The sequence below is a fragment of the Labrus bergylta genome, chromosome 18 (assembly GCF_963930695.1).
Source record: "Labrus bergylta chromosome 18, fLabBer1.1, whole genome shotgun sequence".
NCBI classification, from domain to species: domain Eukaryota; kingdom Metazoa; phylum Chordata; class Actinopteri; order Labriformes; family Labridae; genus Labrus; species Labrus bergylta.
Genome location: NC_089212.1, coordinates 23144134 through 23215829, shown reverse-complemented (window position 1 = coordinate 23215829; position 71696 = coordinate 23144134). Strand labels below are relative to the sequence as shown.

The window sequence follows — 71696 nt, the reverse complement described above, 5'->3', positions numbered from 1 at the left end:
CTGTCCTGTGTTTCTGTCTTGTAATGTGTCAGCGGTAGTTAGTGGAGTGTGTGTCTTCATGCAGCCTTTGTAGTCTGTGATTAAAGTACTGCTGATCAAAGAGGAGAACGATCAGGGGGGGGGGCGGCTGAGGCCGAAACATTACAGTCTCTGCTTTCATCCGCTCCTAAACTTCCACTGTTCAAACTTCCTGTGACATCTGTAGACGGGGAATGATCGAAAGATTAAAAAAAGCTCTGCTGACTTAAAAGACGACTCTAATCAACAGTGTTTGTTTTGATTAAAACATGGCCGAACATCTGAAAGGCCTGATCTTATCTCTTCAACACTGAACATTAAACATGAATACAATTAATGGATTCAAAATCTTAAGTTCACCAATCAAAACAACTAACTAACTTGTTAAAGGAGCAGTATGTAACTCTGACCCCTAGTGTTTAAAATGGGTACTGCAGTCTAAATTCAAAACATTGTAGAGAGCTGTCTCCCCCCTCCCCCCCCCTCTCTAGAGTGGATGCTCACGCAGGTCACCATGTGGTGGACTCTGAAGCTTCAGTGTTTATCCAGCTCTGCATGGGTCTGTAAACCTTTCTGTGTTCTAACCTCTCTCCATTTTTCAAAAGCATCTCCAATATTGATCCTAGTTTGAGCACGTTTCTGCTCGTGGAGCTTATTAGAAACATGCAGAGGCTTTTTAGGTCGGGTACAATCACTTCTATCTGAACCAGTTCCAGAACCTGAAACACCTGTTGGTTTGACCTGATAACTGCTCTCATATCTGGCAAACCGAGGGGTGTCCAAAACGGCCGCGTGGGGGGACGCATTAAAAGCACCTACCTTCTCTGGTCCAAACAAATCCAGAGCGTTCAGGAGCAGAATCTAAAGTTAGAAGGAGGACATACTGGCTGCTGCATTGTTGTCAGAGAAGCCAGCACTTCAACATAGCATGTTTCCTTAATGTCTGATCAGATAGTAAGCTCACCGCATCATTTAAAGCGTAATTCTTCAGATATACAGCTGAAAACAAACCGCTCTTTTAGCTTTGCTGACACAGATAAGAATGTGTATGTGGGTCTATAAATCATCAGTCCCAGTTACCTTTTTCATTTTTGTCTCATGAAAGGGGATTTCCCTTTCAGTTGGAAGCTAAACTAAAAATATCAAGTCAAAGCAGGAGGAAAAGAGCCATTAAAAATGAAGATTAAAGGTTCCTTTTGGACGAGTTTCTGCAGAGTGTTCAAACATCACTTGTGCGGTTTCAGCTCAAGACGAGATCAGCCCACTGAACGTTTTGACAGGCCGCCTTAAACATCAGAGGACTCTGTCAGAACAGAAATCGTTTTCCCTTTTTTGCTCTTTTATTTCTGACTTCAGATGTGGTTACAGCACAATGTCGTTTTATTTCAACACAACTGCTTATTAGCTGGTGGGAAATGTTAGCCTCTGACAGAGTAATCCTGCAGATGAAAACCAAACGCTCACCTTGTAAAAAAAACAAAAAAAAAACAGCTCAATGATCGCCTCTAATTCGTTGTCGGGGATGAGACGCGCCCCAGCCTGTTTCGTCCCTGGAGTTTACAGAGGAATCAGACCTGCCCGGGCCTGATGGTAACTAGGCCATGACTGGCTCATTAAAACAGACCCCGGGTACAGAGTGAGTAGTGAAGGTTTAGAGGGGGGAGGAAGGAAAACATGCAGAAATCAAGAATGGCAAACACATACAGCAGGACGGAGAGATGAGCGTAGCCAACGTCTTTTGCAGCACGCTCTGTAGTTTGCACTTTACGTGTGTGGTATACTAGTTGGTATTTGTTTCTAAATCTGCAAAATAGAAACCTCTTAGGACCATCCATTCGGTTTATGACAGCTACTGTAATAACTGTCAAAACTAGGACATTTCCTCATGACACTTAACAGAGCACCGAGTAGAACAGATTCAATCAATCATTATTTGTAAAGTGGCAATTCACAAGCATTATCTCGATACGCTGGGATAATATGCAGGATGGATTTCTCCTTTGTATTCCTCTCGTTCCTGTTGTTCACACTTCTTGTCGCTGAGGTGGAGGTCGGAGCAGGCCGCGCATGAATGAGGACGGCGGTGGTTGTGGACGATAAGTCCGGTTGTGGTTGCTGAGCGTCAGGGACGTTTGGTGGTAATAGTGCCAGATCACCTCGCTGAAGGCTGGGGGAGCTTCCTCTACTCGGAGCCTGGCTTCTGCTGCCGGGACAAGACCTCCTGGGCTACTGGCAGGGGCGGGGGGGGGGGGATCCATAGCAGCAGGCCGTCCTCAACAACAATCCAGAGGAACCTACAAGAAAATATGTGGTTAGGAACTAAAATTAAGATTGGGACTGTCTTTTCAGTATTACCGTTTCCAAAATGTCAATAAACGCAACTACATATCACCAAACAAATACCAAAAACAGAAGAGGGAAAAAGGAGCTCAGCTATCTGAGTGTAAACGAGGTCTGTCACATGATTCTTTTCGTTTCGCACTCAGGTAGCTCGTGGTCAGTCTACCACAGATGGTTATGACGTTATGGCTAATAATCAAATCCGCTATGGAGGAAATGAACGGGATTTTAATATCCATAACCACACTGTTGAGCCCTGTAGCTGTTTAAAGAAACAAAATATTCACTGGTATGTTTATGGACCTCAACTTTGTTAAAGAAAGTTCTACAGCCGAAGAAATAATACTTTAATCGAGACTAATTCCATCAAAGGAGGTAATAATAAATCCATATTGCAACGCAAGAAAGACTGCGATCAAAAGCGACTAAACATGTTCCTCTAAAGCGGCTCATTAAAAGTGTTTAAAGAGGAGATTTGAAGATAGACTGTGAAGGACTCAGCATCTATAATCGTATTAAACAAACACCTTTGTTCATTTATATCAAACCTGAGAGTTTTTTTTTCCATCCCGGTTGCGGACTCTGTTACCTCAGGACTCCAGCTGCCTCCAAGAAGGGGGAATAATGAAGACATAAAGAAAGAGCCGGGGGGATTTCCACACAGCGGGAAAATTCTGTTTTTATCACCCAATTAGGGAAACTTCCAGTAAATTGGATTTGTAGTGCAGGCTCCTGTGCTCGTTCATTCAGCTCACATGCTCCATCATTTTACTGCACAACAAGAAATCTGATCGCTTTATTAGTTGTAATTATGATTCTGCTATTTGCAGAGGCAGGGTGGTCTGAGAGCATGAGAGACACGAGGTCAGAGGTTCACACTACTGCAACACATGATGTGTTAAAGAGGTTTTCAGCCTATACGAGCCAAGCTTAAAATTAGAATATAAAGTGGACATGTTAAGGATATGCACAACTACTCTTCTGCATATTTAATTAACCTGCAGGTCAACCTTTTTTACTCAAAGTGCTGCTCATAACAAGTCTTTTATTTCTGCACAGGTGGGCTCTATTTCATGTTATATCTGTTATATCATCGCACTTTAAATCTCATATTTTGCCCTTGCTGTTTTGAACACGCCTCATGAGGACAAAGCACGACCATTGCAACTCGAGGACAAACAGTTTGAGCATTTATAATGTTTTGATGCAGCAGCAGCGGCAGAGGGAGGATGCGTCCGCTTGTTGTTCGCTGCAGATTACAGACGAGGTAATTGAGTGTAAAAGGAAATTGTGTGCGCCGGGCAGCGTGTGTTTCATTAGCCGTTTTTAGAGAACAGCTGACGATGATTGAATTAAAAGAGGGGAAGGGTTATCTGAGGATGTGTTTTTTTTGTTTGTACGGTCACCGCGCACATTTTGACTTTGTCATGTGCAAAATAATGTTTTTTTCTTTGTTTCCACTGAAGAAGCAGTCAATCACATCGAGGTCTTACTGAGGTCGCAATGTGTCGTGTTGTTTGACTCTCTTTAAGATTTTGGTTTTCTTAGTGGTTTTACAAATGTTTAAAGGAGCGCTGTCTTGGAACGAACCTGAGACTTGACTGGGACGTAAAGACTAAAATAATGTTTTGCATTTGCTTTTTTTGAAGAGGACAGATCTTCACGATTAGAATGAACGTCTGTGTGCTTCATCACTACTTCTTCTGCTCTAATGTGACGAGTACTTTGACTTGGACTGGACTCAATCGACTCTGAATTGTCAGATGAGTTTGACGTCCACTTCTCTATCTAAAAAACACACAAAATGGAGAAAATAAATCGTTATAATCCTGCATCATGTCCTCCCTAACTTTGAGTGTGTGTGTGTGTGTGTGTGTGTGTGTGTGTGTGTGTGTGTGTGTGTGTGATTCTCACTGTGAGTCTCACCTTGTTTATTTTCCCAGAAAGGTGTGTGTGAATGAGTGTCTGTGCACCTGTGTGTCTGTGTGTGTGTGTGTGTGTGTGTGTGTCTGTGCACCTGTGTGTCTGTGTGTGTGTGTCTGTGTGTGTGTGTCTGTGCACCTGTGTGTGTGTGTGTCTGTGTGTGTGTGTGTCTGTGTGTGTGTGTGTGTGTGTGTGTCTGTGCACCTGTGTGTCTGTGTGTGTGTGTCTGTGTGTGTGTGTGTGTGTGTGTGTGTGTGTTTGTGTCTGTGCACCTGTGTGTCTGTGTGTGTGTGTCTGTGTGTGTGTGTGTGTGTCTGTGTGTGTGTGTGTGTGTGTGTGTGTGTGTGTGTGTGTGTGTGTGTGTCTGTGTGTCTGTGTGTGTGTGTCTGTGTGTGTGTGTCTGTGTGTGTGTGTGTCTGTGCACCTGTGTGTCTGTGTGTGTGTGTGTGTGTGCGTGTGTGTGTGTGTGTGTGTGTGTGTGTAGCCTATGTGTGGGCTGTCTGACAGAAAGGCACACACACACACACACAGCGAGGGAATCAGTCTGCGTCTTCTTTCCTGTCGAGGTGACGACTCTCTCTGAGACGTCTCCGCCTTATCTCATGCTGACTCACAGTAAGGCCCGACCTCATAGGTATTTCCACCTGGGTTACACACAGACACACACACACACCCGCACACACACTCATCCTTGACAGCCCTCAGATGTGACACAATCACCTCAGCAGCTGCCTCATCAAGGGAGAGAGAGGGAAATGAGAAAGTAGTGAGACGTTTGAGGAGGCAGTCATCAGAGAGGAATGAATGGAGAATATGCTCTGTGCGTGTGTGTGCGTGTGTGTGCGTGTGTGTGCGTGTGTGTGCGTGTGTGTGTGTGTGTGTTTTGTGCTTGTTTGTGAACATCTTAATGTGTGTGTGTGTGTGTGTGTGTGTAGGCTTGGTCCTTGTCCCTGGTTACTTGCATGATAATTACCTGAGCAGCTCTGTGATTAGACTCACATCAGAGCAGAGCACCACAATGGCGGCAAATGACAAGCGACTGGGACTTGTAAAAGCACTAACTCAAACATGGCCACGAGCTAAATTACACAGAACAGCACACTGAGGACTCTGTGTCCTGCTCCACACCCCCCCCCCCCCAACCCCCCCCCGATTACATCAATCACACCAACAGTAATGGTAAAGGTTTGTGGGATTAAAGGAAAGTTTTGAGTAAGATGTAATAAGATGTGTTCCCATGATCGTAAACGACATCTTTACTGTGCACCAACAACATCGAGATAAAACAGATTTACTCTTTTTTATAAGCATATCACATTTGAAACGGTGGTACAAAACAATAACAGTTCTCAACACACACACACATAATAACACACACACACACACACACACCCACACACACACACACATGAAAAGCTGTTGCAGGTTGGAGTTTAATTGAAGGCGATGTCCTCCGTGTCCTATTGAGCCTCCGCTCACCGAGGTTAAACAGAACAATCCACAGCAGAGACTGAGACCGCAGCATCTGTCTCCTGTGTTTATGGTAAACAAAGGTTACAGTGAGCACAGCATGACCTGCACACACACGCACACACACACACACACACACACACACACACACACACACACACACACACACACACACACACACACACACAGCTGCACATTAGACAACACATACATACATGCGATCACACACAAGCACAGGCCGCCCTCCCACCTACAAACAGATGTGCTCAGGGTGAGTCACACACACACACACACACACACACACACTGAGGGCTGACTCTCTCCTACGTTTACCAGAACTGATGTGTTGTACATTGAACATACATATGAGGAACATTACAGTCCTGCTGCTGCTGCTGCTGTGTCTCTGTGAGAATGATGAGTTGATAAAAGCCTGATAGATTTGCAGAAAGGATTCAAATTACTGTTTTGTTGAACACATTTAGAAAAAAAGAAGTCAAACACACACTTTATTGAAGAATCCATCACCTGAATGGTAAACATTTATTTTTCTTCCGCCTGTCATTGTGAGATTTGTTTTTGCATAATTGTCCATATTTGCTGACAAGAAAATGCAAAACAGAAACAGTCGACTTGATATCTTTTTTTTAACGCTAACAAGCATCTGGAGAGCGCTAGCTGGTGAGCTGCAGGCCTGTGCAGTACCCACTGGGGAGCCCGCGCTATGTGGGATAATATAAGATATGATGAGATGTGATTATCTTCATTGATCCCCGAAGGAAGATTCAGGGATTGCAGCGGCGGAAAATAGACGCGCAGATTAGACAACTGAGGAGAGAAAGATAATAAGGACTGGAAAATAAAAACCTCATAAACCCTGAAAATAATATTCATAATGAAGATGTGTCTGTGGTGCTTATTTTGTGACTCTCCCCATGGGATTTTGTTTTTGATGAATGCAATCAACAGATTGGCTTTAAACCAAGACGGGGTGTACAGGTATCACACTCACTTAAAATCAATTTAAAAGCCTAAACAAAGGATTTAATTCATCACCAATTATCAAGAAAAATAACCAAATCAAATGCTGAAACAAAGCGGCTTCACTTTCAGGGAGCGTGCCAGAGTTGCTCCGGGACGTGACCTTGCACCTCTCCAGCTTCCAAATCAACCTCCATAGTTTTTTGGCTGGCACCGCTTCCTGAACCGATGACTCTTCGGTTCCCAACACAACCCAATGCAGTAACAGTGGAAAACACATCCACGTGCTCCACATGCAAACAACAGACTGAAGACACTAGCAGAGTCATATTTGCGCAAATTCTGTTAATATCACTAAATCTAAATTTGCCTAAAACCAAGCAGAGGCTCAGAGGGGACCGTGCGTTTGCTGTTGCGGCTCCAAAATTATGGAACGATACACCTCAGCACGTTAAACAGGCCTCTTCTCTGCCTGTTTTTAAATCTCTTCTTAAGACCCATCTCTTTCCCCTGTATGGCCTTTGACACACAGTAAGACGTCGACTTATTTATTTATTTTATTTTTTGCGTGCCTATACATTTTACTTTATGTTTTATGTCTTTTAAATTGATTCTGTATTTCACATGTAGTTTTATTTTATCTCATGTGAGCTGTTATGTATTTTATTTATTCTTCTGTACAGCACTTTGGTCAACTGCGGTTGTTTTAAAGTGCTGAACAAATAAAGTTGGATTGGATTGGATAAATCATTAAAAACTCAAACTATCAGCCCTCCTTCCTCCAATGATTGGTCAGAGATGAAGCTGCTAGGCATTCTTTGTTTGAGTCTGGGTGATAGCTTCTGAGTGTGCAGTTTTCAGTTTTGAATGACTGATGTTGTGTTTTGCATAAAGTCTGAGACAATGTGCTCCTTGTGTCGAGAGTTTTTTTTAAATTCTGTATCATTTTTTAATTTGCGTGTTTACGCAATTGTACAAAACTGTCAAATGAATCACTGACAGTTTGACTCCCACACATGACCTTTGCTCTGAAATATCTGCAGCAACACTGTGACTGTCTAAAAACAATCCGAGGCCCTCAGCGCCGTGGCAGGGAGTTCTCATTGTGTCCATTGAACCAAAATGTTTCTTCATATGAAGCGTGTGCGTCTAAAGCTGAGGACATAGGTCAGCCAGGAGCGGTCAGCCACCTTCTCTGCCTCCTCCCGCCTCCTCTTTTGTCTTCGGCAGAGACCTCTGGAGGACCTCTGGTGTTAAAGTGACACATCTGTTGGGGCCCCCGGCGAGGGCCCTCCATAGAAGCATAAGGCAGGAGAGGAGGAGGAGGAGGAAGAAGAATAGAGCTCGTGCCTCCACACAAGAATCCTGACACACACTCCATCTGGCCCGTGCCTCAACAGATGCTCATGACAGAGACCTCCTACACACAGCCAGACACACACACACACACACACACACACACACACACACACACACACACACACACACACACACACACACACACACACACACACAACCACGTACATTTGTGATACAGACCTCCTACTAATACTCTAAAATGCACAGGTAGACTAAATACGTGATGTAAATACAAACAGATCCTACGATACTCACTATTTGACACACATACACACACACACACACACACACACACACACACACACACACACACACACACACACACACACACACACACACACCTCCCGTGGCAGCCGGTTTGTCCTTTCATACCTCATAAGTCAATCAGTCCTTCCCACTCCGCCAAGAAAAGCAATTAAAGCGATTCACAGTCAGCTCCACTCCCTCCTCCTCCCACCTCTCGCCCAAACACCTCCCTCCTCCCCCTCCCTTCCACCCGTCAACCCCCCCACATGCTCACTCACACACACACACACACACACACACACACTGACACACATCCCAGATCGCAGGCTTTATTACAAACTAACAAAGAGCCACCGGGGCCTCTCAGCCATGTCTGGTTATTGTGGCCACACACTTGTTGTCCACATTCCTGAATATTTGAAGGCACATGTTCACAACCACAGCTGAGTGCTCTCATTTAAATCAAGAATCACACTCAGACATTATAATTATTAATGGGGACAGACAAGAACCTGTCAGATACAGGTGGATCCCTTTGCTGCAATCTCCAATCGAGTTATGTTAGCGATGAACCTTATAACCTGAACTGTATTTTCCACCTCTCATTTAAAGATTCATTTTTGGGCTTTTGTTTGAGAGGTGGGACAGTGGATAGAGTCGGAAATCAGGGCGAGAGAAAGAGAGAGTGGGGGAAGACGAATGACATGCAGGAAAAGGAGCTACAGGTCAGATTTGAACCTGGGCCGCCCGCTTGGTAGACTAAAGATTGTATTGCACTTGTCATTTTATAAAATACTGCTGGTTGTCCCTTTATGACAAATGAAGGTGTGGACGTTCTAACCTGTTAAGTGCTCAAACTACAGAAATTGCAGCTTGAAAAAGCAGCAGCAGCATGTTTCCAGCTTGTTGCTAGGATCATAATAATATTCGTGATTGCTCCACTTGCTCCTGAAGAGTTGACGACTTTCTGAAATAAAAAAGGAATGTGTGTACACGATGTTCTCTTGGGGTGAAAAAAATAATAAAAAAAACACATTTATTATCCCATCCAGCATCTAATCAAAGATTTTACCCACACAGCCGCCACTCTGAGGTCCTTTTTTTAAAGTCAGCAGTGCAACACAGCTGATTGCACCGCTTGATGTGCAAACGTTGGACCTAAAAAAAAGTCTAAAATGGGAAAACTGAGCCGAGGAAATTTCCCCAAATGACTTAAAAATTATTTAAAGGAGGGAAGTCTTTTGTGCTGATTTTCAATCCCCTTGGTAGTTTTCAGTATTTTAATAACGTTGCAAGGATTCATGTCCCACTGTGGCTGCTAATGCAGAATACACACACACACTGACAGTCTTTAAAGGACGCAGTAAAGAGGCTTAAAGGAGAAATGTGTTACTGAAGAAATGATGTATTTTAATATGTGAGCGTGGGAGAGAAGTGTAGGAACAAAAAACAAGCCAGATTTATAGCCAGCGCAATATCACAACCGTGCCTTTTCCCCCCCTCGTAACTGTGGCTCAATTAGCATGCAGCAGCAGGGTCACGGCGAGGCTGCTACCGGCTGAACATTTTAATGTAGGAGATGGGTTTAGCTTTAGAAGTTTTAATGGAGAGAGAGAGTGTGTTTGTGTGTGAGACAGAGCTTAGCGAGGAGAGAGAGGCAGAGCCGGTCGATAGTGCTGAGTCATATTTCACCGAGTCCTTCTGACCCACTTCTCACTCACGTCCTATTTGCCATCACAATTTATTCATTCAACACAGCGCTGCTACTTTTCTCAGAGATGCAGCTCTTAATAATGCATGTCGACCTAAAGCGGAATCGGAGAGAAGCGGAGCCCCAACAAGGCTGGGGGATATCGAAAAACACGTCCTTTTTCTGTGTTTTTTTTTCCACACTCCACTCGGCACTCTTAATAAAATCACCAGACACTGTGTCAATCTGGGGAAATGTTTTATTCTCTGACATGAATCTGCTAAAAAGGTCAGAGTCTGAATAGGTTCAATTGTCACCGGTTACTAAGGGGCCGCTACAATGATCCAGGTGGGGCGGTGCTCGGAGTGGCTCTTGGGCGCCTCCTTTTAGTTTTGGTGCAAAAATATATCTGATCTGGCACGGAGAGGTCGGAGGATCCATTTAGTGGAACCTGACTTTTGGACTTGTTTGGCCTGTTGCCTCCTGCAAATGAGCGGAAAAAAATATTTAACAGTACTTATAACAGAATATATTTATCAGAAGAGGCTAACTACCATCACAACGACCAGTGATGTTCATGAATAATGTCTTTACTTTTAATGCATTCTTTAGACAAATCAGTCCAACTTGAAGACAGAGTCAGTAGCTTTTCACTCAAATTTGAATATAGACTTGTGCAAAAGTAATGCCAATCAGTATCCACTTCTGGGCCTCCATACGTGTGTAATGGAGACTGTGTTTGCAGAGACCTTGTCCTCTGTCAGTATTTTAATCAATTTAGATGTTTTTGTTGACTCTGGGATGTTTCTGGGTGGGGAGTGGATGAGTAAAACTGTTGAATATGGCGAAATGCCATGGGATAAAGCTCGTTCCAAATCGAGGGGTGAACCTTGAGTTGGCTTTCACGTGCGGACGTGGAGGTCACCTCTGTTGGACAGGCAGATTCCAAACAAGGGCGGGTAGCTTGTGCAAGGGGTCCAATTTTAATGTTGTGTTTAAAACCTGCAACAAACACTGCTACTGACTCTACCTTAAGATGTTGGTTGAAATTGTCTTTAGGTCCTGACAGACATTAATAACTCAGGTGCTCTGAGAAAGGAACAAAGACAATCCGTCATCTGTATCAGTTTGTAAGTCTTCCACCAATGTCTGCCACGAGGTACCAATCTGATGAACCAATCAGACGCCTCCCTGTCTCCCTGCTCGCTCTCCAAAAGCGCGTCATCGATGACGGAGTTAGTTTTCTTACCGCTGAATGAGACATGAGACGACGTAGTTTCTACACAGTGTAAGCGATGAGCTGAGGTCCGCTTCTGGAGAGACAGCGCTCGTGCATGTAAGTGAGGGGGCGTGGCTTTAGAGGGGAGGGGGTGGGTGCAGACGGGGCACTGAGGGAATGCTACTTTCAAAATCATGCCAGTTTTCGAAAATTACCAACACTGCTTTTAAATTGAGTGTTTTCTAATATTACTTTTGCTTCTTTTCTCCTTATTTAATATTTTTTTAAACAATACTTATTCTCCCTGGTTTGTAACTCCGACCCTTCATCTCAGGTGGTTTATTCCTCTTCCTGATCTGGAAATCAGATCATACTCTGTTGTTTTACTCAGCAGAAGGCACTCTGGGTAAATGTGTCATATAAATGGCTACAGTGGGAGATGAATGGGGAAAGAACTGGGACACTTCAGGGAGACGACACTCGCCTCCCACGCCTCTCTTATCAAAACATCACAATGGAGAAAATCAGACTGACGCATAAAGTGGCTGCTGAGGAAACAAGACAGGCGCATCACATCACTGCTTTATCCTCGCCAGGTTCACAGGCAGGTCTGGAAAGTCTGGAGAAGTATGTGAAATCAGAATGATGACTTCAAGGATTTCAAAACTTTTGGCATTTCACAAGTGAGTCGATATCACCGACTCACCATCTGTGATTCTGCAGTCTAACAGTTAACTGATGGAAGAATGAAAAAAGTGTGAAAAATAGAAATGAATATTTTGATGGAAACTCTGAGGGGGACTCTGATCTTTTTGGACCCTGAGACTCCTCAGGCAGAAGTGTGGAGCTCTATGGTTGGCTTGTTGGGAAGATACCAACATATTTTAAATCATTTAATTATTTTTGCACGTTTCTTTACTCACATTGTTATGTAATGAGAAAATGTACAGTATTAGATTAACCATTTGTTACCTTCACCTTGTTTATAAAGTGTGCTTTAGCTATATCTGGTTGGTCCCTCATTGGTTCTGACTGAATTATCTCAACAGCTTTGGGATTAATTTAAAGGCTTACTATGCAATTTTTTGATCCAGCAGGTGTCGCCCTTGAGCACCAGCATGAAACCAAAACAACTTGTGCTGCATTGTTGTGTTAGCATGCTAATGCTAGCGATCTTTATTATGCTGGTATCTTCACACTGCATGTAAATTTACCTGAAATGAGCGTGATCTAGAAACACAGTTAAGCAGTGAGTACAGTATGTTATTCTTCTTTTCTCTAGTCCCTCAATTAAACAACTTTTATACGCGAGGGGAGGAGTCAGCCGGCCGTCCCGGCGCTGTAAACAAACTGAAGATAGGACTCTGAAAACTCTGAAAACATCACAGACAGTGGGACTCGGGTGTTACACCCATTGTAGACAGTCATGACTCACAGAGTTATTTTCAGAGGATATACTTGATTTCTACATTTAAGTGTGAAAAATCACATATTAGTTAGGTTTTGTGGTTAATTTGAAACAAATGTTTCATGTCATGTACGTCTTCATAACCTGCTTCTGGATGTTTTGAATTTCCCTCAGGATCAATAAAGTATCTATATATCTATCTATCTATCTAGCCCTTAAAGGCTTACTATGAAACCAAAACAAATCTGTCTTTGGATACATCTTCTTCAAGATCCCCAGAGGATGAACTCTGAACCTCAGAAAGCAGTGTGTCCATGACTTTTCTGTTGAAGTTTAAGCTGGATAAATGGATTCTTTTCAAAGCAGCATTTTAACATGCTTTGTTTTTGTAGGCTAATTCCTTTGGTCAGATCTCTCTAGTAAAAAGGTTGAATAAAAATATCTGTTGCCTGTTGATTTCATGTTGCTGTCGGTAACACTGCCATGGTATATATTTTTTTAATGATCTTTGCAAAACAACAAAACTGTTGTTGAAGAAACAGTCTTCATCCTGAACTGACAACAGATGGATTTCCCACATCAAACTTTTTTAACTGTTAACAATGCTGCCGTTAAAACTCCAGACATTTGCGATAAGTAGCTCTGCTCAAACATAAAACTGAAGTACAATCTGGTTAATGCTCTTTTTTTTTTGCAAAGTCCCTGCGGCTTTGATTCAGACAAACACTATCAGCAGCTCCCGTTACCTCTTGAGAGGGCCCCAGGGCGACACTCTGAATCTCTCACCTGCCTGCTTTTGATAACAGCATTAGCTAAATGTTGAATGTTGCTCCAGAGAGTTTGTTCTTCTCCCACCAGCGTATTTTGTGTTCATCACCTCACAGCTGTCTCCTGCCGGCTGCTGGGATGCGTCCAAGGAGTTGGTCGAGCAACCTTGGGGCCCTTGGGAACAACTGATTGGGTTATTTTGGAGGCCATTTGGGAACGTTGAACAACAACACGAGCCGTTTTTCACATATGCACTCCTGAGAGTTTCTTGAAAGTTTCAGGGCAGGCTGACCCTCAATCTCTCCTGAGATAGTTGTTCACTTGGGGCGGCTGTGGCTCAGTGGTAGAGTCTGTCGCCTCAACCGGAAGTTGGATGTGCAAGACACTTAACCCCAAGTTGCTCCCTCTGTTTCGTCTGTGGAGTATGACTGGATTAGTTAACACTGATGGACACTTCAAAAGCAGCCCCTTCCATCAGTGTGTGATTGTGGTGTGATTGTGTAGAAGTACTACCAACTGTAGTCCATTTACCTCATATGAACCTCCAAGTGGTTGACTCTCTCTGTCGGGCCTCAGGAGGCAGGATGACACAGATGCGGCGTCACAAAGTTTGACGCCATACGATCACAGTTTTGCCTTTTAATCAATGCTTTGTGTGGTTTGACATTTTCACCGTATCGACCAAAAGGGAAGAGAAGAACATTCTGGTCGAACAGAAACGATAATGCAGAAGCGTCCTTAAGTTAATGGAGATCTCAACCGATGAACTTGTAGAAGAATATAGACACCACCACCACCCTCGTCCATTCGCTTCCTGTGAATCTTTCCGAATATTTCCTGCTGCAGTCGTTCAGACTTCATGCTTCATTTTGAATAAAATATTTGGCAGCACGCAGTAAGAAGGTTTTTAAATGTCCAGCAGGGTTTTTATTTGCGGTCTATTTGTATTTAAGTGTGAAAAACAATTTTGCCTTGATGTCAATCCCAGCAGATAATGTGGTAATGGGGCGCGGGTAGCCTAGTGGTTGGTGGGCTTGCTCCATGTACGGAGGCTGAAGTCATGTCTGTTCCCTACTCTCTCTCTCCCCCCAATTTCTGACTATATCCACTGTCCTATCTCTAAATAAAGGGATACAAAAAAGTTGCTTTAAAAGTAGAGACAGTAATGATGGACCTCAGGTCAGCAGGACGTTTGTTCCAGAGAGAAGGACCACAGTAACTAAAGGCCCCCTCTCTGGACTTTGATCTAATCCTGGGTATTGTTAAATGACCTCCACCTTATGACCTGAGGGCCTGGGTCAGGTTATGTGAGCAGTGTACTCAGGACCTGAACCATTGAGACCTTTATGGACTAAGAACCAGAGCTTACTGTTTTGAGGACCGGAGTGATGTCTCCAGATTCTCTAGAACGTGTCAGGTCAGGACTCTGGCTGCAGCTTGTTTCTTTTTTTAGTAATGGTCCGTTTACTCTTGACCCCATGCAGTTTGGCTTCAGGGCCCATCACTCTGCAGAAACAGCTAACAGCATGTTTCTGTGAACAACCAACGTTCATCAGCTCTTAATTTATGTACTGGGGTACCACAAGGATCAATACCTGGCCCACTTTTGTTTAGTTTATATATTAGTGATCTGTACTCTCTACAAGAAAACCCTCAAAATGTTAGACCAGAAGCCTAACAGTTCACATCATTGTATCATATTAAATAACCTTAAACTGCTGAGCTGGGAAGATGTTATCAAATACAAAAACAAAAAAACAAAAGACATTTGCTTAGGCCTGTTGTAATTATAAATGTAATGTATTTTATTGTAATTTAAATCTAAACGATTGCATTTTAGGTTGCCTACTGACAACTAGCCAGGGACTACAGCTGGAAATTAGCTGTAAAGGCTGAAGCTGCTTCTTTTACTGTACAGTAAATTAAAGGGGACTGTCCATGAAACAATAAACAAATAAACTAAACTAAAACTAAACCATAAATGATGTGAAGTCTGACACTGCTGGAAACTGACATCAGTGGTGGATTTCTGAAACCTGCGCAGCTTAAGTTTTCTCCTTCTGTGCTAAAACGCAGAGGTTTTCTTGTCGGTCTAGCCTCAAGCTCTTTTTTCTGTTAACTTTGCTAACCTTTGCAATCCATCTCTAAAGTGCATCAAAGCTGAACAGAAGTCTTCTTAAACTCATCCCTTTTCTTTCAGGCTGGAGTTGAATCATCCTCTGAGATCAATCAGGGATCACAGCCTTCAGCAGGTCGGTGTGTTTTTATAAGAAGAAGCAGGTGTTCTTTAGGTTTTCCGTCTTTGCCTTTAAAGCCCGCTCTGATCTGCTTTTTTTGGCTTTAACGCCTGATCAAAGAAAGCAGATCAGATCCGTTTGTGCGAGAAAAAAAAAACCTGCAGCATAGTTCAATGATTGATTATGAAAAGTAGTGACAGGGCGCCCCCTCAGGTTCAACAAAATCAGAATCAAACTCAAACCCTGGGTCAGACCTGTCTGCACACGCTCAGTGGGACATTAAATCCTTCTCCATGGCAACAGTCTACGTTCATGTGTGTGATTTCTTGTAGGTATTTTGTGTTTGTTTGTGTGGGTGAGTGAGTGTGAGAACTGGGTGTAAGTGCACTGTTGTGGTTTTAACAATGGGTCATAAAATCCAGGAGACGCCCCCCTCAGGCCTCGCTCATGCTGGCACACTTGGTACACACACAGTTTTTCTGCATGCCCAAACACCCTCCCAAGCATGCACATGAACACACACACACAAAACACACCGGATGACCTCAGAGAGAGAGAAAGAGTTCAGGCTGCAGATGTCTGTTAGGAGTTGTGTGTGTGTTTGTTTGTGTGTTTTTTCACAGGGTGTGTAACCCCCACCCCGACCTCAGCGCACACCCTGCAAACACACACTTTCGCCTCCCCTAACCCCGACTAACCTCCCTGACACACACTCGCACAAAAGCCGCCCCTTAAAGCCGCAGGGCGTTTGTGTCTTTTCTGCCTTCTGTCTGGGTCAGTGGATTCACAAAATAACATTTAGTCAAAGCTTTAACCCTTTTGTTTCGATTCCACCATGATGAGTTTGAGTCAATTATTTTAGACCTAATGTTCGGCTGGTTTATCAGGATGCATGCACATGATAAGTTTGATTGAGTCGAGCTAAAGGTAAAGGTAAGTCAAGTGGCTAAATGTTCATTTACAACTTTTCTTCTACAGCCTGCCTTCACAGTCTCTAGTGCTCATTCGGCCTGCAGGAATATGATGGGCAATAACAAGGTTGAATACTAACACATAACACATACATATAGGTGTGTGCACGTCTCTATATCGCCTTTTCTCCTTCACCACTGTCTGAATTTGTCTGCTCTCCCACGCATGTGTGAAGAGGTGCTCATAAATACTACATACTACATCTGAACTCCCCACATGAACGTGTTGGCCATTAATATGCAGAACATCGCTGCGGGGGAATACGCAGGGTCACAGCGCAAGTGATGGTGTGAGATAGATGAGTGTGTGTATCTGTGTGTTTGTGTGTGTGTGTGTGTGTGTGTGTGTGTGTGTGTGTGTGTGTGAGATGTAATCTTGTATGAACTATGAACTTTAATCTTGTGGGAGATCGCCCTGAGGCAAAAACAATCTGTGCCACTATAAGCCTGACAATCACTGTACACACCGCAGCTTTAATGTTTCATACCGCTGAGATGATTGTTTTTCTTGTCGATATATCTTCGGCTTACCGTTAGAGAAACTGTTGATTGTTATTAACAAAATTAGAGACGGAGAGGTCAGACCAGGGGAGAGATTTTAGAATCAGATTTCAGCTGACCCCTAAAAACTGTAAAAACATTTTATAGCTTTTAGCCAAGCGGTAACCTCCGGTCTTGAAAAATTAAGCCAATGCGGAAGAGCAAAGTCCTGCAGTTCCTCAAGTGTCCACTAGGGGCTGGCTCCAGGAACACCGGTTATCACATACACACCACACCAAAATATGTTTTTAAACGTCTCTGTTTTGATTTTAAATGATTGACATGATTGACAGGTGGGCGCTATGTTACGGTTTGTCAAGAGGTTTAAAACCCGCCTCAGCTCCAGCTCTCAGCCTGTCGTTAAGTTGACTCAAAGTTAGACTGAGACAGGATTTCCAACATGGCGGCTGCTGCCGATGAGCCTCCAGAGCCTCCTGCAGGAACAGATGGGTGACATCACTCAGGCTTCATCAGTTAATATTTACAGTCTAATGTCATGGGGACGCAGAATGTTCCTGCTGTTTAGACATGAAAAGAATTAGACATTGCTTGACCTTGGATTCTTGTTTATATGCACACACAAGATCAGTAATAAACCCAGACTGGAAATTAGGCCTGAAACCCCAAAGCCTAATTAGGTCTAAACAAAAATGGTCTTCCGAGACCTGCAAATGGTCAAAAATCTGCAACAGTGCAGCCTTCATTAGCCTGTTTTTTTACGCTGCCTCGCATATTTCCACACTCTCTGATCATCCACTCTCGACTGTTGTGGTCGATTACACGGCCGTGTATCAAACCCCGCTTGCAGGTCCGCCTTTGTCGGCCGTCCGTCCTCCCGGGGGTTAATGACCTAGAATCCGTCATCTTCTGATCCTCGTGGAGATGAAAAGAGACATTGTTTACATACATCTGCCTTCAAAGGGGGAAGGCGCCCAAATTAGAAGCAGCAAGTCAAACAGTATGCAGATGAGGCAGCTGAATGGGCTGAATAGACGGCGCCCGACTGGAGGCACGCACGCTCCTCACTCTCCTCGCCGGTCGTGTCCTGTGGGTGAGGATGGAGAGGGGGAAGGGAGAGGCAGGTGCGGTCTACCCCTCCTGCAGAGCTCCTCCATTGTGGTTGTTCTTAAAAAGGACAGCTGTTCCCTCCTGGAGTGTGTTGGCATGAAAGTATCTGTTCATTAGAGACGGTCTCAGTTCATGTTGTCATTTATTCCCTCAGCTGTTTGTTGGTTTACCTGGACCCCTCCCCCCCCCCCCCCCCCCCCCTTCAAGATTGGGTTCAGGATGTCGTGTGTATTGGCATCCTCCATTGGAGGTCTTGTTCGTTATCTGAGGTGTTGTCTTTTATTCCCTCAGCTGTTTGGAGGTTTATCTGGACAACTCGACAGAGATTTGGGGTCTCTCAGGTTTTAATTTGGGGCTTATTTATATGCTTTTACTGCAATTCAATTCAATTTCAATTAAATTTATTTTGTATAGCGTCAACTCATAACAAGTGTTATCTCAAGACACTTTACAGAAAGCAGGTAAAATACCTTACTCATTGTTATGTTACAAAAAGCAGGTAAAAGACCTTACTTATTGCTATATTACAAAGACCCGGCCTATCCATCATGAGCACTGCAGAGATAGGACAGTGGCTAGAGCGGGGAATGACATGCGGGAAAGCTGCCACAGGTCGGATTTGAACCCGGGCTGCCCGCTTCAGGGACTACAGCAGTGGTGTCCAAACTTTTTATCATTGTCGTGTTAGAATCGCTCACAGGCCACAGGTTTTGTTTTTTAAAATATAGTTTTAAAAATAGTAAGGCTTTGTAGGTCAGAATCAAAAGGCTCGCTAAAGAAACCCTTTAATAAAAGGAAATCAGATATTTTGATTTCTTCGTTCTACTTTATTTGTTTTTTTCTCAGAATCAAACCTGTAACGTGGTTCATGTAGCTCAGGTCATTAAACGGTTAAACAACAGTCCGCTTGTTTGCAAAAACTTTGCATGAGTTTGTTTTCATAGTTTACAAAAAAATGTGGAAAATAGTAAAAGCTGTAGATTTAAAAAAAACAACAACAACATACATGTTACTGAACATTTTCTATTTTAGGAATATTGTTCAGCCCTTGTTAACATGAAAAAGAAAAATAAGATAATGTGCCGATCTTAATCAAGGCCCCAAAATCTTCTGATTCTTCATTTGAAGTCACGGGCCGCAAAAATTCCCCTCAAGGGCAAATGGCCCTCGGGCCGCACTTTGGACACCCCTGGACTACAGCTTCCATACATGGGGGCATGCATTTCAAACACTCAGCCACCGGTGCCCCAGTGGTCTAATCTTTTAAACAGTGCACAGAATCCATCCTGAAAGTGTACCTGCTCTGTCACCATGGTGGAGACCAAACACTGTGCACACAGATCCTGTAGAAACCACCTGCTACGTTTCAGGTCACGTTCCGCTCTCATGTAGCTGCCTGGCGATTGAGCAGTTAGCGCCCGAGCAACGAGAAGGCTCGAGGACCCTTGTTGAAATGCAAGGAATTATTGACAGTGTTTTCCTTCCTTTACTCTTTAAGCTTCTCCCCAGGTGACCTCCATGATTCTTATTCTACGGAGCCTCTAAAGTCCCAAAAAGTGAAACAAAAGAAAAAGATAAAAAAGTTCTGTCAGCGTTTCTCTGTGGGTTTGTCACAATAACGAACCATTTCATATTCATTTGATTCAACTCTTAAGAAAAAAAAGAAATACTGATTAGTGCCACTTTAATAGTCATTGGTTATTTCCAATCTGTCTCCCCCCCTCCTCCTCCTCCTCCTCCTCCTCCTCATTATTCTGTCTTCTGCCCACTTTGTCCTGGCTCTTCTTACCTTTCTCCCATCTCTCCCCTTTTAAAGAGCTTTGAGGCTAATAAGCGTGTCCAGGGTTAAGATGAGCCCCCCGGTGGGCCGACAGTCTGCCCCCCCCCCCCCCCCCCCCCCCCTTTTGTCTCCTCCCATGAGCACAGATGCCTTCGGTCGCCTCTCTGGTTTGTCGGAATGACCACATCGGCATCAGTGGAATGGCACCAGGAATTCTTTTGTGTCCGTCCTGTTTAGCCTCCCACATGCTGGCATCCACCACCCCCCCCTTCCACACACACACACACACACATACAGACACACACACACACACACACTAATTTAATCAGCTCGGGGTAGAAAAACAGCCAGCCTGGGTAAGAACTTCATTGTTTGTCCTAAATCAGAGCAGGCAGCTGATGGGGTACCAGCTATGTGTCTGTGGGAATGTTGGGGTGTGTCTGAACTCCCTGCAAATAAAGACACTTTCTTTTTGTCTGAATGGTCTTTAAGGCCTCATGTGTTTTATACGAATCTGTTGTGGATCCACTGAGAAGTAACAAAAATTTCACCCCATATGAATTCACATTTAACTTTTTTATTGGATTAGATTTAAGCATCCTAATTCCATACTATAAACTAATTTAATTTAGGTTTCAGCGTTTAGTTTGTTTCATGGACAAAGTGATTAAATGAATTGAGCAGTATCACATGAGAGGGAGTGATGTTGTTCTGAATATCAGGCACGACGCTGCACGCCAAGTGGTGAAGATGATCACCGCGTTGCAGATTTTCAGAACATCTCCACCTCTCGTGTGATTTTGCTTTTATATAACAGTTCTACTCCCAGCATACGGAGGAAAACTGAAGAAGAACAACATGTAATAATTGTTTTGCTCTACTAACTTAGACCGGAATAGACCTGTTGCCAAGCAACCCAAACATTGTTCTTGACACTGCTACTTTGATTGTGAGAAGAAGCTGATAGTAGCAGATGATCGGACTCATTTACACTTGGGCTGATTTGATCCTTAATTCAGTTTAAAGCTCCTGTGAGGAACTTTGCAGGTTGTGTAGACTTTGGCGCCCCCTGTGGACAAAGGGGGACATTTTCTTGTCTTTGCTGCTCTTGTCCCTATTCATGTAATAGGCAAGGCAAGTTTATTTATATAACACATTTCAAAGTTCTTCAAACGACATCAAAATCATCATGACAGAGGAATTTTTCTACCTCCTTCAGATCCCAGATTTGAAGCACTTGTCAACGTCTTGACGGGTTTGCGTATTTTTACGGTTGTACGCAAAACCTCCAACTGCTGGATAACTATAACAACAGTTATCACAGTGAATGCCAAGTTCAGTCACAAATGTAAAAAAAGTAACTTAATTGTGAGACACTGAAACTTCCACCCTCAGGAAATCCCAACTCTTATCACCATGTTTTTCACACATTTTTCAACAACATGAATCATTGGGACATTGCTTGGCATTTTTACTACCTCCTTCAGATCTAAGATTTGAAGGACTCAGGTGAGATTTTCCCTGAATCCTGAAAACGTCTCGACAGGATAATAGTGACAAAAATTCTCATCCTTCTTCAAATATCTTACATGCAACTCACCGTGAATCTAGGGTATGGACATTTAAAAAAAGGCTGTTTTGGCCGTGCTTTGTTGATCGCCTGGCAGCAAAAACAGGCATTTAAAAAACACCACAATGAAATGTTATTCCTGTTGGTTTTTTATTCTTTTGGATTCATTTTGATCTATTTAATCTCCACTTAAAACATCCTTAAAGGGGCTTTAATAGCACACTGTTTGACATTAAAAAACACTTTATGTTCTGTATTTGTTCAGAGGTAGCAGCTCAACAATCCTTTACTCTTGGAGTACCGCAGGGGGAATTTATTACATTAATTTGATTAGAACAGTATTAAATGTCAATGGGCATTACCTCCATGCTTCATTACATTATGAAGACTGTATTTCATTAACAGCTGTGACAAAGCCTTCTCTGTGTGAGGCTGTGCTGCGATGATGCGCACAGGTAAATATCAATATTTAAATACAATATTCATACACATCCCGACGTGAGATTCCCTGGCAGTGAAGCACCACTTCTGTTTGGAGTTTTTGACGAGTGCTGTCATTGTCAGGACTTCATCACCGCCTTCACCCGTCAAAACAAACATCCGCCTCCCAGCCAGAGAGCTACGCCAGGCTTCCTCCACCGCCGCCCGTCGTGATCGTCTCTGACAGCCTGATGGTTAATGTGTAAGTGAGCTGACGTCCCAACAATAAGCAGCCAGACAACGGAAGTCCACTACTAACTAAGAAGTGTGTGTTACAGATCAGAGGGTCCTTTTTAAAAAAAATCATAGGGTGAATTGATTTTAACCAGATGTCAGCCTTCACCGTGTGAGGCGATGAACGGGTGATTAATGTGGCAGGGAAACAGAGCCAGAAATCAATTTCTGGTGACCCGCCTTGTAGCGGTGACCCAGAAGGCAAGTCGCGTGGGAGTGTGTGCCTCAGGGAGGGAGCGAAGGGGGACTCACAGGGAGCTGCACCTGCACTGTAGCACGATTTGCATCTTTGGCATTTATTGATTGAACGGGAGGAGGTGCTAGGTCGGGGTCTATTTTAGTCTCAAACTCTGTTTTCCTTCATCCAGAATGAAGCGTCTCTCCCTCCCACACACTCTCTGGATCATTCTAAAAATCCATTACCCCCCATTATAATCCACTGGTCACTGCACCTGAACCACTGCATGCAGGATCCATTGTGATTAGAACCGGAAAAGAGACTGCTTTGCTCATGTATTCTGCATATAAGGACACACACATTAGTAGGTTTTACTCCTCTCAAATAGCAGCAGCAGATCCAGCATGATGTCGTTTTATCACTGAATCTTTGAGAGACGGGGCGCCATGGTGGGTGACGCTGTTGCAGAGCGCTCACTTAAATTGGCTGCACACTAGACTATTTACGGCCAAGTTTTATTCTTATCAAACATGTTTGATTTTTTACAATTCAAGTAATAATTCGACTACTTTGACTAGAACAGCGCGGATACATTTTTGTAGCCAGAGAAAGAGAAGCTTTTACTTTTTTTTGCCAAACAACGTTAAGTTTAAGAACTCAGGTTTTTAGCAAGAAAATGCAGTGACTGACTTCTGCAGTGAACAATGAAACACTGAGGCGCTTACCTCTCACCCATCCATTAACTACCAGCAAGGTGCCCTTGAGCAAGGTGCTTAACCCCCCACAGCTGCAGTGCATCTGCTCAGCGGTCAACTCTGGCTGTACTGGGCAGATCTCAGATTTAAATCAGCAACACACAAATCATTTGCTACATTTACTACAGGCTGTAAACTAAAGAAACTTTTGGAAGAAGAAAGATGAAGCTGCTGAAAATGACTTTTTGTCAGTCTTCCTTTTGTTCATCGTTCAGATGTTGCTGATCCACTCGAGTTCTGGGAGCCGGAAACTCTGGTTAATCTTTTTCATTCATTCTGTTTCTGTGTCATTTATCGTATTTTACATAGGATAACCTCACATACAGCATCATGAGGCACATACTTTCCCACACAGACGCTAAGAGTAACAACACTTTCTTGTTTGTTTAAAGACGAAGGTGGGCACAGTTAATCCAGAATGTACAGTTGTTCACCGTTAACAAAGACGTGAACTTTGACAGAAGGTAATCAGTTAATAGAACGTAGTAGAAGTACGTAACTTCATGTCTGTTCACAATAATGAAAATTCACAATTTTTTTTGTCTACCTGCACTGTCGTTAATTCACTGCTCTGTGTGTCCTTGAATTGCCCCTCAGGGACAAATAAAAAATTTTTTATTTGAATTTGAATAACTGAAACTGCATTTTTGCCTGTTTTTTCAAAAGCTCTCTAAAGAACAGGAGGCGCTTGGCTCTTGCTCGGGTTGTCTGAGATCCATCTTACCATGTAAAAGCGCGGTTCAGGGCACAATGTGGCTTTTGACACTGCAGTTGCACTCAGTGACCTCTGGAGGGCGACAAAGCGCACCAAACTCAAATCCTGAATTCGGTTTCTTTAAATACAAGTTAATCATTTTTGTAAGTTGGAAAACGTTACACGAGCTAAGATGACATAAACACAAGGTATTTTATTATCTCAACATTTACACTCACTTGTTAAACCGACAGTGAATTTATAAGTTGCCATGACTTCGTTTGTGCTGTTTTTGCACTTTAACTTATCATTACAGCTTATCTTCATGAGCTCCAGCCTTCATAGAGACTTTGTTCAGTTTCTTTGTTAGCCCTCATCTCTGTGACACTCTCCTCATCTCTCAGAGTCTTGGACTCAAACTCTTCCTCGCTGTGTCCTCTCTTTCCACTCTGCTGCTCCTCCTGACACAATCCGAGAGAAATCTACGCCGTGGGAGACGATTAATGGGGTTCAGGTGCTGCTCTCACATCTCTCTTTGTCTCCCCTTTGACTCATGACCAGAACTCCGCCCTGCCTGCTCCCCACGAGGGTACACTGTGGACATCAGGCGGTTTAGAAAAATCACTTTATTTCTCAAGGTCGTTGAATGTCAGAACAACTGAACTGAGCATATTTTTCTCAGAGGAACACGTGAGCATGAATCTGACTTCCCGATCTCAGACCTCATGACTAATCAAAGTGAATCTGCATCTATGATTCTCCACAAGCTAATCTGTTGAGCAACACATTTTCTACACCATTACCCACAATCCTGCAGTGATCCTGATCTGTTGTATCAGTCATGTCTCTGACAACGTGGGTCTGCTTTTCTTGTTTGAAATCTGAACTCTGAAGCCTAAATTTGAATGCGGTTGGAGAAAAAATAAAACACCAAAGTCATCTAAAATAAGTCACAGATTAAGTCGTACACTGATTCCCTTTAGCAAGACTCTCCTCTTACTCCTTCACCTGTACCTCTAGCATGCTGTCTTTGTTTAATATCTCACTTCCCCCCCTCCCCCTCCCCCCCCCTCCCTGTCCTCATCATAAATTCAGGAAGATGAATATTTAATCTGTCACTTCACATTGTGCTTTTCAGCAGCGGTGAGAAAGAGGAGGAAGTGGGGGGTACCTCATAAGTCACGAGGCTCAAAAAGGTGTGAAAAGTTCTCCCAGTTGTACATTTCAACCTGGCATGAGCTCATTATGGTTCATGTCCAATCAGATGAAAGTTCCAGCAAAGAAAGTTTAACAAAAAGGCAAGTTGACTTCTTCAACAAACCTTATTATACGAGGACTGTCAGCGAAAAGACATAACAACTGCAGACACTTCTAAAGAGAGCAATGAATTCCATGTTAAACTGTGTAAAATTTAGGAATATAAAAATACTCAGATGGCCCAGACTTGATCCCTGCGGGACACCTTAGGTGAACTTTTTGTTAGTTTTGGGCCTTTTTGCTCCGATTAGAGAGGACAGCCAAAGACAGACAGGAAATGTTTGGAGGAGAGAGTGGGGGGCCGACATGCAGCAGAGGGCCGAGGTCTGAGTCAAACCCACGGCTGTCGCTACAAAGACTCTAGCATCCGTACATGGCGCGTGCAACATAACCGCTAGGCTATCGGTGAGAGAAGGTGATGTTTTTTGATTACAGCAAGATTTTGAACCAAAATCCTTCCAGTGCAAGAATAAAGAATAAATGGCCTTTGTCACTTGACAGGTCAGAGCAGATAAATAGCAAAGCAGGGATCTGGTGCAGCACTAATTTGTAGTCATTTGAGTAATTGTTAATTGAAGAAAGGGGGAAATACTGAGCTTTAGGGACCACCTTAAGTGTTTTTTTTTTTTTTTGCTTTTTGTGCCTTTATTGGAGAGACATGACAGTGGATAGAGTTGGAAATCAGGGACAGAGAGAGTGGGGAATATCATGCAGGAAATGATCCACAGGTTTGATTCAAACCCGGGCCGCCCGCCTGGAGGACTAACAGCCTCTTAATTATTTCAGTGGCAGTGAGTACGGAGATGGCCTTAGCTGCTCAGATGTGAGGAGCTGGGGAGGAGCTAATTATTCTGTGTAAATGAGTAAACCTGGAACTTGAGAGCGAGGTGTTATGTTGAAGACGGAGAAACAAAGAGGAAGAGAACGAGGAGGAGGAGGAGGGAGTGTGAAAGGCTACGTTCAGGCTTTTTTTTTTGTATCAAAGATAATGATTTAGAGAATCAATCCCTCCTCTCTGAGACAACAACAATGGAGCAAAGAGTCACTTACATCGTCATTATGAGACCGGCGTGTTTCTGACTGAGTGCCCTCCGCTGGGCCGAGAGTTAATTCTACACTTGTATTATTTAATGATAATGTCGGCCTGTAATTAAATTTCCAGCCCTGTCCAATTATCAACGCACATTAGGTTTTCTTCCCATGCAGACACGGGGTCCAGTGGGCACGGTAACTGTTACATCACAGTTTTAATGTTTTTATGTTTTTAACGGCAGCACTCCTAATTAGTAAGCAGTAATAAACAACTGACTTCACCGGGCACGGTATGTTTTTATATCTCGGAGGGAGGCTATATAGTTGAATTTCTACCACATTCAAGGAGAATATTTAAAGCAGTTTCACTTTAATGAACTCAAACTGTGCAGAAAGCTCCAACTTTGTCCTTAAATATCTGAAACACTTTGACAAACTGAACTGAACCCGTCTGCAGGACAAGAACAAGGATGGTCATTTGGCACTATCTAGTGGCAGGGAGTGAGAACTGCACCCTTTGGAAGCGTGCACTAAATGATCGTTCCTCTTTTTCTTTAGACAATATTTGTCTTTGCTTCACTCTAACTTGGTGTCTAATAAGGTCTCGGTCTCATTTTGTAATCGAAAGTGTTTTTACTCGATTTTGTCTCGATTTCTTAAGCAGATTTAAATCTAGACCGTTTAAGACAACCACTGACAGGCTATTTAAACGTCTTTACTGTGATTAGAAGGAAAACTGTCCCTTTCTGCAAGAACAAATAACTTCAATTTATTCATAATTCGGTTTGTATCCCTCGGTTACAGTTGCAACCTTCCGGGTTTGAGGGACTAAGTGAGTGACACTCCTGCTGCACACAAGGTGATGATTTTTCAGTGAGATTTATGGTCTTGTATTGGTCTCTAAATGTCTCAGTCTTGGAGCAGTCTGGTCTCGGTCTTGGTCTCGGTTATTGTGGTCTCGACTACAACACTATTCTCACTTTCTAAAACGACTTGAAATGATGTTTATGTTGCATACCTTGGTGAAAAGGAAAAATAAAGATTTCCTCTCTTTAACGATCGTTAAAGAGAGTTAGAGTCTCAAACTCTCTCTATCCTCCCTTTTACTTTCTCCTCCATCATTTCTCATCATCTCCCCCCCTGCAGCCCCTTCCTCTTTGTTCCTCTCCCCCCATACTCTCTCCTCCAAAATGTCCCTTTCCTCTACCTACTTGAACTTGTCCTCCTCCTCCTTCTCCTCCTCTTCCTTCTCCTCTTCCTCCTCTTCCTCCTCCTCCTCCTCCTCCTCCTCCTCCTCCTCCTCCTCTATGTGTGTTCATCAGAAGCACTCAAACACCTCCCCGGGCTGCAGAGACCAATTAATTAAAAACACTAATAACCATTTTTCAAAAGAGAGAGAGAGAGAGAGCGTTTTCCTCCTCATACATTATTAATCGGGCTCTCTATGATCCTCTTCGTTTGTGTGTGTGTGTGTGTGTGTGTGTGTGTGTGTGTGTGTGTGTGTGTGTGTGTGTGTGTGTGTCTGTGTCTGTGTGCGTGTGTCTGTGTGGTCGGCCGCTCTTTTGAACCTCTTGTTAAGTGGCATCTGAGTGGACCCCGGAGGAGGAAATTAACTTAAGGGGTTAAAAAAGTGTTCCTGTTCCTGGACTGTGCTTCCTCACAGGGTTTTTTTCTCCTCTCGACTTTGTGATGCATCGTATGAAATGTTTTACTTTAATTTCTGATAGCAGGTTATAAAAACTCCAGTGCGGTGTTTTCATTTGATGTCATGTTTCTAAACTGCACACACACACAATCATCAAAATCACACACTGTGTTTACAAAGAGAAGTAGGTTACAAATCATTTGTTCAGAGATGAGAAACAGGAAGAGAGCTAAGAGAAGGAAGAAATATGAAAAGTTATAATTTTGTAACATATAGAAACTTAAAAAGTAGATGTAATTTAATGTAGTATGAAGAACATCAACAAAGAACAGGATAGTATAACACAGTAATCTGGAAGCTGGACCTAACCAAGAAGATTCTGGTATTTCTGATTGATTTGAAGAACATCAGCGGAGTCGTTCAGCAAATAAAAATCATCGATGCCTTCACCCTCAAACAAAACAACATCTGGATTGTTTTATTATAAAGACATCAGAGGGGAGCTTTGCATTTTCATCTGTGTATTCATTTAGTGCATCTGGTGTCACACAGCATTTGTTTGTGTGTGTGAGCGTCTGTGTGGATAAATGTGTGTATCCCTCCTGGGATCCTTTCTGCCCAGCAGGTGATTGAGTCCTGAGAATGCGGACTGGATTGTGAAGGCCACCGTGGGCTGACCCCCCACACATGGCCATTCCTGTACTGCTATACCTGACTCGACTCTTCAGCAGTTACTTCCTGTCTGCTGCTGTTGAAGTGTCTCTGACAGAACGACATCGCCTGACCTGCTAACTATCGACTGAACACACAACTTCTTCTTCAAATGAACTAACTATTTACTCCTTAAAATAAACTTTTAAACTGTCAATAAAGTCACCATCTTACTTCTTCATATCTGTATGAAAGGCCCCTGCTGTGTGAGATCATTTGGTAGTTGATATTGCAGAGGTGGGTGTTGGCCACTAGATGGCACTCTTTCACCATGCAATGCAGCCGTTTGCTTTTGTTTACATGTTTCCTTTGAGAGCTTGAACAGCTGTTTAACCTGCCATGTGAAATTATTATTATTAGTAGAACTGATTTGTAATTATGTTGAGAGTTTGTGTAGATGCTGGAGAGCTGGTGCAGAGTCTGTTGTGGTATTTTTGTGTGTTTTTTTGTGTTGTGTGTTTGCCTTGCAGATCCACATGAATCCACAATCTAAACCCTGTGATCAATCCACGTCTTTACTAACATCACCTTAAAATACAATCTGCACATAAAACATCTGAACTCATTAGGTGTTCTTGGGGACCCCCTACAGTATCTAGTCCTGTCCACATGTATATCTATCTCTGCCCTGTGAAGTGCTGTCCAGATTTCCATCATAACCTGACTCCTTTTTTGTTTTTGGCAGGCTTCAGAGGTGAGGTGCCGAACTCAAGACAAACAGCTCCTCTTCATCAGGTTTGTTGTTCAGGATCTCTAATGATCTGCTGCTTCTGTTTCCTGACCTGATCTGAGCTGGAGGTGCAGGGGAAGGCCGGCCAGCACAGGGTGGTCCAGGGACTCAAGACTATGGAGGTGACAGGGGTCCAAAGGAAACCTGTTAGGTGCCTTCTGCGGCCTGAAACTCAGGGCAAGAAACGTGGCTGAGAGATTTGTGGTTAGGGGATTCAGATTGAGGGTAAATGTATCCTCAGCCTGGGAACCACCTGATGAAAGATTAATGGGTGGGGGGGGACAGCAGCTCGGACCGGTTTCAGGACATTTCCTTCTCTCTCACACATCGGGCTCCAAAAATGTCAGTATGGAAAAATACTTCCATTTGGCCTCCTGCTCTGAACCACCTTTCTCTCCTTTGAGGGGTCTTTCCCTTAGATTTTTCCACCTCCGTCTACAGAAGTCCCCTTTAAACGACCAAATACTTTTAATACAGATGATCTTTGCCGGTTAATGAATGAACAGAATACTTCTTGATGAACTCTGAATAATTCTGTTAAAGTCTGTTTGTCTTTTCTGAGTTTACTTATCTTGATATGGAGAAATAAATACATTTTAGTTTAAAGGAGCAATATCTAACTCTGACACCTAGTGTTTAAAATGGGTACTGCAGTCTGGAATCTAAACATTGTAGAGAGCGGTCTCTCCCCGCCCCCTCCTCTCTAGAGTCACACGGGTTACCATGTTACAGACACTGAAGCTTCAGTGTTTAGCCAGCTCTGCATGGGTCTGTAAACCTTTCTGTGTTCTAACTGTTGGAGCCATGGATTGATATAATTGTCTTTGTGGTATTTATTTAAGGTTAAGGTAGTCTGTTATATATTGGTGTTTTGGGTTATTGATTATTATATCATTTATTAGGATTGTGTTGAGTGGGGGGATGTCGGGTCACATGGGTATGGGCGGAGATGTGTTGATTTAACTCACCTGTTCACCTTTGTTCTCAGTGGAAGAGAGGGGGTGAGCTGGGTGACCATATTTTTTGTTGACCGCTATTGTTTCTAGTTCACTGTGATTATGAGTTAATGCACGTTATTATAAGTTGATTTTTTTTTTTTACGTTAATAAAAAAGTCAAACTTATTGTTACGTATCACAGTATTCTTTTGAAAGCGCGTCGGACAAATATATTAGGCCCAACCTCAGCCTCTCAGCGGCTTCATATTCAGGAACGCCGTTACACTAACCTCTCTCTCCATTTTTCAAAAAGCATCTCCAATATTGATCCTAGTTTGAGCACGTTTCTGCTCGTGGAGCTTATTAGAAACATGCAGAGGCTACTTTGTAGTTGGTGAAGTTGTGCCAGAAAACTCTCCTCCTTTAAATTTGAGTCAGGTCACTAGTTGTCATATTTTGCTCAAAATTTGGGTTAGGTCTGGGGTCAACATTTTGAATCCAATTTGGGTGATGATCTAATTTTTAAACGCAGACATTAAGTGTAAATCCCTAACGATGTTCTCTTAAGTGTTTTAAAAAGATTCAGAGTTATTATGAAACAGGATGTGTGTGTTTACATCAGTGTGTAGCTCTTGTAGTGAGTAGTCATGTTCTTGTGTGTGTACCTGGTCGTGGTGGAAGAGGCCACAAACATTTTACTGGAATACCTGTCAGCGGGCAGCTGGCTCGTTAAATACTCTCCAGAGGTTTGGTTGTGCTGGACATGTGGCACAAATGTTTCTTTGACTCAAACACCACAACAATAGTGTTGTTTGTTGCCCTTCAAATGGAGAAGTTGAGTCATGACAATGAAGCATTTCTCACACATGCTCTCCTGCTGTTTGGAGGAAACAGAAATCCCTTTGAGTGCAGACGCAGCTCACAAATAGTCAAATCAGTTTCTATAAAAATCATCTCAGGTCACTTCCAAGCACAAATCAAAGCCACATGCATCAGAGGTTTGACAAAGACTTCTCTATCTTCTCGCTCTTGTAAGTCTCCGTCACCGGGAGGAGGAATATTGTTGAATGTGGGAGAAGTCTGAGAAGCCACAGCTATGTCAGCGAGCTGGGCCTTGGCCTCCGTCTTTGCGGCGGATCCTCCTCCTCCTCGTCTGGAAGCTGTTGAGTTTTTCTCCAGATGTGGCCGTGTGATCTTTTTAATGATACACTGGAGCAGGCAAAAGAGAACAGCAGAAATGGAGGTCACACAGAAACGACTGCATGAGAGGCGGCTTGTCTTTGTGCTTTTCTTTTAGCTAAAAATTCTGCTTACATTAGAAGATTTGTATGAAGTTTTGAGGTTCTGCAGAGAAAAGAACTCTGTAAAACTGTTACACAATCAGGAGGATGTTACAGTTTAGCTCTGGAGCTCTTTTCCCTGGAAGGCACAGCTGAGATCACTTTTTTAACAGAGGAACAACGATCACATCTTTAGAGCGAAACATAAAGAGACAAAGAGAGAGGGATGTCTTCAAGCTGTTAGAATCAGGATGTCACACTGCAGATCTCTAGTTCAGCTTCAGACACATTCAAGGAAAAGAACAAACATGTCTTACACAGTTTCTTTAAAGTCAAAAGGAATTTCCTCCCGGAGACATCTGGGACGTGCAGGGAGATTTTTTTTTCTCTCCTGTCACGTTCACAGTTTGGAAAATGCCAGTTGCTCCAACAGCAGGTGTCTTTGACTTGGTCATCGTCCAGACAGAGAACAGGTTGCACAGCTGTCTGGCACACACACACACACACACACAAATGAGCACACACAAGCAAGAAGAAAAAAAGAATGAGAAAAAGCGAGGCTCTTAATGAAAGACAGCAAACATCTTCTTTTACTCGGGTGAACCCGGGGTTCTTGTTGGACCAGCTCTGGCAGGGAGACGCTCCCGCTGTGTCTTTTGTATGTGCAAGTGGACCAAACAAAAGCTGAGGGAGGAATCTCTGGGAAGCCCGAGCTGTCGGAAAGGAATGCCCCCCTCTCTCTCTCTCTCTCTCTCTCTCTCTCTCTCTCTGTCTGTTCTGGCTCAGAGCTGCGAGTCTTAATCAGTCTGCAGAGGGGCCCGGCTGAGCTGGGGGCCTCCGGGACCCGGCAGCCAGACAAGGACTCAGTCACTCCTGACCTCAATTGCTTCAATAAAAATCTATTAGCTGAACACAGAGGAGTAAAAGGCTCCTGATGTGATACAGATAAATCAGAGTAATAGCCCCCATTAGACTTTTCATGGTCATACATCCAAGTCCTTATGTAATCTCTTTATTCATCCATGACGTGGTTACACACGTAGATGCAGAAGCTGCTTCTTCTTCTGTGAAAAAAACAAGCAAACAAAACAATCAGAGCTAGCTTTTCAAAGTAAAAGCTGAAGAAAATCAGAAAGATAAAGGGTGTGTGTGTGTGTGTGTTTCTCTCTATAAGAAGGCGGAGTTTTTCTCCCAGGGGTCCCGAGCCAAACTGGTGTTATGTAACGGATCGGCGGCTCTTCATCCTGATGAGGAATCAGCCGAAAGTTTACATGCAGCGAGTCTGTCTCAAGTCCGGTCTGTGGTCGTGGAATATATTTCAGCTGTTGCGCTCACAGAAGAGAGGAAAGTTGACCTTTTGGAGCTTTCTTTTTCCTCCGTGCGTAAAACTAATTTAAAAGTGACCTTACCGGATCTATTCTGTGTTGGTTAATGTTCAACTCTGGAAAGAAAGAAAGAAAGAAAGAAACTCTGATGTTCCTGGAAGTTTGGCAATGGGACGTAACATTTAGACTTTGAGAGCAAAGCAAAGATCGGACATGGGCAGCGGGACAAGCCGAGGGAAGAGAGTAGCACCTGCGTGCGTCAGTGAGGTGAACGTGGCCAAAGCAGCCGGCGCGTCGCCCAAACAGGACAGCCGCGCGTTCAAGCCTCTCAAGATCCATGGCATTTTGCGAAACGCGCGCAACCGTGCGCAACCGGACAGCCACAGCGAGGGGCACGACTCCGACTTCTCCCGAGAGGACGATGACGTCGACGCAGAGCTGGACACGGTGCTCGCGGATGACGACGAGCGAGACAGAGCTTCCGTTAAGAGAGATCTTCCAAAGAAGGCCGCGATGAGGTCCAAGACATACGGACTGTGTCACTTCAGACAGGACGATGAAGAGGAGGACCTCAGCCCGAAAGACGTAAACAAGAGGAGCAACGACGCTGTCACACACTTCAGAAAAAACACACCTGCGTCAGCCTGTCAGCAACACGTAAGAGCATTTCAATCTAAAGATTTCTTTGCACAAATGAAGAATGATCTGCTAGTTTGAAACAGTTTCACTTTGACCAACAGTAAAGAATATTTCCTTTTTTTTTTTCATCATCTTTTTATTTGGGATGGGTATACAACGACCACCAAACTGTACACAGAATGTCAGTGTATCCCTTCCCTCCACCAACATGAACACATACATAGGCCTCCATGCATACACAGAAAAACAAAGCAAAAACAAGAAAAACAATCCTAACTGTAATACTAATAATACTCTTCATAATAATAGTAAAAATAATAAGACGAGACAAAAAAAAGAGGGGGAATAAATAAAAAAAATAGATATTATAACATCATACCATTATCATTGTTGACAACCTTTAGAAAATTCCTCCAAGCAACAGGTCAATGGAAGCCAAAAGTCCTGAAAAATATGGCCACGGTTACATTTTTCCAAAGTTAGTTTCTTTAACTTTGATCCAAAAACACCTTAAAGGTTGGCAGAGATTCATTTTTTCCCAAAAAGTAATATACATTTCTTGGCAAAATATGTTATAATTATTAATATTCTGCATTTTTTTTCTATCTAAATGAAAATCTGAGAGAATCTTTCCTGCATAATAAATTACTCCTGGGATTTATTTAAATTTAGTCTTTTTTTTAATCTCTGGTTTGTGTCTCTCCTCCTCTCAGGGCTTTCTGACAGGAGACACTTTGCTGGACTCTGTTCCCACATCAGGACAACAACCGTAAGTAGACCACAACACTCGTGAATCATTGATTCCCAGACTCAAAGGAGTAGTAAAAAAAAACGGAGAAGGGGTCCAGATCAAGTTCTCTTTTAAAGAGATCGAAATACCAGCCCTTTATTGTCGGGGGCGGATCAGATTAGTCTGACATCTGCAAGAGGGACAGAAACAAACAGAAGTGAGTTGTTTCCTTGTAAAGAGCAGGAGGTGGAAACCTGAAGCAGAACGAGCAATGGAGCAGATTTGCATAAAATGTCAGAAGCTCAGCAAGGCAGCTTTTTTTTTTACCACGACCTTTTTCATCCTATGTAGAAGTTATTATCAGATCATTTCATTTAAAAGTATCACTGTTTTTTTGTAATGCTATGCTTCTCCTCTCCCCAGGACTTTTGGCACCTGCCACAGCTCCTCTCATCCCATGCCGGTCATCCTGTACGATGGATCAGAAGAAGAGCTGATGGACACTATTGTCAGAGAGTTTAGTTGACCCCCCCCCCCCCCCCCAAGCTGGCACCGCTGCAGGAAAGTTGCCATCCTCTTCAGCTGCTTTCACGGTGCAGCAAACATGTAAAAAGTAAAAGGACACCAGGGTTTCTTTTTGACAGATTCCTGCCTCTAAGGAATGCCTTATTCGCTTTATTCACCTTTTCTGTGTTGATGTGAAAACCAGCACTCCAGACCTTTTGTATCTAAATCTTATTTAACTACATGAAGCAGTGTAATTGAAGTTATAACAGCATCTTGAACAGACGCCAGGAGGTTCTCCTTTACAGACAGAGGCCTCCCTGGTTTGTTATCTTCAGTGGTAAGGTGTCACTCTCACCTCCTTGAAGCAGCCAGACCTCCCACTTATTTGTCAGCTATCACTTCCTGTTCTTGAACTTGTCTGTTAAAAGGTAAAGGAGAGAACATGGATGTGCTCAAACTCAGCAAGGAACATTCTTGAAGCTAAGAAAACATTTTTCCAGCAGCAGTTCTGTGTGTGCACCTCTTTTTTTTTTTTTACAGAGGTGACCCTGCAAAGGTACGAGCTGGGATGTTTATTTAAGGTTTTCCTTCCTGCGTTTTACTTCTCCACCCTCATGAAGAAGGAATGTGTGGTCGAGGAGACTCTCAGTCAGCCAGGTTCAGGCGCTTTGAAACTTAAAGGCCTGCTGCCACTTAGTGGTGAAACACAGGAGTTGTGCACCATCCAAGAGGTTTTACAGTTCAGCGCAAGAGAAATATTAACCAGACATGTAGAGGAAGGCTTTTGTGAATCTGTGCTGCAAATTAAAAATGTACCATTGTTGTACGGCTCGTTGTCATGTGTGGAAACTTTTTGCCTTCAAAACTTCAAAATACCTTTCAAGAGGGCGCCGGTAGCTTAGTGGTTAGATAAGATAGATACTTAGCATTGATCCCAAGGGAAATTCAAAGCATCCAATAGCAGGTTACACAGACGTACATGACATGAAACATTTGTTACAAATTAACCATAAAACCGACGCCAGCCCCTCGCCCTCCCCTCGCCCCCCCGCCCCCTGCCCCATACATATATATATTAACCTGAAAAAAAGATTTAAAGAATCCCCCTAGATGAATCAAACTTAAACTGTGCAATTAAAAAACAGACTTATACAAGAAATGTACATAACCCGTGCAGAGATAAAAATATATGTTGCACGCCCCACGTACAGAGAGGCTGCAGTCTTCATTGCAGCAGCTGTGGGTTCAAATCCGACTTCTGCCCTTTGCTGCATGTCAACCCCCCCCCCACTCTCTCTCGCCTCCCAACTCTCTTCAGCTGTCCAAAATGGACCCAAAAAATATCTTTAAAAGACGAGAAGCTTTCAAGTATAAAAATCCACATGCGTGTTCAGCATGCCGTTTAATCCTCACAGCCATTAAAGCAACTTTCTTTATAATATACCAGCAGGCAGACTGTACACATGAAACCCACAGCGTCTGTAAAACCCCAAAAAATTAAACACCATAAAATGATAAATACCGATTAAGAAGAATAAAAAAGGCCGGCCCTGAGCGTGGCTGAGATGTTCACACTGAAGGAAGGACAGTACTGGAATAAAAGGATGTAAAACAGTTTTGTGTTGTTGGCAACTTGAGACGTCACGGTGACTCAGATTTCGGACTCTTTGACGGCCTGTAGAAACACATCCTCGTCTGGACTGCCGTCAGGAGTTTGGACGGCAGGAGAGGCAGCTGATGTCGGAGGGGGTCTGAGTTCCTCGCGCTCTTTGCGATGTAATCCACACAGATCCTATCAGAGGACAGAGTCGTTGGTTATTTTGCATTTCTATGTTGGGGGGAAAGTTTACATAATCAGAGTAAAAACATGACCTTTTTTAATTTTAAGATGTATTTTGGGGGATTTTCATGCCTTTATTTTAGAGACAGGACAGAGAAGGAGTCAGAAACAAAGGAGGGACAGAGAGGGAGACATGCGGGAAAGGAGCCACAGGTCGGATTCAAACCCGGGCCGCCCGCTCTAGAGGACTTAAGCCTCTCTACATGGGGCGTGCGCACCAACCACTAGGCACCACCACCACCCCAAGAATCATTTTAACCTGCCATCACAAGAGAAGCACAGAGGGAACTGAAATCAATTTTGAAGCAACCTAAAAAGTCAATCAATCTTTGTTTGAATGGCACCAATTCATAGAAAATGTTATTACAAAAAGCAGGTTAAAGACCTTACTCATTATTACAAAAGACTCAACGTTAATCCATCATGAGCACTAAGCAACATTTAGCAAAGTTACAGTGGAGAGGAAATAAAACGTCCTTCTGAGAGACATCTTGTGCAGAAACAGACTCATGACGAACAGAGTCGTGTGATGTGAACTCTGAAGACATTTTTTAAAAACAGATGAAGACCCATTTATTTAGACTTGCTTTTTGTCCGTCTGTTGTCACCTGTATTAAACGTCTTCTTTATTAAATCTCTTATTGTGACGTCTGATGTTGTTTACCTGAATAGAGGATACGGCTGCGTCTGGAAGACAAGTGCATCGTTGCAGTGACCCTGAAAAAGAAATACTGAAGGTTTAAAACGGTCTCCAAGTCTGTCGTTTTTCAGATGGAAGTTTTTTTTAGCATCAAGCATCTAAAACTTCAAAATGTGCAGCTCATCTTTTATTCCCCGTGGCTCGTGATAAGGATTTACATGGTGGAGGAGATACTGCAGGGTGGAGCTTGATGTGCTTCACTTTTTTAAAAAAAAGGTTATCTGTTAAAAAGTTAAAGCTGTTAGTGTCATGGAGGTTATCTCTGTGGTGTTAATCAGCACTCTGTAGTCGCTTTCACATAAGCACTCATGAAAATATCTGGATCATTTCAGGAGGACTGATCGGAGATTCTCCTGACCCGGCTGTTCACATTATGCTCCTCACAGCTGGAGTCTATACCTGTCAGACGGGAGGGGGGGCAGGGGGGCTACTGAGGCAAGACTGATGTAAAAAGGGAGTAGTAGACGAAGCAACAGAGTCTGCTATACGATGCTATATTGAGAATATCTGCCTTCATATTCATTCTACGTGTCATAATATCAACAAAAGAGGAGAAGAACAAACTAACTAACATTACTCAGCAGTTTATTTAAGTGCACTGAGATCGTAGCGGTGCACTGGCTTCAGAATAAAGACATCATCACCCCATCCCACTTGTGGGAGGGGAATTCTCCGGATTATATCCTGCTGCGTTCTCACATCAGCGCACTCAGACTTTATGCAGAAAAAGAAATAATAAGGAGCTGACAGGAGACACTCTGGATAAAGTCCGAGTGGCTGTTTGCGTTCACACATGCAGCTCCTATCTGGAGTTTTTCAGGCGTTTTCTGCAAGTGTGAAAGCCCTAAACGAGTGAGAGATTAGGGACACTGAACGGCCTCTGAATACATCCTGTTTATGAAGTTGAGCTTCCTTTCACATAGCTTCAGAAATGTTCTGTGTTAATGTGAAATCCTGAACCCTTTACTAGTTCAGTGTCATGATTTCTTAAGAGCTGTTCAATAGAGAACAAACCGAATGATGTATTTTTATAGGCCAACCCTTAAGTAGCATCGCCATGGGGGTCTAATGAGAATTCTCCTCTGGGATGTTTTTATTGGATTTTGGATCATTGCAGAAAATAATCTCTGTGGTAAACACACGTTTCTGAAGCGTAGGCGTTTTGTTCAGCAGGATAATCTCCACAGATGAACGCCATTTTTATGATGTTTGAAGAGTTAATGCGGCCGACAGAAGTAAAAAGCTAACGTTATGCTACAAGCTAACTACACCACGGTGGGATGATTGTGACGTCACGTTATGCTTCAGACGATCTCCGATAAACTAATCCACGTAGCTTAATAAATAGTTTACTAACATAATATTCACCTTAACCTAAAGATTAAACCTACAGGAAACATCTCCGACTAGTGAGAGAGTTCCCGCCCTCTGTGTCCGGCGTGATGACCTTTAATGTCCCCGACAACCACTGTAGTCACATTTAGCCGCTTGTTAGCAACCGCCTTTTTAAAGACGAGTAAAAACTTAAAATTTCACAAGTGGAGGTATTACCTAACGTAGTTTATGCGGTCTAACTAAACACCAACATCTCTTCAGCTTGTGTTAACCACAGACCTTATTTCAGGCGTCTAACCACAAACACATTCAAAATCCCCGTTGACTTTCAGACGTTAGACCCCATGGCGCTTAAATGCTAACTTACTTCCGGGTTTTAGGACTCATTCCTGTGGCGCTCTATAAGAAGAGCTCCTCATCTCTCTCTTTTCTATCTCACAAAGTGTCTCCTGTAATACTCACAGTGTCCACAAGGAGGATGTAGTCACAGCTTCCACCGAACACGATCACATCAGAGTCTTTGCCTGGACAAGCCGAGTGCCACAACCTGGAACATGAGGAGAAACCGTTTTTCTTTTTTTAAAATCTGCACGTAGAAATACTGAAACCAGAAGCTAAGTCTAATATCGGTAAGTTGGCACCTCGGCTTCGTCTTAAAGGGATGCTCCACTTCTCTCCACGTCTTTGTTTCCACATCAAACAACCAGCCGTCACCTGATCAAGAAAAAAAACATTTAAAGATCATGCAGTGATCAGAGTCTGCGAGCAAACAGAAGCGGAGAAGTGGATGGATTTTTCTAACTCATTGGTTTGCAGTCCACGCTGAGACCTCCAAACAGGAACAAGCCGTTGTCTGATACGGCGGTGAGCGTGTGCCACGACCTGCCCACCGGAGCACTCGACGCCGGGACTCTGGAAGAAAAAAAAAAAAAACCCCTGGCAACATTTAGGCCGTCTCACTTCATCGTGTACATAGAATCATATCAACAGATTTTAGAACTTCCCCGCACATTTCTGACCACGTCCACGATTCAAGGTCAAGGCAGTGGATGTCGTTCGTCCTGGTCTCCTGCATTTGAATAAGAGAAGAAGAAGCTGTGAGTGTGCTATGTGGTGTTTTTAATCTCCTGATATGGAAGTAAAAAAGCATGACGAGTTCTCACCATGACTCGACCTCCACAGATATACCCTCTGCGTCCAATCGTGGCGCTGGCATGAGCAGCTCTCGGGGCGGGAGCGCGACCCTGCACACGCAAACCATCACATCAAATCAGCTGAAGATCGTTGCTACATGTTTGTGGAGAATGTGGGTCATTTTTATGTCCTGTAAGTCGATGCTTTGGGAGCGATCTGATTTATTTCAGAAACTCGATGGTGATTGGAGGTTGTGTGGTCAGGTGGTACAGCAACGTGTTTACAGGTTACAGGTAGTAGACGTTATTTGGCCCGGTGTCAATGACATCATAAAGGACTCACGTGGGTCTGCGGTTGACTCCAGCTGGAATGCATGGGGTCAAATGTATGAACCTCGTTGTTCCATCCCCAGAAAATGTCCCCTACCTGAAAACAGCAACAATGCAAAACGGGAAACTTATAAACTGATTTATGAATCAGTACTGATGATTTACAAGACAAATAAACGGACATACTTCAAAAGAAATTGTCATATAAGATGACACCATTAACTCCAAATGACCAAATTGAGTGATTTCTTTTAAAGGTCACATATAATACAAAATATACTTCATGTTTTTCTAACTCTAACATGTGTCTCTATTCTGTCTACAAACCCCCCAAATGATGAGAAAAGTCCATCCTCTCCGTCTTCTGCCTGCTCCACTTTTCAGAAAATGTGTGCTCAAACAGGCCGTTTGGAGATTTTCCCTTCATGACATCACAAAGGGCAGTAGCCCCTCCCCCAGGTGGGTGACACTCCCACAGCTAGGTGTTTGTTCTGCCCTCCGAGTCAGCCTTCTCACCGTAAACAATAGGGCATGGAGCGAGAAAGCCCGAGACACCCAAGCCCTTCCAGAGAGGGGGCGTGGTCAGACACAGCTCATTTACATATTTAAAGGTACAGACACAGAAACAGCCTGTTCTGAGCAGGGCTGAAATAGAGGGGTTTATAGACATGATCAAATACAGGATCAGAGTGGATTTTGTTTTGGGGATCTCTGGATGTTTTTAAACGTGTTGATACGGAGTATGATATGCGACCTTTAAATATTAGTTTTTTCCTTAGCAGCAGTGTTTAGGACGTGAGACACATTCAGTCACTAAAAATACATTACTGATGATGCTTCATCCACAATGAAGCTTCTGTTCCTGCTGTCCACGTCAGTCAGCAGTTTGTGACCGTATCCTCCAAAGTAGACGATCCTGCAGAGCGTCAAACAAACGTGATCTTTTACTGTGATGCAGATCCTACAACATGTGTTTTTGTCTTCTAAAGAGGGAGCAAACTACTCAATCATTAGTACTTGTTTTCATTTTTGTCACCACATAATAAGACATAAGCATGTAGAGTATAGCGGTGGTAAGATAGGATGTGATCTTGTTTATTGTGGAAGTAAAAAAAGAGAAGAGTTGAATAAGAAGGTTAAAATCAAAACTGAAGCTGAGTCAATGAGCACAGAATCAAATCAACAGTTTTCATTATGACTACTACAAACTGTGCATGACTGAGGATAAATTATTTGGACAGAAAATATAAAAAATTCAAATGAGTTAACTTTAAATAAAGCCATTTGTGTGAAGGTGTAGAACATAAACAAAAACAAAAACAGCACATGGGGTGCCGGTAGCCTAGAGGTAATATTGCACGGTAATATTGCACGGTAATATTGCACGAGGCTGGAGTCCTCGACGTAGCGGCTGTGGGTTCAAATTCGACCTCAGCCCTTTGCTGCACGTTATCCCCCATTCTCCCTTCTCCCAGCATTTCCTGTTTCTCATCGGCTGTCCTATGTAAAAAAGGCAAAAAGCCCCCCAGAAATATCTAAGTAAAAAAATAAAACAGGGCACTGGTAGCCTAGTGGTTAGTGCGTGCCCTAAGTATGGAGGCTACAGTCCTGCAAAGGATGCAAACACCAGATTCATAGATTCATAGCACAAACAAACAGCATCTATGAGTCAGTGTTCGATCCTCCTCATGACTGCTCTGATCAGTGAGAATAAAAGTGAAAGCTGCAGCCTTCAGTAACAAAGTGCTGGAGAAAGACGGCAGACTAAAAGTCCGTCTCTCACTCACCTTCCTTTGTAAACCCAGGAGGACAGTTTGTCTCGAGGTGAGGGAGCCGAGCCAACCTGGTGCGTGATCTTCCTCCATGTGTATTTGCCGTCTGTCAGGTTGACACAATAGATCTGTTTGAAGTCAAACACTGATCACTGCTTCATGTCGACTCTGTTCAACTCTGACCTCTGACCATCAGCGAACTGATGATCACAAGAATCAAAGGGCAGAAGTGTTTGAAACGTGAAATGTTGCAGAATTATCTGTAGAGCCGACGAGGTGTTTCCTGCTGCACGCCGTCCTGCTACAAAATATATATTTTTTTATTTTTTTTTTACACAGCAAGACACTCACACCCTTAAGGCAAATTTTACATTTTATTTGCTGTCTTAAAATGCTCTTAAGCTCACCGAAGTCATTTCATAATGTGTGAATGTTAAAGTGAAGGCGACCACTCGGCTCGCTCAGGCTCACTTTGAAGACGTTCAGACTGAACTGTAAGGAGTGTCCACAAATCGTCTCCATGACGACGTTCAGACAAGTTGGTACAGCTCCTTCTAAAAGGATTCTCACAATTTCAGTTTAAAAGATTTCATTTGAAAATCCTGACAGTTGTTGCTGCTTCCTGTTTGTATTTGAAGCCAGCACAAAGTTCAGATTAGTTTCTTTGGAATCATTTTAATTTTATGTTTTGTTTTGGTTTTTTTCTCTTTCAGTAAGAAATGCTATGCTGGGTTTACTTACACAGCTTACACATAATACCAACCACAACAATAACACTATTTATTATGTTTTTAAATATCTGAATCAGTTGCTGTTGGCCGAACATTTCAGTCTGAATCACATCAGAACTGAACAAAAGTGGACGGGTGCATCTCTAGCAGTTCTTAGCCTCACCTGATTGGTCTGTCCGAAGTCATCGCAGCCTCCAAATATGTACATGTGACCATCCAGGGAGCAGCTGCAGGTCCCAGACATGGAGGGAGGGACTTCCCCTGGCATGTGAAACACTTTCCTTCAAAATGATTATTTAAAATAAAAATAGTGAATAAACAACTCGTAATCATGTCAGGACACATTTCACACCAACGATCAGACAGCAGAAAGATATTTAGAGGATCATTATGACAGAAAAGTGTTTTTAAAAAAGACTTTTGTCTCCTGACAGACATAAACACAATCAATATGAAGTAATCAGTGTTCTTACCATGAGCCTTGTTCGAGGTCGTACGCCCAGATTTCATCATTGGGTAGAAACACTTCATCATCAGCGACTGACTGAAAATACAACACCTCCATTAAAGTTAAAAACAACGATAACACTTCTCTTTGTTTGTGATTATGTGAGTAAATTATCAACATGAAAAAACATCAAAGCTGAAAGTTGTCGTCTGCTGAATAAACTTTAAGGTCAGAGTGAAACCGTTTTTCTTAGGGCACCATGTGTCTTTACAGAATTTTAAAATCAATGTTTTTTAATGTGTTATAAATAGAGCCTAACCGATACAGGTTTTTTGTGTCTGATAACAATATTAGGGAGAGAGAGAAAACGATACCGATATATCGGCCGATGTCTTTCTCAGATTGTATTTCGATCTGTAGAGATAGATAGAGATGGATAAACACATTTATTGCGCTGATCCCTTAAATGCAGTCATCAAACACTTTTAGAAAAGATTGCTTCACCTCTTGACACTCTGGAGAGTGATGATGCTTGTTGTAATCCATGTACCGCCCTCTGCTGGTGACAGAGAACTGCTAGTGTAATACAATGATGCTCAACTGAAATGCTATTTGACTGGTGAATAAATCGAGTAATATCAGCACATAGCTGCACTAAAATTAGCTGATACCGATAGTCACTGGATGTGCTAATATCGGCCGATATTATCGGCTTGCAGATCAATCGGTCGGGCTCTGGTATTGAGCACTGATGTCACTTTATCATGTTTTGATGAAGGATGCAGAATAAAAAGAATGTGTTAATTTATATCTCTAAAGTATGATATTTGAGAACAAGGAACACTACACGAGTATTTACTGGTGTCCTATTATCTCATTATTATGACTTAATATCTCATAATTTCAACTTTATCTCATAATTTTGACATTTTATCTCATTATTATGACTTAATATCTCATAATTTCAACTTTATCTCATAATTTTGACATTTTATCTCATTATTATGACTTAATATCTCATAATTTCGACTTTATCTCATAATTTTGACATTTTATCTCATTATTATGACTTAATATCTCATAATTTCAACTTTATCTCATAATTTTGACATTTTATCTCATTATTATGACTTTATGTCTCATAATTTCAACTTTTTATCTCATAATTTTGACATTTTATCTCATTATTATGACTTTATATCTCATAATTTCGACTTTTTATCTCATTATTATGACTTTATTATTTTCATTTTTATTTTTTTAACTGGCTGAAATGGGCTTCCATAGTATGCTGCCTGTTTTATAACTGTGTTTGTATTTTGTTTTATTTGAATTGCTTACTTCACTTTTATAAATGATTGTATCCCTTTGCAGACTTTAAGTTATCTTTAAGTGTCACACTGCTTGCGGCTGCAGACACATGAGAATCTTGAGAAAGTCGTTTGTTGGTTGTTTCTCACCATGTATCCCCCCCACACATACAGCAGGCTGTCCTCCACCACGGCCGTGTGTCCGCTCCTCTCCCGGGCCACCAGCTCCGAGCAGTGCCTCTCAAAAGCGGAATCCATGACTGGCTGCTTCAAAACAGACAACGAAGACGAGTCTTTGAGCCTAAAATTAAACAAATCTGTCTAAAAATATCAAATCGAAAGCGTCATTCGTTTCTACATGTTGTTGCTGTGAGCTTAACAAATAAAATGAGTTAAATCTCCTGTTTTCTCTACAGAAACTGAGTTTACGCAACGTTACAGACAGCTGGGAGGGCTGACGTCACACGGTAGTCGGTAAAACAATCAACAAACGTCATTACGTCACAGTCACGATTTACACACGTGCTTTTAAAATCACATATCGTTATACTCACGTGACACTGCGCACCTTAAAATGCCTAAGAGTTATTTTCTCATGATGTGAATCTCAAAACAACGGCGGCCAGAAATGTCTCTTCTTACTGTCATAACTGCTGCAAAATAAAACACCACTTCCGGTTCTCTCTTTTCAAAATAAAATACCCCATTGTCCAGATAAAAAACATCCTGACCCCCTCCCCAACAACAAATACACAAAACGAATAAAACAAAAATATAAAATTGATTATTGATATGGAAAAAACTTAATCTGAAATAATTGTACACTTCTTTTTATAATGTATACTTTGTATATTATGAGATTATACATATGCAAACATTTGCAATTGTCATGGTAACGGAGCTCAGAGCTTGCCTCAGTTCATTTTTTATTATACATGTCTTGAAAAATAGACAAATCCATGACATTGATAGTCTCCTGCTGTGAGGAGCATATGTGAACAGTCAGGTCAGGAGAATATCTGGAGCAGTCCTCGTGAAATCATTTTAAACAGTGTATATGTGAAAACAGATTCATTGACTGCTTCCTGCATTTGGTACATTCCCCTTTCTGATGTTTGTAAATTTGTCTCATCGCTCTTAAAGTGTTTGACACCTTTTAAATGTGTTTAAAATGTAAATAAGTTTGGTCTTTGATTCAAGTGTGTTGCTTTTGTAATTTTGTTTAAATTTTTCTCAAGCTTTGCAAAAGTATTTCACACTTTGTATTTTTGGTTTGCACTTCCCAGCCACCGTACTTCCAGCGTAATGAAATACTGTTAAAAAGATGTTACTCAGACTTTAGTGCTTCTTCTCAGATTTTGTCTCAAAGTATTTCCACATTGTTTAATTGGCACAATGACTAAAACTCAGTAATACAACTCCTGTATTTACTGTATGAACCTTGACAAAGAAAACACTTTAACACAGAAGTATTATTAATTATAGAGTTTGAAAGTGACTAAAATACAGGAAGGTGCATAACAACTTCGAGGACCTCAAAATCAGTCGAAGAGAAAATAATCCAAGAGAGAGAATTAAAGAATGATTACAAAGATGATGACAGTAGGATAATAAAAAATAACAGTCTTATGTGAGCAACGAATCTTATCATTTACATTAATTTGTATCCAAATCAAGCTGTCACAAAAAGAGCTACAGATCATTATACTCAACATGGTTTTCAAACAACCAGTCAGCCCAAAGTCTGGACGCAAAGTTCAGACTTTTAGATCACGGATTTGGTCTCTTCCTCTTCCTCCCCTTCCGCCTCCACCACCTCCTCCTCTTCCTCTTCCTCCTCTTCCGCCTCCACCCCCTCCTCCTCTTCCTCTTCCTCCTCTTCCGCCTCCACCCCCTCCTCCTCTTCCTCCTCCATCCTGCATGGAGTAATAAGCATTGTGTGATTATTCTTCATCAAAATAAACATTAAAATCAAAAGCAGCTATTTTTTTTAATATGATTAAAGTGTAAAAAAAAGAAACACGTTATTTTTACTTTGTGTCATCATGTCATTTTCTCTGAAGGAGAAGACGGTCCCGCTTTAAAATGTCTATTTACAAAATTTCATAATTAAGATATGAAATAGACATTCATTCATGAACAATAGAGACATGACAACAAAGATCCTTACCTTAAGAAAACAACATTTAAATGATGTTCATAGCTTCATCTGAAAGAATACATACTGTATATGTTGTAAATACATTTTACTCACCAATCAGGTGGGAGGTCGTCAAAAACACTTTCTTCTTCGATTTGAAGCTGTTCCCTGTCTTCCTGCAGGCGTTGCCATGCTTGATACCTGCAACAAGAGACACACTGATGATGCTTCTTTATTACAAATGAAATATGAAGAGCAAAGCAGACACTGAGCAACACATTAAACACTGTGTTGTTTCTTTATTCCATGAATGACACAAAGGATCAAAGTAGAGAGGAGGTGTTGATGTTTCAGTCAAACATTTGACTTGAAAACTCAACATCACTTCAACATCTTTTAAACAGGAGCATGGCGTTTGCTTTACATCAACCATGGGGGTTGTTTCATCTTTAAGGTCTTTGCACACTGAGTCTGTTTTTTTAAAATGTGTTTTTCAGATCTGTAATCCGATCAAAACGTTACACAGGAACCTCACACTCTGAGTCAGATGTGTTCATTCTTCTCTTCATTCTGAAAATTGTCAGTGTGAGACAGAATGGAGTCATCGAGCCGTGAGGATGACTTTGTGATTCTTTCAGTCCTTAAAAAATAAATAAATAAAAACCTCTGGGTCCACCCACTCCTGAAAACAAGACAAGAGCCAGGAGAGTTTCCCCTGTTGATAAAAGAGCTGCAGAATGATCAGCATCACTTCAGGTGTATTTCAGGATGTCAGAGTTTGATACGCTGCTAGCTATACTGAAACTACACATTAAAGGAACACCACCAATTTACACACAGAAACTGATCCTGAACACGGATTGGAAGGATGCAAAAAAAAGTTAGAAAAACAAACCTGTTGTGAAAATAATAAAGACAGATGAAAGTTTTCAGAGTGCAAACATGATCGACTCAACATGAGATTGTATTTGTTTTTTCAACATGCAGCAAAACAGACTCAGTGTGTGTGTGTGTGTGTGTGTGTGTGTGTGTGTGTGTGTGTGTGTGTGTGTGTGTGTGTGTGTGTGTGTGTGTGTGTGTGTGGGTGTGTGTGTGTGTGTGTGTGTGTGTACAAACATGACTGTCAGGATTCATTGTTGAAAACACTTACTTGTTTTGGAAATTAATTATTTTGTCATTTGACTGAGTACTGCAGGTGGATTGAATAGATAGACATGGCAATTGGTCTTTATTATGAACATGCAGATAGAGCAGGGAGACTCCTCGCGCTTCAGCTTAAACAACAGTCTGCTGAGCGGATGATCCAAGGGATCAATACAGGTGCTGGTTTAATTTCAAACAATCCTCAAATTATTAATGGTCAGTTTAAGCAATTTTATTTTGCCCTGTATCAATCGGAGGCAGACACTAACTTGTCTGAAATCCACTCATTTCTCAACTCTTTAGATATCCCTAAACTCTCTTCGGACTCTCAGTTGTCCTTGAAACAGCCATTGTCATCTGAAGAAATAGCAAATGGATGGATAGGATGGATAATACTTTATTGTCAGACCTAGTCTGAAATTTGCCTTGCGTCACAGCGGCTCCGTTTGCGGCACAACAATTAAGACAGGAAACAAAGATACAAACATTTGACACAATACTCAAACACAACACAACACTCAAGATATAAACATCTTGACCTGAAAAACTGCCTCCCACCCACACTGGACCGATTCCAGTTTGCCTACCGCAGCAATAGGAGTACAGAGGATGCAGTCTCCACTGCGCTGCACTCTGTGCTCACTCATCTGGACAATAACAACACATACGCACGAATGCTGTTTGTTGATTTTAGCTCAGCATTCAACTCTGTCATCCCCTCCAAGTTAAACACTAAACTCGGAGACCTGGGCTTCAACACCTCCCTCCGTCACTGGATAATGGACTTTCTGACCAACAGACCCCAGTATGTTAGGTCAGGACACACCTGCTCCACCACCATCACACTCAACACAGGCGTACCACAGGGCTGTGTGCTGAGCCCATTCCTCTACTCCCTCTTCACCCACGACTGCAGACCTGTACATGGATCCAACACCATCATCAAGTTTGCGGACGATACAGCGGTGATTGGCCTCATCAGCAACAACGATGACCTACAGGGAGGAGGTACAGCATCTGGCCGCCTGGTGTGCTGACAACAACCTGCTCCTCAACACCAGCAAGACGAAGGAGCTCATCGTGGATTTCAGGAGAGAAAGAGGAAGCACGCACAACCCCAACATCACAGAGGACCTCTCCTGGTCCACTAACACCTCCAGTCTGGTTAAGAAGGCTCATCAACGCCTCTTTTTCCTGAGGACACTGAAGAGACACCACCTGTCTTCAGCTGTACTGATGAACTTCTACCGCTGTGTGATTGAGAGCATCCTGACCAGCAGTGTCTCAGTCTGGTACGGAAACTGCTCTGTTGCAGACCGTAAGGCGCTACAGCGGGTGGTAAAAACCGCCCAGCGCATCACAAGGTGTCCACTTCCTGCCATTGAGGATGTCCAAAGAAAACGCTGTCTGCGGCGAGCTCACGGCATCCTTAAAGACTCCTCCCACCCTGCCCACAGACTGTTTACCCTCCTGCCCTCCGGCAGGCGCTTCAGAAGCCTCCGGACCAGAACCAGCAGACTGAGGAACAGCTTTTTCCCCAGAGCTGTTTCTCTACTGAACTCTACCCCCCGAACTCTGAACTCTGTCTCTCTCTCTCTCTCCCTCTCTCTCTCCACCCCCTGCTGACCCCCCCCTTTCCCCTCCATATCACCTCACACCCATCATCCCCCCACCACTCCTCCTGGTCACACACACACATCTCTTATCCATCTGTATTATTGTATTATAGTATGTTCATATTATATCCATATTCTTTATATTATCTGTAAACTAGTATAACATGCTCACTGCATCTTAATCTGTATATTATTAGTATAGCATGCTCACTGCATCTTAATCTGTATATTATAATCCTAAGAACACACTTATTTTGTAGCATTACTTATTTATAGCATTTATTTATATTTATTGCATCCCATTAATCCAGCCATCCAGATTTACCTAATAATTCACTTTTTTTGTCTACATCTGTAAATTTTGCAATTACTGTACATAGCACAGACTCTTGCACTCAATTACTGTACATAGCACAGACTCTTGCACTTTCTGCTTATTTGCACTTCTGGTGAGATGCCAAACCTCATTTTGTTACTCTATACTTGTATATGTGTAATGACAATAAAGTTGAATCTCATCTCATCTCAATCTCATTTGAAACAACACTGAAACGCCAAACAAATGCCCAGAGGCCCTAAACGTGCTTTGGTCGAGGATTCAGCTCCACATTCAATTTTAGGATTGATTGGTGAACAAAAGAGTGTTGCAAATGTGTGTGTTTGCAAATCAGGCGCTATTAAATGCTATTAAAATAACTCCAACAGGGAAGGCACCGGGCCCGGATGGGGGAGTTTTACAAGGTACTCTCTCAGAAACTTGTGCCGATACTAAAATCTGTTTATGACCAATCATTGGTCAATGGAAAATTACCACCAACACTCTCTCAAGCGACAATCTCGGTGCTATTGAAAAAAGACAAGGACCCCCTAGAGTGTAGCGCTTATAGGCCAATCAGCCTTCTTGGTTGCGACTATAAAATCTTAACCAAGATCCTTGCGCAGCGATTAGCAGCCATTATTCCTATCATCATTAATGAGGACGATGTCCCCCAACTCTCCAGTACAACCTGAGGCTATCCTAAGTCTTGACGCTGAAAAGGTGTTTGATAAGATTGAATGGCACTATCTTTTTGCTGCCTTGGAAAAGTTTGGATTGGGACCTATTTTTTGCAACTGGATAAAAATGTTATATTCTGCACCCATGGCTGCTGTTCAAACTAATAACAATATCTCTGAATGTTTTATGCTGCATAGGGGTACGAGGCAGGGTTGCTGCCTGTCGCCCTTTTTGTTCGACATTGCAGTTGAACCGTTAGCAGTTGCCATTAGATCAGATAATAGGATTAAGGGCATTACAAGGGGTGGCATAATCCATAAAACATCTCTCTACACGGATGATTTACTTGTGCAAATGTCAGATCCGACAGAAAGTATTCCCTGCCTTCTCTCCTTGCTGCAGAGCTTTAGGAATATCTCCGGATACAAAATCAATTTGTCCTGCTATTTCCACTAAATGATCTGGCACAACAGATCAATTACGAACATCTTCCCTTTAAGGTTGAGAAGAAAAATTTACATATTTGGTTGTCGAGATAGCTGGTTCAGTCAAGGACATTTTTGAATACAACTTTAAATCTATGTTAGAACGCACCAAGAGTTATCTGGATAGGTGGTCAAAGCTCCCTATTACCCTGGCGGGCCAGATTAATTCAGTAAAAATGACAGTACTACCCAGGTTTTTATACCTGTTTCAAATGGTGCCCATTTTTCTCCCAAAATCCTATTTTACCCAGCTAGACTGCCTAATCTCATCGTTTATATAGAACAAGAAACCTGCACGTACAAAGAAATCAAACTTAGAGAGAGTCAAATCAGAGGGTGGTCTGGGTCTGCCTAATTTTTTATTTTTTTACTGGGCTGCTAATATTGCCAAGATGACATATTGGATTACCACGTTTGCGGATAAGGATGGCCCTATTTGGGCTCATATGGAGTTACAATCTACTCTCCCAGTCTCCCCAATCTCTTTCTTAACTGCCCCCTCCCATTAAATGTAAGAGCAAAGGATTTCAGTGCGAATGTCGTGGTTCAAAACACAATTAGGATTTGGGGCCAGTTTAGAAAATATTTTAACCTCAATAATACATGTGGCTTCTCCCCAATAATGTCCAATCATCTTTTTGCACCATCTCAATTGGATTTGGCTTTTGCAGTCTGGAGTAGGAGCGGATTGGTCTTTTTTCAAGATCTGTTTACTGATGACAGCTTTGCGTCATTTACTTTTCTGTGCAAGGACCACAATCTTTCAAATTCACAATATTTTAGATACCTTCAGGCTCGGAGTTTTGCCTCTCAACACTTCCCAGGATATCCATGCCCACTCCCTAAAGACATAGCTTACTCAGTTCTCAATGTCAATCCATTCAATAAAGGTGCAGTATCAAAAATATACAAACTTATTTTGAATAGTTGCCCCCATAAGTGGGATAAAAATAAGACAGCTTGGGAAGGAGACGTTGGGGAGCTCATCTCAGAGGATACTTGGGAAAACATTATTTCTTTAATACACTCTTCATCTTTTTGCATCAGACATGGATTAATTCAATTTAAATAGTCCATAGACTGCATTACTCTAATGACAGGTTAGCTAAATTATATCCTAATGTGGCTCCAATTTGTCCCAGGTGTCATCATTCTCCTGTTTCCTTAGGGCACATGTTCTGGGCATGCCCATCATTATCCAATTTCTGGATATCTGTTTTCCAATCACTCTTGGCAATATCTGGTAGGACGATACCTCCCAACCCAATAACAGCTATTTTTGGAGCAGTTGATGATGAATTGATGTTTTCCCGCCTCCACAAAAATGCTATTGCTTATGCGTCATTACATGCCCGCCGTTTGATACTGCTCAATTGGAAAGGAAGGATTCCCCCCACTTATATTCATTGGATCGGAGAAATAATGTTGGGACTAGATCTGGAGAAACTTAGATATAAAGTACGTGGGTTGGAGGATAAGTATGACTGTTGAGTTGGGAGACTTTGATTATGGTTGTCGGAGCTGTTACCTACCTTTTCTCCTGAAGGGTTTAGAATATTGGTACCACGAGTAGCATAATCTAAACATGCCAGTTTGGGTTATTTTTGTGATTGTATGTCCGATGCTTTGTTTTTTTGTATTATTGTTGTATTATTGTTATTGTCTATCTAATTCCTTTTTATCTCTCTGGCAACAACGTATATATTGCTATCATTAAGAGGATCAACATCTAGATGCATATTGTTCTATATATGAGTGCTTACATGCATGTTAATACACCCTCTATTTGTTATTGCCTTGTTGTCTAAAGGTTTGTGTATGTATGTGGGGACACCACCTGGAGGGGGTGGGGGGTGGGATAAGGGTTAACAATTTCTTGCTGTGAATGTTCATCTGACATTGATGTAACAATATGTAAAATTGAAAATAAAGTTGTTAAAAAAAAAACAACATTTTACTCACCAATCAGGTGAGAGGTCGGCAAAAAAACGTTCTTCTTGCATTTGATTGAGTTTCTTCTGTTTCTGCAGACGTTGCCACATTTGATACCTGCAACAAGAGACACACTGATGATGTTTCTTTATAACAAATGAAATATGAAGAGCAAAGCAGACACTGAGCAACACATTAAACACTGTGTTGTTTCTTTATTCCATGAATGACACAAAGGATCAAAGTAGAGAGGAGGTGTTGATGTTTCAGTCAAACATTTCACTTGAAAACTCAACATCACTTCAACATCTTTTAAACAGGAGCATGGCGTTTGCTTTACATCAACCATGGGGGTTGTTTCATCTTGAAGGTCTTTGCACACTGAGTCTGTTTTTTTAAAATGTGTTTTTCAGATCTGTAATCCGATCAAAACGTTACACAGGAACCTCACACTCTGAGTCAGATGTGTTCATTCTTCTCTTCATTCTGAAAATTGTCAGTGTGAGACAGAATGGAGTCATCGAGCCGTGAGGATGACTTTGTGATTCTTTCAGTCCTTAAAAAATAAAGAAATAAAAACCTCTGGGTCCACCCACTCCTGAAAACAAGACAAGAGCCAGGAGAGTTTCCCCTGTTGATAAAAGAGCTGCAGAATGATCAGCATCACTTCAGGTGTATTTCAGGATGTCAGAGTTTGATACGCTGCTAGCTATACTGAAACTACACATTAAAGGAACACCACCAATTTACACACAGAAACTGATCCTGAACACGGATTGGAAGGATGCAAAAAAAGTTAGAAAAACAAACCTGTTGTGAAAATAATAAAGACAGATGAAAGTTTTCAGAGTGCAAACATGATCGACTCAACATGAGATTGTATTTGTTTTTTCAACATGCAGCAAAACAGACTCAGTGTGTGTGTGTACAAACATGACTGTCAGGATTCAATGTTGAAAACACTTACCTGTCTGGGTCACATATTTCTAATTTTTTAAAATCAATCATTTTGTCTTTTGACTGATCACTGTGGAGGGATGGATCAGATGGACGTGTCGATTGGTCGTCATCACTGAGAAAGCTGAAAAAGAGAGAAAGATTAGATAGTTAGATATCAAACCACAACAACAGATGAAAAACTTCAAGATTAGTCCAGTCAGACTTGATCTGGTTCACTCTGAATGATTAACCCAGCTTCTCATATGGAAATCAAACCTGAGTTTTTTATATGAGATATTTCTGAACCAGCAGGAACAATAATTTTAAATATATGTGAAAACAAAAATCTATTTACCTTTCTGAAGAAAAAAACATTTAAATGATGATCATAGCTTCATCTGAAAGAATACATACTGTATAGGTTGTAAATACATTTTACTCACCAATCAGGTGGGAGGTGAGCCAAAAAACATTCTTCCATTTTTTGAAGCTCTTCCATCAACTCCTGCAGACATTGCCATGCTCGATACCTTCAACAAGAGACACACTGATGATGTTTCTTTATTACAAATGAAATATGAAGAGCAAAGCAGACACTGAGCAACACATTAAACACTGTGTTGTTTCTTTATTCCATGAATGACACAAAGGATCAAAGTAGAGAGGAGGTGTTGATGTTTCAGTCAAACATTTGACTTGAAAACTCAACATCACTTCAACATCTTTTAAACAGGAGCATGGCGTTTGCTTTACATCAACCATGGGGGTTGTTTCATCTTGAAGGTCTTTGCACACTGAGTCTGTTTTTTTAAAATGTGTTTTTCAGATCTGTAATCCGATCAAAACGTTACACAGGAACCTCACACTCTGAGTCAGATGTGTTCATTCTTCTCTTCATTCTGAAAATTGTCAGTGTGAGACAGAATGGAGTCATCGAGCCGTGAGGATGACTTTGTGATTCTTTCAGTCCTTAAAAAATAAAGAAATAAAAACCTCTGGGTCCACCCACTCCTGAAAACAAGACAAGAGCCAGGAGAGTTTCCCCTGTTGATAAAAGAGCTGCAGAATGATCAGCATCACTTCAGGTGTATTTCAGGATGTCAGAGTTTGATACGCTGCTAGCTATACTGAAACTACACATTAAAGGAACACCACCAATTTACACACAGAAACTGATCCTGAACACGGATTGGAAGGATGCAAAAAAAGTTAGAAAAACAAACCTGTTGTGAAAATAATAAAGACAGATGAAAGTTTTCAGAGTGCAAACATGATCGACTCAACATGAGATTGTATTTGTTTTTTCAACATGCAGCAAAACAGACTCAGTGTGTGTGTGTACAAACATGACTGTCAGGATTCAATGATGAAAATACTTACATGAGTGGGAGGGTTTTTTCTAATTTTTTTAAATCAATTATTTTTCCTTTTGACCAATCACTGAGGAGGGAAGGAACAGATGGACGTGACGATTGGTCGTCATCACTGAGAATGCTGAAAAAGAGAGAAAGATTAGATAGTTAGATATCAAACCACAACAACAGATGAAAAACTTCAAGATTAGTCCAGTCAGACTTGAACTGGTTCACTCTGAATGATTAACCCAGCTTCTCATATGGAAATCAAACCTGAGTTTTTTATATGAGATATTTCTGAACCAGCAGGAACAATAATTTTAAATATATGTGAAAACAAAAATCAATTTACCTTTCTGAAGAAAAAACATTTAACTGATGTTCATAGCTTCATCTGAAAGAATACATACTGTATATGATGTAAATACATTTTACTCACCAATCAGGTGGGAGGTCGGCCAAAAAACATTCTTCTTGGATTTGAATGATTTTCTTCTGTTTCTGCAGAAGTCGCCATGTTTGATACCTGCAACAAGAAACACACTGATGATGTTTCTTTATTACAAATGAAATATGAAGAGCAAAGCAGACACTGAGCAACACATTAAACACTGTGTTGTTTCTTTATTCCATGAATGACACAAAGGATCAAAGTAGAGAGGAGGTGTTGATGTTTCAGTCAAACATTTCACTTGAAAACTCAACATCACTTCAACATCTTTTAAACAGGAGCATGGCGTTTGCTTTACATCAACCATGGGGGTTGTTTCATCTTGAAGGTCTTTGCACACTGAGTCTGTTTTTTTAAAATGTATTTTTCAGATCTGTAATCCGATCAAAACGTTACACAGGAACCTCACACTCTGAGTCAGATGTGTTCAAACAGAAAAACAAACCTGTTCTGAAAATAATAAAGACAGATGAAAGTTTTCAGAGTGCAAACATGATCGACTCAACATGAGATTGTATTTGTTTTTTAAACATGCAGCAAAACAGACTCAGTGTGTGTGTGTACAAACATGACTGTCAGGATTCATTGTTAAAAACACTTACCTGGCTGGGTAGTCTTTTTTTAATTTTTTAAAATCAATTATTTGTCCTTTTGAATGATCACTGTGGAGGGATGGATCAGATGGACGTGACGATTGGTCGTCATCACTGAGAATGTTGAAAAAAGAGAGAAAGATTAGATAGTTAGATATCAAACCACAACAACAGATGAAAAACTAAAACTTCTAAATTAGACATCGATCCAGTCAGACTTGATTTAGTTCACTCTGAATGATAAACTCCTGATTCTTACATGAACTTTAAACCTGATCAACCTGACTATTTGGGACATTTCTGGACCAACAGCAACAACAAGTTTGAAAAAAAAAAAAACATTTAAAGGAAATCCATAACTTCATCAAAACAAAGAACTTCAGAGAGAATGTGTGTGTTGTTAATCATCATCCAGTGTTTGATGAAAGTAGCAGCGTGTTGAGATTTGAAATAAGAAAATTGCTTAAAGGTGTAATATGTAGATTTTTAAAAATTCACTAAACATCAGTTGTATTTTTTTGTTGAGTACTAAGTTGAGTGGTTAGTGCGCACGCCCAATATATAGAGGGTTTGAATCCGACCTGTGGCTCCATTCTCGCATGTCACTCCCCACTCTCTGTCCCTGATTTCCAAATCTATCCGCTTATCTGTCCTAAAACGAAATCTTTAAAAAATAAATGAATGTGATACTCAAGTCTGTGTGAAAGCTCGCAATGTCAGTTTTGACCAATACCGTTAAGCCTCATCAAAATATTTATATTTTTAAAACTGTCAGTCTGAATAAGATGTAAGCACATTTCACTCACTGACTGACAGATGAGTAGCCTGACTCATTATCATCATATGCTGCTTTTGCAGCGCCATCTATCTTCAGTTGGGTGGCGGTCGAGTTGAGCCTGTAACAATAAACACGGTTATTTTTAAATATGATATAAAACAGTAGAATCAGTAAAAGAGGTTATGAGTTTTCTTTGTCATTTTTTAAAATGTTCAACAAACAGGTGACTGATGACCTAGCAGATCATAACGTCTCATGTATGGAGGCTACAGCCATCCAAGCCATCCATACAGCTTTATGACGCTATAATGTCAATGTCTGCCTTTCTATCAACATGTAAACCAGAGGCAGTAGCATTCTTCTCTCTCTCCTTTGACTAATCCCTCCTGAAGGACGGACCAGATGAATCTGACAACTTTCTGTCATTAGATCAAACCCAGAAACTGCTTGATTCCATAAACAATATGTACCACCACAAAGTGAAAAACCCTTTTGAATTTTTTTCTGGCTCTGCTGCTGTGAAGAAGACCTTAGGGTGGGAATCACATTACCAGAAGAGATCAGTTAAAAAGTACTTTCCTATCAATGGATTTACATTTACATATATTTTTCTCTGAACAAGCAAACTGTGGAAATTTGACTGTTTGTGATCAAACCACATGCAGCAACTGGTCCTTACAGGGAAACTATGAAGAATGCATCAGATTTTCCTTTTAGAATATGATATAAAGCAGATTGTGTTCGCTCTGAATGGATGTCTCCTCTTTAAAAAGAAGCCTCCTCTTTTCTCTTGACTATGTCGAGTCGTTTAAATCATCTAGAAAGGAGGTCGTTTTTATTGACTTTGTGAATATGTTCAGCACAGAGAATTCAATTTCAATTCAATTTATTTTGTATAGCGTCAACTCATAACAAGTGTTATCTCAAGACACTTTACAAAAAGCAGGTAAAATACCTTACTCTTTGTCTGTTAACATTACAAAAGAGCAGGTAAAAAGACCTTACTCATTGTTATGTTACAAAAAGCAGGTAAAAGACCTTACTTATTGCTATATTACAAAGACCCGGCCTATCCATCATGAGCACTTTAGCAAAGCAGCAAAAGTTACAGTGGTGACTTTATGTGAGTGACTTAGAGAACAGGATTAAACCAGATGAGCTTTGATTTGAAGTATGCTGTTTTCTCTTCAGGTCAAAGACTAACAGCAGAATTGTTCACTCATATAGATGCTAAAAATCTAAAGGACATCAAATGCAAATTAGCTATTAGCTAACTCTGCTGCAATTACATTTAATTGTGCGCTGCTCCTGTAAAAATTAACAATAAATAAAAAAACAATATGATGTTTACTTACTTGTTAAACCAGCGTTTTAACCTGAATTTCCTCAGTAAGTCAAACATACTTCAGACTCTGGTCTCTATGTGGCTCTGGGCTGAAAAAGGAAAGACAGAGTTAGGATTCTCCATTTCCTCCTTAACGGACACACACAAATAAACACCTTTATCATTATGGAAACTCAGCCACTCCCCAAAATGGAGGTCGGTGCTCTCAGAGAAGGACTTTAAGACGTACTGAATTATATTTTTTTACCTAAATCACAACTTTAAAACTTGCAGAGCACACTGATCTGACTGTGTTTATATTTCAAGTTCAGAACAACATTTAAAACTAAAACGTGTGTTTATATCAAAGCTTTTCTTTGGAAAATAAATAAATAAATTAAAGTCTGCCTGCACCGTCATTGTCAGTGAATGCTGCAGATTATAGCCATGAAGCTCACAGCCGACTGAGCAGAGAATCCGTACAGAAGATATACAAATATTAAATGTAAAACAAGAACACACGTCATTATTTTCCCTTTAAAAGTCTAACAAACAAACAATTAAATAATCTACATCCCTAACCCCATAAGTTTGGGGATTTAGCAAACACTGGATGGTACAACAGGCCTAGTCTACATTTATTAAAAGTTATTTATTTAAACAGACGTCTAAAAATATACATCTGGGGGCACTGGTAGCCTGGTGATTGTTATGAGCGCTACATGTAGACTACTGTGGACCTCCAAGCGGGCGGCCCGGGTTCGAATCCGACCTGTGGCTCCTCTCCCGCATGTCATTCCCCGCTCTCCCCCTCTCTCTCTCTCTGATTTCTGACTCTATCCACTGTCCTGTCTTAAAATGAAGGCATAAGAAGCCACAAAATAAACCTTTTTGTCTAACCTAAAAAAGTTGTTCCAACTAAAGTGTGTTTAAATAATGACGTCAAATTGTCCTTTAATATTAATCAACTTTGATGTTTTCTAAAAGTTACCAATATGTAGGCTAACAAATGTTTTATAGAATCAGTTTTAACCTTCAACATCACAGCCTGGTTTGGGTCTCTGTCAAACATTCATCGTAATCCATTAAACAGGATCATAACAATAAGCAAAATAATCGGACAGCAGCAGGAACCACTGTTCAGTATCTACAACAGGAGAACAAAACTAAAAGGACAACACATAGCCTCAGACAGCACACACTCACTCTGCCATCTCTACAACCGTCTCCCCTCAGGCCACAGATACAGATCTCTCACGTTCCGGACTAATCGAGCCATGTCAAGCTTTGCTCCCACATCTATCAGGCTCATGAACAAATGATCTATTTCTTATTTATTTTTAAGACCACTCATTTAACCGCTTATAACAATTATTTATGACCTATTTATCATGCTTTTAATAGAGCCACTTGTATGTGTGTGTTTCTGTTGTTGTTTTTTTGTGTCTAGCTGTATGCGCACTGATGCTCTTTTACGCAAATAAAGTTCCTAATGGATAAATATAGATATTTGAATTTGAATTGAATTAGGTTTTATAACGTAAAAGCTGCTGACGTGTTTCCTTATTTTGTACCCGAGCTTCTGAAGATATGAAAAAGTAAACACCATTAAACCAACTTCTAAATACAGAAATAAACCTTATGAAGAATTCTTAACCCATTTGAGTGCACTCAAACTCTAATTAATTTCTCAGTTTTGTCTAAAAATGATTTTCGCCTCAGGCCTCACAGGGTGTATCCCTTTAAATCCAGCGGTGGTAAAAACACGGATATAAAATAAAGAAAACACGTCCTCTATACATTTTCTGACAAACTTTCCAAACAGAAGGACACAAATAAATAAATTACTTTCTTTAAGGTACATAAAACATGCATAGACATTACCTTTAGATGGAGAAATACAAAGTGCGACACAGATTGATAAAGAAAGTAATTCACTGACCTTAAACCTTAAACCAAACAAACTTGTTCTCCATGAACCCAACCCCTTACACATTACACAGGCTCAATTAAAAAGGAAGACACTGCAGGAGAACGGGTTGTCCAGTTTATGTAGAAACCATGTTCAGTTTGTTGTCAGCCTCTTTACCCAAAGTGTTTTCTTTAATAGCTCTGATTTCAGAGATCGGAGGTATTTATTCAGCACCTGTCACTTTCAAACTTCATTGTATATTATGTTGTATTATTTAAATGAATTTTTATATATTTATATTGTGATATTGGCAGGGTTAGTATTTTTGTATATTTGGGTTTATAACTTGTAAATTTTGGTTTTAGTATTTGTATATTTACTGATAGTAGGCATATACAGGCTTGCTCCAACAGTAATTCGCTGTATTTATCCCCAACAGTGTGGCTGCAGCCTGGAGCCTCTCGTCTCATGCCCTCTCGTTTCATGCCCTTTCTTCCTCTGCTCTCATTCACTAGTCCCATCCGTCCCATCTCCTGCCCTCTCGTCTCATGCTCTCTCTTATGCCATTTCTCGCCACACCCCCTCAGCTTTTGCCCGGCATAGAGATAGGGTCAAAAATACGAAATTGCAAATATTTTCAAAACAATCAGCAAGTCTGTTTGTTACAAACAAAATATATCTATGAAAATGAAATACAGTACTTAGGTATTAAATTATATGACTAAGTTATTTAACATTATATTTGTATGTTTTTGCCTTTTCTGCTTTTTTTTGTTGGATATTCGAGCGTGTGAATCTTCAGCGGAAGTGACGTAATATACGCGGAAGTAAGTGTTTACCGCTAACTCTGTTGTACAGCAACAACCTCACAAACATGGACGTGTCTCGTAAAATAAAGACGAAAGTGTCCGCCGGCTTCAAGATGCGGGGACTTATACTACGGCCGTGTTATTTTAAATCCTCCCCATGACTGCTCTGATCAATGATAATAAAAGTGAAAGCTGCAGCCTTCAGTAACAAAGTGCTGGAGAAAGACGACAGACTAAAAGTCCCTCTCTCACTCACCTTCCTTTGTAAACCCAGGAGGACAGTTTGTCTCGAGGTGAGGGAGCCGAGCCAACCTGGTGCGTGATCTTCCTCCATGTGTATTTGCCGTCTGTCAGGTTGACACAATAGATCTGTTTGAAGTCAAACACTGATCACTGCTGTTGGGCCACACAGGCTTAAGACAGGCAAACAATGGACTTGGGCCTGCATCTCTGTGAGGAGCCTCATTTGATTTTTTCACTGGGATCACAAAGAGGCCTAAAAGGACTCTTTATCCCAGAATCCCCTGCAATACTTCACACCTACGTACCTCTCTTTTCTCATTGGAGGGGACCTGAGGTAGACCCCACAGGAAGCAGGCCAGGCTACAAAACTCCAAGACTCCCATTGTTCTTTCTCTTTCCACACGCTGACTTCAAGTGTTCGGAGACACAAGCTCAACTCCTGTTTTCTGCAAGAAAATCTCTCTTACATACATACTTTAGTAGGTACATAGATTAAATATATGAACCCCAAAAAGGGCATAATATGGGCTCTTTAAAGAATATAAACAAAGTTGACTTGATACAACCCCAACAAATGGTGCCCCGTGTGAGGCCTTCAAGCTTCAACCAGCTTTATTGCACTGTTATTGCACAGTAATCCAAACTAAAATCCTAAAAGGGATCCTTCTGAAGAAAATTGTCTTTTCTTTAAATTTTTTGTTGTTTAAGCAAAGCAGACATCAAGCTGTGGCTTAGTTGTGTTGTATGTTGTTGGTTAATGGTTAAAGCAATAACTGTTGTCCCCTTTGTGTCCATACAACAATTGGACGTAATGATGCAGCTAGTGTGACTTTCTCAATGAACTTGATTTGTTGCATTAATCCAGATTTTGATCCTGAAGTATTCTACTAAAGGATTGTGGTGCTCCTTGTTGTTTGAGCCATTTGGCCAGATGAGAGGGTAATCTAAATAATTGTTGCATGGCCAGCTGTCTGAGAGGTGTGAGTTCCTCCCTTCCTTTGAGGACTTGAGGTGTGAATCCCTTCTCCTAGCTTCCAGGATAGACTGCAGTGATCAGTTGGGAAACCTAGATTTGCTCTGGTGGTTCCGTTTTATCACGTAAAATGTGTACCAAGACCCTAGGTGAGCCGGGAGCTGAGACTCCTTTTGGATCAGACGACGCAGCACTGCAAGAAACTGTTGCCGGTCTGACAAACCTCTCCTCAGAGGAGAGTGCCAACCTATATAGCTATAGCTAAAGACAGAATGTATGCAGAAGACATACATCAACCATGGGCCAAGGCTCGCTGTGGATCAGACGATCCACCCCTTTATGATGGAGTTGCTGGTCTTATCCACATCCCTTTAGAGATCAACAGTCTGAACTCCTACACCCTCAGCACATGCGGAAAAAAAATAAAGGAATTATTTGAGCATATAACTAATCCAACTGGGAAACCACAGCGCACAATTTCAGATGTTCATGGCCAACTTCTCCTCCTTTATCAGCGCAAATCATGCAGAATGAGAAACACCGGGCATAGCTAGCCCAGGTACGAGGCAGGTATGTAATGCAGCCCCCATGTCAGCTGAGGAAACCTCAGACGAAGGATGGTAGACTGAACCAAGTCCTTGGAAGAGGGAGACAGACATGTTGCAGGATCTGGAGGAGGGGGGAAGGCGCCGCCGGGTCGACCCAGGCACAAAAGCGCACACGTCCTCTAACTACCCAGTAAAGAGCGGGGTGGGTAAAGATGAATTTCGCCACGCCTCCTCAGACCATGAAGCACCGTCACATGGAAATGCCCCAAGGTCCACGCGTTCCACAATACGCTTTGAGCAAAGAGAACCCTCACCCCTCAGGAGGAAGGACTTTACGTCCCCTAGAGACAGGGAGGAGGCACGGGCCCAATCGGGCACCGAACGTTACCTGTCCCACGATGGACGGCCATGTCTGAGCCAAACACAAACCCCGCCACAGTTGCAACTGTACTACCGTGACAACCACAGGGCTTATGATTCGTCAGACGACTCGGACGACTCGGACGACCCTCGCCAGCCTTCGGGTCAGGATCTGCGAACCAGGCAGATAGAACCTCAGGCCAAAGATCTGAAGCGCCCAGATTCAAGTATCAACGACTACCTTAGAGAAGTCGACCATTGTCCCCGTGACCTGCCTCATGCGTCCTCACAAGAAAAACTGAAACGGATCTGGAAGACTACGGCTAGGAGTGTCCGTGCTTTCATGGGGACACTCCCACCAAAGGTCCGATCCTTGCAGAAAGAAAACAAATCTCTGAGTCAGCACTTACAAACTGCCAAGCAGAAAGTGTTGGACATGTTTGAAGTAATTCAGGGAGTACAGGTAAGCATGGAGCAAGACATATTGTCAGGATATGACTCTGATCCTGGACCAAGCCCCTTAAGAGATCAAACAACCATGGTGAAAAAGCTCAGTAAAGAATCGAACAGCCAGGATAACCCAAGGACTGAGGAAATAAGTCTAGTTTCCCCTGATTTTGACTGTGGAGCCCTGCCCTTTGGGGAAACGCCCCAGCTTCCTGACAGCTGTGACACCTTTTCACACCTTCACAGGTTTGAAACACCACATAGGAAGGGGGGTGACTTCTCAGCCCCCAGAGGCAGAGATAACACCAGGCCCCCTCCTGCTACCTCTAGGTTCCCATCGCATGATTCACAGCTGAGGAATATTCAAACCTCAGATGACTCCCTTTTACCCAGAGATGAAAGAATGCGCACAAGGCTTATTGAATCTATGGCAAAGGATGTAGAGCGGTTTGATCCAGATAACTCAAACCACTGCATCAATGACTACCTCGGAGCAATTAACCTGTGTCTCAGTGATTTACCTGATGTATCCACAAGAGAAAAACTCAGGCTGATCTGGAAGACAACTTCCAAGAGTGTCCATGACTTCACGACTACCCTTCAGCCTGAGATCAAATACCAGTACTCTGCGCTCTGCAATGCTTTGCGCCAGGAATACTTTACCTACACTGACCCTACATCTGCCCTTCTTAGTGCTTTCAGTGTCTTGTACCAGAAGCATGAGGCCCCCAAAGATTATTACTGGCGCCTAAGATCTGCATATTTCCAGGGACGTAAAGGCTCCAGGTTTGGAAAAGAACCAAACTTTCAAGTCCATCTTCATGCACAATCTGCATGGCTGCGTGCGGTCAGATGTCACCATGCATAGTCGTACACATCAGCTTAGTATGAAAGAGATCAAGAAATTCACACAGGCGGTTTGGGAGACACGCTTCCTAAGGAATAAGCATAAGAGACCACGTCACCGGTAGAATAGAGAACAGAGCCAGGGAGGTGAAGGTGGGACTCAACCACAGAGTAGGTTCCAGCCTGGAGAACTGAGAACTACCAGATCCGAACGGAACTCTCGGTATGGCCGTAGCCTGAGACAGAAGGGTAGGTATAACCGGAGTTCCCATGAGCTTCCTAAGGAAGCAAGTTCTGACAGTTCTGCCAGTGAGGTGGAGCGCATGAAAGAGGTGGTATGTCAGTGGGTCTCCCTCCCTTACAGAGAACCCGATTCTGACTCCACATAGAAGTGGGGGTGTAGCCTCCATTCCGAAAACACAACAATGTCACTCTACCGACATGAATGTTTCCTAGTCCCTGTTTTGTGTTTTGACATTGGTAGGGAGACACATAATGTACCTACATTTACATACCTACATGCCACACACACCTTCCCACAGGCTTACTTCTGCCCAGGCTAGGAGTTAGCCCACAAATCTACACCTGATACTCTTCTCTTTCTCTCCTCCTTTTGTCTGTTTGTTTCATTTGTTTTGTTAAAGAATGCAAAGCTTTGCTAATGCCTGGTTATGTTTTATGCCAAGCTTTAGACATAGTTAGACAGTCTGCCCAGACCGAATGCCTCTCAAAATGTATGGACTTTTTGCTCACTAACTATTTGAACATTTGTCTCTTGACACATGGACTGTTGGCCCTATTTGCCCTAAAGACTGTGACCCGCAATCCCATTCTTCAGGACAAAGGGGGGATGTTGGGCCACACAGGCTTAAGACAGGCAAACAATGGACTTGGGCCTGCATCTCTGTGAGGAACCTCATTTGATTTATTCACTGGGATCACAAAGAGGCCTAAAAGGACTCTTTATCCCAGAATTCCCTGCAATACTTCACACCTACGTGTGAAGTAAGGGGGGGACCAGAACCTCTCTCTTCTCATTGGAGGGGACCTGAGGTAGACCCCACAGGAAGCAGGCCAGGCTACAAAACTCCAAGACTCCCATTGTTCCTTCTCTTTCCACATGCTGACTTCAAGTGTTCGGAGACACAAGCTCAACTCCTATTTTCTGCAAGAAAATCTCTCTTTTTTTTAAGTTTTGGCGCGCAGGTAATCCAAGGCCGGCAGTGTTCTGAATTCCGAGCTCGGATTGTCCAGTGAACGCATCTCAGTTTCTCGGAGAGCGTCAGACTATAACAGATTATCAGAACGATAACGGTCTTATTCTGTCCTGCAACGAAAGGACATCAACGGACATCTTTCCACTCGACGGAGAACACCTCGAAGCCACTCTTGCCGTAAGGGACCCTCGCCGCCATCAAACGCCTCTGCACCAGGACGGACAAAAGATCTGTTCCATCGCCGGACTCCTTTTTCCCTTTCACCAATCGCGGGCAAAGCGATTTACAAGTGAGGCTTAATTAGGTCTGGGCAGAATTAGCTTTAGAGAGTGTTTTTAACAATTGTTTGATTGATGCAGAAACTGTAATTTTTCTCCTTGTTTGACCATCGCGTCCTGAGTTTTACCTAAAATTCTTGTTGTTCCCGTTTGGGACCGCTGCGTCCTATATGTGTTTAGCGTAACAGCGTTATAACCGGGTATTACTCTTCTGATCAGAAAGGCCAGTGTAAGCCGTATTAACTTGAATTTGGCCATTGGTTTCTTTCTGTGAGTGAAGGGAATTCTGAGTTGTGGCGCGGGATTCGGACTGTGATCCGGCCTCTTCAGGCACGCATTTCTCTCTTTCTTTTCTCCGCCTCTTACTAACACACACACACACATACACACACATACACAGATTCCCGTGTAGACGCACATCTGGAGACTAATTCCACCACCGCGCCATTACGCACATAGGCTACACACCCACACACACATAGAGATCTGTACACTCGCGGCCATCCAGATGCCTCAGAGACACCAATCGTGCAGGGCCGAACTCGGTCTCTTTTAGACATTAAGGCCACGTTAGGTCTTTGTTCGGTGTGTGCCATCGGAAGGGCGACCACGTGGGTACGAAGCCATCTCCCCCCCTCTTCCCCTCCTCTCTCTCTCTTACACACACACACACACACACTTTTACTCCTCTTCCACAAGCCTTGCTTGATAATGTTTGTTGCTTAGATTAGTTTATGATAGTTATTTGTTTGATTAAGTTCATTGATTTTGGATTGATGTTGCTTTGTTGAAATAAATTCTGTTATAATTTAAGAGAGCAGTTGTTGTCTGAGTCTGGTGTATTTGCATTGTGATATAAGCTGGGTGCGAAGGCTTTGTGTACGGATTTCATGCCTTCAATTTATTAAATATAGTTATTCATTATTAATAATATTAGTAATTAAATAACTAATTTGAGACTGATTTGAGTGATATTTTGGTTATATTTCCCTGAGTACAGGGTGGTGCCCCAAACGAGATTAAACATAGTTTAATGATATTTTTATTTATATTATTAAATATTAAATATAATTATTAAAGAATATAACCAAAGTTGACTTGATACAACCCCAACACAGTTTTAGACAAAAAACATCCTGACCCCCTCCAAAACAACAAATACACAAAACGAATAAAATTATAATAACAATATATAATAGTTTATTAATATGGAAAAAACTTAATCTGAAATAATTGTACACTTATTTATACAATGTATACTTTGTATATTATGAGATTATACATATGCAAACATTTGTAATTGTCATGGTAACGGAGCTCAGAGCTTGCCTCAGTTCATTTTTTATGTCTTGAAAAATAGACAAATCCATGACAGTTGATAGTCTCCCGCTGTGAGGAGCATATGTGAACAGTCAGGTCAGGAGAATATCTATAATATAATATATATATAATATACCCTCATGAAATCATTTTAAACAGTGTATATGTGAAAACAGATTCATTGACTGCTTCCTGCATTTGGTACATCCCCCTTTCTGACGTTTGTAAATTTGTCTCATCGCTCTTAAAGTGTTTGACACCTTTTAAATGTGTTTTCTAAAATGTAAACAAGTTTGGTCTTTGATTCAAGTGTGTTGCTTTTATAATTTTGTTTAAATTTATCTCAAGCTTTGCAAAAGTATTTCACACTTTGTTTTTTGGTTTGCACTTCCCAGCCACCGTACTTTCGGCGTAATGAAATACTGTTAAAAAGATGTTACTCAGACTTTAGTGCTTCTTCTCAGATTTTGTCTTAAAGTATTTCCACATTGTTTAATTGGCACAATGACTAAAACTCAGTTTTATATATTACTGTATATTTACTGTATGAACCTTGACAAAGAAAACACTTTAACACAGAAGTACTATTAATTATAGAGTTTGAAAGTGACTAAAATAATAAAAAACAACAGTCTTCTGTGACTAACAAATCTTATCATTTACATTGGTTTTATCCATAAGTATCCAAATCAAGCTGTCACAAACTTTTAGATCACTGATTTGGTCTCTTCCTCTTCCTCCTCTTCCGCCTCCACCCCCTCCTCCTGATGAGATGAGATGAGATTCAACTTTATTGTCATTACACATATACAAGTATAGAGTAACGAAATGAGGTTTGGCATCTCACCAGAAGTGCAAATAAGCAGAAAGTGCAATAGTCTGTGCTATGTACAGTAATTGAGTGCAAGAGTCTGTGCTATGTACAGTAATTCTGTGCTATGTACAGTAATTGCAAAATTTACAGATGTAGCCAAAAAAAGTGAATTATGAGGTATATCTGGATGGCTGGATTAATGGGATGCAATAAAAATAAATAAATGCTATAAATAAGTAATGCTACAAAATAAGTGTGTTCTTAGGATTATAATATACAGATTAAGATGCAGTGAGCATCTATACTAATAATATACAGATTAAGATGCAGTGAGCATGCTATACTAATAATATACAGATTAAGGTGCAGTGAGCATGCTATACTAATAATATACAGAATAAGATGCAGTGAGCATGTTATACAAGTTTACAGATAATTTAAAGAATATGAACATACTATAATACAATAATACAGATGGATGAGAGATGTGTGTGTGTGACCAGGAGGAGAGGTGGGGGGATGATGGGTGTGAGGTGATATGGAGGGGAAAGGGGGGTCAGCAGGGTGCGGAGAGAGAGAGGGAGAGAGAGAGAGAGACAGAATACAGAGTTCGAATACAGAGAGAGAGAGAGACAGAATACAGAGTTCGGGGTGTGAGGTGATATGGAGGGGAAAGGGGGGTCAGCAGGGTGCGGAGAGAGAGAGGGAGAGAGAGAGAGAGACGGAGTTCAGAGTTCGGGGGGTAGAGTTCAGTAGAGAAACAGCTCTGGGGAAAAAGCTGTTCCTCAGTCTGTTGGTTCTGGTCCGGAGGCTTCTGAAGCGCCTGCCGGAGGGCAGGAGGGTAAACAGTCTGTGGGCAGGGTGGGAGGAGTCTTTGAGGATGCCATGAGCTCGCCGCAGACAGCGTGTTCTTTGGACATCCTCAATGGCAGGAAGTGGACACCTTGTGATGCGCTGGGCGGTTTTTACCACCCGCTGTAGCGCCTTACGGTCTGCGACAGAGCAGTTTCCGTACCAGACTGAGACACTGCTGGTCAGGATGCTCTCGATCACACAGCGGTAGAAGTTCATCAGTACAGCTGAAGACAGGTGGTGTCTCTTCAGTGTCCTCAGGAAAAAGAGGCGTTGATGAGCCTTCTTAACCAGACTGGAGGTGTTAGTGGACCAGGAGAGGTCCTCTGTGATGTGGGTCCCCAGGAACTTGAAGCTGGAGACACGTTCAACAGCCATCCCGTTGATGTGAATGGGGTTGTGCGTGCTTCCTCTTTCTCTCCTGAAGTCCACGATGATCTCCTTCGTCTTGCTGGTGTTGAGGAGCAGGTTGTTGTCAGCACACCAGGCGGCCAGATGCTGTACCTCCTCCCTGTAGGCCGTGTCATCGTTGTTGCTGATGAGGCCAATCACCGCTGTATCGTCCGCAAACTTGATGATGGTGTTGGATCCATGTACAGGTCTGCAGTCGTGGGTGAAGAGGGAGTAGAGGAATGGGCTCAGCACACAGCCCTGTGGTACGCCTGTGTTGAGTGTGATGGTGGTGGAGCAGGTGTGTCCTGACCTCACATACTGGGGTCTGTTGGTCAGAAAGTCCATTATCCAGTGACGGAGGGAGGAGTTGAAGCCCAGGTCTCCGAGTTTAGTGTTCAACTTGGAGGGGATGACAGAGTTGAATGCTGAGCTAAAATCAACAAACAGCATTCGTGCGTATGTGTTGTTATTGTCCAGATGAGTGAGCACAGAGTGCAGCGCAGTGGAGACTGCATCCTCTGTACTCCTATTGCTGCGGTAGGCAAACTGGAATGGGTCCAGTGTGGGTGGGAGGCAGTTTTTCAGGTGTGCTAGGACCAGTCGCTCAAAGCACTTCATTATGATGGGTGTGAGTGCCACAGGGCGGTAGTCGTTCAGGCCTGTCGGGCTGGAGTGTTTCGGCACTGGGACAATGGAGGTGGCTTTGAAGCATGCTGGCACAGCTGCTTGGGCGAGGGACAGGTTGAAGATGTCCGTAAAAACCCCAGTGAGCTGCTCCGCACATGCTCTAAGCACGCGCCCGGGGGTGCCGTCTGGACCAGCAGCCTTTCGAGCGTTGATCCGGCTCAGTGCAGCGTGGACGTCTGTGGAGGTGAGTGAGAGGGGCTGGTTGTCTGCAGGAGGTCTGGTCGTGGTCTGTGTCTCTCTGTTGTCTCTATCGAACCGAGCATAAAAGTGATTTAGCTCGTTCAGGAAGGAGACATCTGTGGTTATCGGGGTGGAGTTTCTGGGTTTATAGTCACTGATGGCCTGGATGCCCTGCCACATGCGTCTGGGGTCGGAGTTGGAGAAGTGTTCCTCTACCTTCAGCTTGTAGCAGTGCTTGGCCTTGATGATGCCCCTCCTCAGGTTTGCCCTGGATACGCTGTAGGCCATTGCATCATCTGATCTGAAGGCGGTGTTGCGGGCCTTCAGCAGGAGACGCACCTCCTTGTTCATCCATGGCTTCTGATTTGGGTACGTGGTGATCTGCTTCCATGTTGTAACACTGTCGATGGTGGTGTTGATATAATCCAGCACAGAAGAAGTGTAGGTGTCAATGTCTGTGTGAGAGCCCAAGGTAGCCTGCGAAGCAAACATACTCCAGTCTGTGTGATGGAACTTGTCCTGAAGTACAGAGTCTGTCCCCGCTGGCCACACTTTAATCGTTGTCCCTGATGGCTTCACACGTTAGATGATTGGGGAGTACTTGGGGATGAGGAACAAAGAAAGGTGGTCTGACTGTCCCAGGTGGGGGAGGGGGGTCGTGGTGTAGGCTCCTGCGATGTTTGTGTAAACATGGTCTAGAGTTTTGTTTCCTCTTGTATTGCAGGAAACATGCTGGTGAAATTTAGGGAGCACTGTCTTTAAGTTTGAGTGATTAAAATCACCTGCAACTATAAATGCAGCCTCCGGGTGAGCAGTCTGTTGTTTACTGATAGCGGTGTAAAGTTCCTTCATAGCAGCTTTAGCATCGGCATCAGGGGGGATGTAGGCTGCAGTTACAATAGTGGAGCTGAGCTCCCTTGGCTGATAGAAAGGTCTACATTTAACCATGAGAAACTCTATGTTAGCTGAGCAGTGTCTTCCAATAATGACAGAGTCTGTACACCAAGCTTTGTTAATATAAATGCACAGCCCTCCTCCTCTGGTCTTACCGGAGTCCTCTGCTGTTCTGTCTGCTCGGTGTGTGTGGCGACCGGCTAGCTTGATAGCATCGTCCGGTACTCCGTTGTTTAGCCATGTTTCCGTGAAGATCATGACATTACAGTCCATAATTCTCTTGCTGTGGATGATGCGAAGTCGTAACTCGTCCATTTTGTTCACCAAAGACCGCACATTAGCGAGGAAAATGCTGGGTAACGGGAGACGGTGCGGTGTTAGCTTTAGCTTAGCCCTTATACCTCCGCGCTTCCCCCGCCTTTGTTTACGGTCTCGACGCCGCCTGCGAGCACTTCCGCCCGGCCGGGTAGAGTGCGTAGCCTCGGGTGTTTTGGCGATCTCAGGGATGAGTCGAAGATTGTTTATTAAATCGTCAGGGAGGTGTATTCCGATATCCAAAAGTTCCTGTCGGGTGTAGGATGTTAAGGCGAGGCTGTTCCGTGCGAACAGACCCGAAATTAACAATAAAATTACTGCAAAATTGCAAATCTGAGAGAGACGCTGGGCCTCGCGATGCGCTGGGCCTCGCGATGCGCTGGGCCTCGCGATGCGCTCGCGCCGCCATCTTGGTCCTCTTCCTCCTCCATCCTGCATGGAGTAATAAGCATTGTGTGATTATTCTTCATCAAAATAAACATTAAAATCAAAAGCAGCTCATTTTTTTAATATGATCAAAGTAAGTGTAAAAAA

General features: G+C 42.3%; 3 protein-coding genes and 1 long non-coding RNA gene across 7 annotated transcripts; 1 reads left to right on the top strand and 3 right to left on the bottom strand.

Moving 5' to 3' along the window:
- Window positions 1–32696: 32696 nt before the first annotated feature.
- Window positions 32697–35556, top strand: LOC109976279 (uncharacterized). Its single transcript, XM_020626437.3, has 3 exons — window positions 32697–33503; window positions 34199–34254; window positions 34639–35556. Exons 1-3 carry the CDS (start codon window positions 33060–33062, stop codon window positions 34739–34741), a joined length of 603 nt encoding a protein of 200 aa, XP_020482093.1. The 5' UTR covers window positions 32697–33059; the 3' UTR covers window positions 34742–35556.
- A 537-nt stretch (window positions 35557–36093) lies between these two features.
- Window positions 36094–44981, bottom strand: LOC109976278 (kelch domain-containing protein 1-like). Of its 4 annotated transcripts, none has more exons than XM_065966098.1 (14): window positions 44876–44981; window positions 44472–44585; window positions 43037–43107; window positions 42727–42844; window positions 41848–41960; window positions 40889–40976; window positions 40074–40157; window positions 39761–39841; window positions 39608–39666; window positions 39400–39509; window positions 39239–39311; window positions 39060–39144; window positions 37227–37279; window positions 36094–36514 (listed from the first exon to the last, which is right to left on the bottom strand). In XM_065966098.1, exons 2-14 carry the CDS (start codon window positions 44577–44579, stop codon window positions 36364–36366), a joined length of 1194 nt encoding a protein of 397 aa, XP_065822170.1. In that variant the 5' UTR covers window positions 44580–44585; window positions 44876–44981; the 3' UTR covers window positions 36094–36363. The 4 variants fall into 4 exon arrangements, with proteins under 4 accessions (XP_065822170.1, XP_065822171.1, XP_065822172.1 ...); XM_065966099.1 differs by having other exon boundaries at window positions 44890–44952; XM_065966100.1 differs by lacking the exon at window positions 41848–41960.
- Window positions 44982–45234: 253 nt separating this feature from the next.
- On the bottom strand, window positions 45235–54128 carry LOC110001998 (major centromere autoantigen B). Its single transcript, XM_065966102.1, has 5 exons — window positions 54017–54128; window positions 53602–53715; window positions 52665–52751; window positions 46576–46662; window positions 45235–46237 (listed from the first exon to the last, which is right to left on the bottom strand). The coding sequence occupies exons 1-5, from the start codon at window positions 54070–54072 to the stop codon at window positions 46087–46089; spliced, it is 495 nt and encodes a 164-aa protein (XP_065822174.1). The 5' UTR covers window positions 54073–54128; the 3' UTR covers window positions 45235–46086.
- A 16-nt stretch (window positions 54129–54144) lies between these two features.
- LOC110002965 (uncharacterized) lies at window positions 54145–58238 on the bottom strand. Its single transcript, XR_010669081.1, has 5 exons — window positions 58106–58238; window positions 56779–56868; window positions 55982–56086; window positions 55368–55454; window positions 54145–55067 (listed from the first exon to the last, which is right to left on the bottom strand). It is a non-coding gene; the product is annotated as an uncharacterized lncRNA (long non-coding RNA).
- Window positions 58239–71696: the final 13458 nt, after the last annotated feature.

Coding starts and splice junctions, on each gene's coding strand:
- LOC109976279 (XM_020626437.3), top strand. CDS start 33,060: ATGGGCAGCGGGACAAGCCGAGGGAAGAGAGTAGCACCTGCGTGCGTC. Junction 33,504..34,198: donor CGTCAGCCTGTCAGCAACAC/GTAAGAGCATTT, acceptor TCCTCCTCTCAG/GGCTTTCTGACAGGAGACAC. Junction 34,255..34,638: donor CCCACATCAGGACAACAACC/GTAAGTAGACCA, acceptor TCCTCTCCCCAG/GACTTTTGGCACCTGCCACA.
- LOC109976278 (XM_065966098.1), bottom strand. CDS start 44,579: ATGGATTCCGCTTTTGAGAGGCACTGCTCGGAGCTGGTGGCCCGGGAG. Junction 39,510..39,607: donor TCGTGGACGTGGTCAGAAAT/GTGCGGGGAAGT, acceptor TTTTTCTTCCAG/AGTCCCGGCGTCGAGTGCTC. Junction 37,280..39,059: donor ACATCCTCCTTGTGGACACT/GTGAGTATTACA, acceptor TTTCTTTTTCAG/GGTCACTGCAACGATGCACT.
- LOC110001998 (XM_065966102.1), bottom strand. CDS start 54,072: ATGGAAGAGCTTCAAAAAATGGAAGAATGTTTTTTGGCTCACCTCCCA. Junction 53,716..54,016: donor GCTCACCTCCCACCTGATTG/GTGAGTAAAATG, acceptor TCTCTTTTTCAG/CTTTCTCAGTGATGACGACC. Junction 52,752..53,601: donor GAAATATGTGACCCAGACAG/GTAAGTGTTTTC, acceptor CTCTTGTTGCAG/GTATCAAATGTGGCAACGTC.